At 48.6% G+C, this 72,089-nt stretch overlaps 1 long non-coding RNA gene and 1 pseudogene across 2 annotated transcripts in view; one reads left to right on the forward strand and one right to left on the reverse strand.

The window, feature by feature from the left end:
• Positions 1-13,332, reverse strand: part of LOC149347583 (uncharacterized) — a 13,722-nt gene extending 390 nt beyond the window's left edge. Inside the window, exons 1-5 of one of the 2 annotated variants that reach the window (XR_016292542.1) lie at positions 13,131-13,332; positions 10,059-10,195; positions 9,313-9,371; positions 5,349-5,561; positions 1-175 (exon numbers count right to left, since the gene is read on the reverse strand). The exon at positions 1-175 is cut by the window's left edge and continues 390 nt beyond it. This is a non-coding gene — a long non-coding RNA (uncharacterized LOC149347583). Of the gene's footprint in view, positions 176-5,348; positions 9,372-10,058; positions 10,196-13,130 lie in introns of both variants that reach the window. The other variant, XR_016292541.1, reaches the window with a different exon arrangement.
• A 12,643-nt stretch (positions 13,333-25,975) lies between these two features.
• On the forward strand, positions 25,976-38,002 carry LOC149347584 (uncharacterized; annotated as a pseudogene).
• The last annotated feature ends 34,087 nt before the right edge of the window (positions 38,003-72,089 follow it).

Genomic DNA, 72,089 nt, shown 5'->3' on the forward strand with positions numbered 1-72,089 from the left:
TCATAATAGTTCCTCACCTCCGAAAGGTCTCTCACTTCATCCACGCAGTAAGGAGGGGGAGGGTCTGGCTGTCGGCGGAGCGCTTGTACCCACATGACGAATGCACTCCAGATTAAAATGGAAACCGCAGTAGCTTGTTCAGTGTCGGTAGATGCTTGGCCGCCGGTTCTTGTGGCTTTAAGGGAGCGGAACAATGGGAGTGAATTAACTGCTTATGAAGGCAAAGAAAAACATGTTCAGAGCAAACCTAGCATCAAGAAAAGTCTCAAGGCATGGTAGGAAAGTGTCAGGAATAGAACTGCTGAGAGCTATGCTATGGCTCATGGCATAGCCGAAAACAACAGAGCATGCGTTACCTTTTTAAAGTGTTCATTGAGACGAGCGTAGTAGCTAAGCTGCTTTTGGAGTGAAGGGACCACTGATAATGTATTGAAGTTGGCCTATATAGTAGACTGACCATAGCATTTCAATGAAAAAGCAATCACTCATTGACAACAGACGTCTTGGAAGCTAGCAAAAAACCACAGAGCAAAAAAAAAAAAACAGGTATCAGCGTTACCGGCCGATTTTTTATTAACCGTAGATCTCAGAGCCGATGCCACATCACCCCCATTGTAATGCCTACGAGTTCGGTTTGGTTTGGTTTATGGGGTTTAGCATTCCAAAGCAACTCAGGCTATGAGAGACGCCACAGTGAAGGGCTCCGGAAATTTCGACAACCTGGGGTTCTTTAACCTGCACTGACATCGCACAGTACATGGGCCTCTAGAATTTCGCCTCCATCGAAATTCGACCGGCGCGGCCGGTATCGACCGCATCTTTCAGGTCAGCTGTCGAGCACCAAAACGATTGAGCCACCACAACGGTGAAAAAAAAAACGAACAGGTCTTTTCTAGGGGCCACTCAGCGAGACCACTAGGCTATCGCCGCAATGCCTACCAGGACTGTGATAAAAAGTGAAAACGGTGGCAGTGCATGCTTTTTGATGACGTCGTCAAGAGTTTGAATGGGCTAGCGCAAAATGTTTTGAATTTTCATGCCAATAAATTCGGGTTTTCCTGTCGGACAAACGTCAAAATGCTCCGAAAGACCCATAGAACCAGTTTTTACTGTGAATAGTAACTAGATATGGAGTCGCATCCTGTCCACATATTCTGGTGCGAACGATTTTCGACTCCTCAGTAATTCATGCAAATGTACTCTGATCAGACAAATCGTTGCAATTATGAGTAGCACACTGCCGGACTCTCACCGCCCTGTCACTCCTCCGTTTGGGATATAGCTTTAAGAGCGTTTGCTCTCAATACTTACGTTTGTAGAGGAGGCGTCTGTCGGCACTGAACGTCAATTTGACCAAGACAGTAACCACATCATTACACTATATCACATAGCAAAAGTGGGCTTGTAGCGCCTCAATTAATGCCTATACTTTAGATCCGAAATATATGTGCCAGTATAGCGGCCATAGAAGTGGGAGCTTCCCCTGGAACACCATTTGCATAACATTTGGCGGCCACCCGTTTGACGGAGAATGTTCGAAAGGGTATGAAATAATTGGCGTGCTCCTGAGGATCACATTACTAATTGAGATGAAGCATAAAATCATCATCATCATAATCATCATCAGCAGCAGCAGCCTGACTAAACCTGCTGTAGGGCAAAGGCCTCTCCCATGTCTCTACAATTAATCTTGTCCTTTGCCAGTTGCTGCCACCGTATCCTCGCAAATTTCTTAACCCTTTCGGCCCTGGATTTTTTATTTCGGCCGTAGATTTTTTTCTCCGCGTTTTTACGATTTCTAAGGCCCCATAACCACGCAGTAAAAATTTAAAGCTTGTGGTGCAAGTATTAATCGATTTACAGGTATGGTGCCAAAATCGGACATCAGGGCTCAATGGGTGTAAAATGCTACTGGGACCGTTTTGGTAAACGTAACCGACAAGAAAGAAATTATCGAAAAAATTTCTTATTTTGCAGTGTGGAGACCTATAAAGAAGCTTTTTTCACTTTGTAAGGGTTAGATAATCTCGCAGTTTCCACAAAAAACTTCGCCCGCTCCGGTTTCCTTGCGTTTTGTATCATACATCCGCGTTCTTGTGCCTGCCAGGTTTGTGTTCCAGCTTGTGTAAGTCACGTCAACAGCTCACATGTTCAAAACTTGCGTAGCCTTCCTGGAAGGCACCTGTGTTCAAGATAAAGGCTTTCCTCGAATCTGTAACGCCCTCTTCTATCGAGCTTCACGAAGCACTTCCGTAGCGCCCAGCGCGAAGGCCGGCAAATCTAAGTTCTAAGCTTGCACGCGGCACATTGCATCTCTCTTGCGCTTGTTTTCAAACCAGCTATTTGCTATACCTGTTTGCTACAGAAGAATTCATAAAGTGGAACATAATCTCGTCGTGTCTGTGTCTTGACCGAATGCTGTTCCCTTCAGGTGACAGGAAATTCCCTCTCATCCACAGGCTTATGACTTCAGGATATCTCCCGGCCGGGGAGAAAGCAGAAGCTGATTACCAGCACATCAAATGCGCTTTCTCAAGAAAACACAGCCAAACACGCTGCATTGATCCGAGCGTCGAGGCCGCTCCACACGTGCTGCACGAGCGGCGGAGCGCGAGTTTCAGTGTAAATACCCCGGTCGCTGTGTCGATGCTCACAGCTCACAGGAGGAGGAGAGAGGTAAAAAAAGGAATAAAAGCGCAAGGTCACGCGTGCATTTGTTCTCGCTATTCCTTTGGTCCGGTTGCTGTTCGCTGACATCCGCATGGTCATTTCCAGGCTCAATCCGAATATTCACCATGTATGATAGCGAAAATTTCCACTTTCCAATTCATCAGAAAGCAAATTTTAAGATTTTGTCCATTTTCTGTAATGAGCATTCATGTCAGCAGTCCGAAAAGGCCGTTAGTATAGGTGCATCTGCCAAAATACTAGCAGATTCTATTTTACAAAGATGACCTATCATCACTCAATGGCCACCGCTGGCAACCGTTGAGCCCTGATGGTGTCAAAATCGCACATGTCAAAAATGTGTTCAAACGCAGCGTCTACGCATTCAGTAATATTTACGACTGAGATGTGAGCTTGGATAGCCGTTTCACACAACATATAAAAATCCGAGCGCAGAAGAACAAATGGTTAGTGAGATAAAAATGCACAAATTTGCTACACCTCGACTTCTTCACTTCATGCCTCCAATGATGCTACTTCTTCTTCCTTAGACCGCACAGCTCAATGGAAGTCCGTGAACAGCGATGTCGATAGCAGCAGGGATCCCTAAGAAACTGTTGTATTAAAATTAATAGTATTTTCTTCTGTTACTGAGGCGTGAGCGTAATATTTGTGTTGTGGTGTCAATTGACACCGCCAGGGCCGAAAGGGTTAATCTGATCCACCCACGTAACTTTCTGCCGCCCACTGCTACGCTTGCCTTCTCTTGGAATCCACTCCGTTGCCCTTAAGGACCAGCGGTTATAATTCCTTTTATTACATGCCCTGTCCAAGCCCATTTTTTCCTCCTGATTTCGACTACGATGTCATTAACCAGCGTTTTCTACCTCACCCATTCCACCTGCTTCCGATCTCTTAACGTTACACCTATCATTTTTCTTTCCATAGCTCGTTGCTTTGTCCTTAACTTACGCTGAACCCTCTTTGTTTGCCTCCACGTTTCTGCCCCAAAGGGGAGTACCGGTAAGATATAGCTGTTGTATACTTTAGTCTTGATGTATATTGGTAAATTGCCGTTCATGATCTGAGAGAACCTGCCATTAGCGCTCTACCCCAAACTTATTCTACTAGTTATTTCCTCTCATGATCCGGATCAGCGGTCACTACCTGCCCTAAGTAGACATTCTCTTACTACTTCCAGCACTGCGCTACCAATTGCCAAGTGCTGTTCCTTTGCTAGACTGGTGGGTTTGGTTTTCTGGAGAGGGTATCTATGGATATACTGATTTCAATGTAGATAGCTTGCGATATGCGAAAAGGTTGGTAGGGTTCTGAATCATCTTTTCCGAGATTTCTGGGTATGGAAGAGGGACAAGATTCTTCCTTCCATTACGATCGCTACGAAAAATGCCAACACAGATCAGCCTTGCCTTCGAGTATTGCACAGCGGTTGCCTTTCACAGGTTTGCTGGTTGTTTTCAAAACTTTCTAAGATACTTTTACAGAAATATCAAAAGGTAACAATCCATTCTTCAGATACTTTTACAGAAATATCAAAAGGTAACAATCCATTGTTCTGATATGTAGCAACATTTTTCTTTTAAACTTTTTCCATTGATGCGTTGAACATTTAAGGCTCCCATAGAAAACCAATAGTGAATACGTTTGAGGATAGCAAAAAGATAAATAGAAAAAATTCAAAACTGCCGCCGGGGGATCTCTGGGTGTATTGATTGTTGTAGTTAAATCTTACATTATCTTAAAAAAATCGTATTCATAAAAGGTTTCCTGCTCAAAAATTCTTTTGTCCAGTATTGTTGGGTTTGTAATATATTGCAGTGTTCTAAAGATAAAGACACTGCTTTCACTAAGATAGGAGGTTTTGTCACCAGAATGATGCGGTGTGGCCATGACCACCCGGTTACACAAGCATATTCGTGTTTCGAGGAAGGTTTTGGCAGCTCGGATCTCCGAAGCTAGGCTACTATCAGTATTCACTTGCAAACGATGGTGCCGAAGCCTTCTTCGGCCTTTGAGACCAGTGATGTGACAATTTCGATCAAATTTTCTGACATATAAATGTGCACCTTCATGACAAACAACAAAGCAAAAAGGAGCCGTGATCAGAGTCTCTTCACAACTGCTCACATAATTCAAAACTTCTGTCTACGTCTCATTTTGATGGCTGTTTCACTTCGCGGGAATCTTCCCTCTGGTTACCACTGATAACAATATGCGCCAGGGAGCAGGCCTCACAGAGTAGTCCTCGACATATCTTTACGTAGGTGCAATGGTGCAACCGTCGTTCCATGGTGCTGCGATAACGTCATTTTAAAGTGAAAGCCTTTCTTTGCCCACGAGTGGCGTTCATCCGGCAAGACAGGTCCATAGCCAATCCAACACTAGCCAGACAACAATCCATACATTGGCTAAACTGGCTCATGAGTGGTGTCCGCAAAAACAAAATAAAACGAAACAATTAAAACAAAGAAAATAAAAAAAACGATCAACACAAGCAATCGAAGGAGAAAAAGAAGAGAGGTATAGGCTTTCGCATTTTTGCTCCTAAGCAGACTTAAGTGCAATCGTGTAATTGTTTTGCACCTTGAAGTACGAATTACAGCCAAAGCAAGGAGGAGAGCGCCACTCCGCTACGTTGTTCTAGGGAGGCAAGGGCTTACCGTTCGCTTTCCTTGATGGCGGCTGGTGTGTACTCGTCACTCTGCGTGGACATGTTGTTCGATCTCCGCTGGCCTGAGCGACGCTGCGAAGCTCAGTTGGCGCTGTCGTCTCTGTTGGCCATCACCAGGTGGCGGGGTATGCTTGTGTTTTTTGGTGCCTCCGTTTCCATGACAATGAAGAAGCCGCGCCCATCGCCTTTGCTGCAACAGTGCCTGATATGCAGAGAAACGTATTGCTATTGAAAAGTGCCTCTGTATTGCATTATTTAATTGTCACAAACATGCGATGCCATGCAACCTGATGTGCAATACCAGCGCCTATCAAGAACTATTACCATTACAAGTAGCATAGCGTTATTTAGTTTGCACTTCCACTAACAATACGTGGTGAAACGCCGTCTTAAGTCTCTTTATTACAAAGCCGAGTTTCCACAAAGTGGCAACTGAACCACAAAGCGTGTAGCCTATTTTAAGCATACTGGACAATTTTACGTGCGGCACAATCAAGCACAGCACAGCAGCTAAATCACGTAAAGAACGCGGCACGCCTCATCGAGTCTTACATGTAAACATATACGTTGTGCTGAATCGTGCAGCCTTTAATTCAGCCGTGAACTTGTCGCATGACCGTCTCAGATGCTTAAACTCCACTGATGGCAACACAACACATTGCAGCCAAGATGTGATTCCGGCCGTGTTAAAGAGGACTAAATTATGTGAGAATGTGTCGCCTTCATTACAATCATTCTGAAACGACGTAAACAAGACCGTGGCTTGAAATTGCCTCTTACTAAATGTGGTGTCTCTGTGATATGAGTGACCTGCCAAATATGCTGGCTTGATATGATATGGGCAGCGCACAAAATAGCAGAATTATGATCCATCCTACCGATTGAGGTTTAGCCGCTGGCTTCAGAATTCTGGCCTCCAACCGCTCACTTAGTAGGCAGGTATCGGTTTATGGTTTATGGTTTATGGGGCTTAACGTGCCAAAGTAACTCCGGCTATGAGGGACTTTGTAGTGAACGTCTCCGTAAATTTCGACCACCTGGGGTTCTGTAACGGGCACTTTCATCGCACAGTACACGGGCCCCTAGAATGTCGCCCTCATCGAAATTCTCCGGTACTCTGGTAATGGCAGCGTTAACACTGTACACAGTATGCTAATAGTGTGTAATTACATGGTGATTTTTTCACTGCCTGATATTTTCAGGCAAGCACAAATTTGGCAGTGGGTGAGAGCACAAACGCAGGTAATGACATCCTAGTCGATATCAAGAGGAAGAAATGGGCTTGGGTAGGGCATGTAATGCGAAGGCAACCGGTGGTCCTTATGGGTAGCAGAGGGGATTCCAAGAGAAGGCAAGCGTAGCAGGGTCCGGCAGAAAGTTAGGTGGGCGGACGAGATTAAGACGTTTGCGGGAATACAGTGACGGCAACTGACAAAGGACAGGGTTAATTGGAGAGACATGGGAAAGGCCTTTGCCCTGCAGTGGGGGTAAGGCTGGTGATGACGATGATGACGAATTTGGGATGTGCAAGCCATAAAATACACCTCGCCTCTTTAAAAAAAAAAAGAATTAGCTTCCCGTTCGCGAGTTTACTGGGGCTGTACACGGCCGCATTGTTGTATACGATACCCAATTTTGCAAGCTTGTGAAAAGACACAGGACGACAGAACTTGGCAGGACAAATAGTACACGAGTTAAATATGTGACAGTACTTCAAAAGGTTTTGTGCAAAAAGATGTGGTGATTTTGGGGTGTTTAAAGTGACATAATTCTTATGATTGTACCCTCACAATTATTTGCTTCTTGTTTTCTGCCTTTAGTCAGTGTTGTAGAAATCGATGTTGACTGCCGCTGAGGAGCTACGTTGTTCCGTGAAGAAACCTAGTCGTGAGTAGCGCTTATCTTTTAAAATTGGCTATACCATACAAACTAGCCCGACACAGCTTTGGTAGTTACATACATATTAATACAAAAAATTCCTTTTTTTTTTTCGCCGTGGTGGCTCAGTGGTTATGGCGCTCGGCTGATGACCCGAAAGACGCGGTTTTGATCTCGGCCGCTGCGGTCGAATTTCGATGGAGGTGAAATTCCAGACTCCCGTGTACCGTGGGACGTTAGTGCACGGTAAAGAACCCCAATTGGTCGAAATTTCCGGAACCCTTCACTATGGCGTCCCTCATAGCCTGAGTCGCTTTGGGACGTTGTACCTTCATAAACCAAACAGAACTAATGCACTGATTTTGCAGTGTTACTGATTTGTAGATGCCCAAGTTTTCTACCGCGTCACGCTTGTGGCGAAATTGCAAATAAAATTCGCAAGGTCCTTTCTCTGCTCTTCTCTTCGTTTTTTTCTAATGCCAAGCACGCCTGTGTGTGCAGCGATTGCGGTGCACTGTCATACAGTCACACTAAGGGAATGTCTTCGTCAGCTGCTCAGGTGCGTGGTGACGATGGACGAGCTAAGGTTTTACGCTATGTGTGAACTGCTATCCATGTTTGACATCAGCATTTCCTGAGAAGTAGCCCTACGGCTTCACAGCAGCATAGGTAGCATAATCACCAAAAATTTTCAGGTCAAGGAGTTGAAATGCGAAGATGGCAGCGCTGCTGTATCGCGCATAAAATGTGCGAATCCCCTAATGTCACAAAGTTTTTCACTCGGAATGGAGATTGTTATTCCTAAGATGATGCTAAAAAAGAAATACAGGTGTCACCACGGCCAGCCACTTTCATAAGGGAACGCTATTGCTTCGAGAGAGGTTTTGGCAGCTCGGATCTCTGAGGCTAGGTTACATGAGTTTCTACTAGGGAAAGGGCACAACGCAGCTTCTTTCGCTCTTTGAGTACAGTAATGGAAAAATTTTGATCCAGTTTTCTTGGAAATGCATGTCTTCCTGCTGGACAAACATCAACAAATCAAGAAAGATACGTGATCAGTGTCTCTTCAAAACTGCTCACAGAATATCAAACTACCGTCGGCATCCCACTTGGACGACTGTTCAACTTATCGGGAATCGTCCCCTCTGGCTACCACTGATTGCACTATGCGCCAGGGAGCAGGCTTCACAGAATAGTACTCGACAGCTCCTTACTTAGGTGCAACGGTGCAACCATCGTTACACGGTGGTGCAATAACAAGTTATTTTGCTCCCGGAAGTACTGTTCCGTTCTTGCCAAAGCAACAAGGAGAGCGCGTCGGCTCTCAGCTACGTTTGTCTAGAGAGACACGTGCTCACCATTTGCTTTCTTTTGGTACAGCAAATATTGAGCTACCGGTCGGCGCGGACATGTTATTAGAGCGTCGTCGTTCTGAGCGACACCATTTCGCATCAAACCCTAATAGTGTTCACACCTTTCCTGGCAAAGTACCAGCTATCGGGGTACGCTTGGGATACTTTAGCCTCCGAGGGTTGTTTCCATGACAATAAAAAAGTTGTGCCCATCGCCTGCGCTGCAAGAGTGCCTGATACGCTAGGAAACCTTAAAAGTGCCTCTATTACTTTATGTGGTTGTAAAAAGTATACGATACAATGTAACCTGATGTTTGGTACCTTTTTCTATCGAAAGCAGTTGCCATTCAAGGTATAGTTTATGGGAGGTTTAAGATGCAAAAGTAACTCAGGCTATGTGGTACACCGCGGTGGAGGGCTCCGTATATTTCGATCACTTGGGGCTCCTTAATATGAGTAGCATAACGTTACTTGATATGCGTACTAACATTATGGAGTGGTATCTGAACAACAAAGCGTGCAGACTATTTTGCAAAGAGCAAGGTGGTCGGCAGCTGCAGCGGCGGAGCTGGCACGCACCACGAAATTAGAGCGGCAACGATTTTTGGCACGGACCTGTCCTTTGGCTGCTCTACCCAGCCTTCGCACAAGGTCACCTACAAATAAAGCTGTTGCATCTTGGTGGAGGTTGCAGAATTTCATCCTGCAGCTGCGCACCAGTACCTTCGCTAGCACCACGCCATCCAAGGTCAACCACTCCATCAGCTGGCGTCCGCTGTCTGCTGTAAAGGAGACCGGGCCTTTTTACGTGCGGCACACCACAGGAAGAGGTAACGAAAAGGACACGCCGCATCGCGTTTGACATATAAATTATGCATTGGGCTGAATTAAGCCTCCTTTGACCAAGCCGTGATGTAATTCAGGCCTTGTCAAAGAGGCCTAAATGACACTTGAATGTGGCGACTGAAATAACATCATTCTCAGACGGCGTAAACGAGACCTTGTTTGTCACCGTTGGACACGAACAGGTTCCGCGTGCTGCGCAAAACACAAAGTTCGCATGCTTGCAGAATACCGCTCAAGTGAAGAAAGGTGCGTTGAAATATTTAGGTTTATGGTTTATGGGGGCTTAACACCCCAAGGCGACTCGGACTGAGGTACTCCTTAGTGAAGGGCTCCGGAAATTTCGATCACCTTGGGTTCTTCAACATGCACTAACATCGCACAGTATATTTGCGGAAGGACAATCAGAATGAAAATAACATTCTTTGAGTACAAAAAAAAAGATACCGCTGAGGATTTATTACCTTGCGGAGTATATCAAAACTTCACTGTGTTTTCCGAGGGTTATATTCAAGCCCTAGGACCACTGCCATAATAAGATTTGTTCAGCGCTCGCCTATTTCCACTGATGACGAGGAAACGCGTCGGCCAGTCCCATCCCTAACTTGTGCGTCAGTCGTGCTCACCGATTCCTGCTGTAAGTATGCCTTCAGTCTTGCTGACGCGGCTTTCCTTACACCCACGTGAGGAATTCACTCAATGCTTTCCGCTGCAGGCTGCAGTGGCTGTTCCATCCTTGCCTGCGCCGCTGGCGTTGTTGGTTCTGGACAGAAAGACAAAAGCAAAAGTTTGTTTGTCCCAGTAGCCCAAATATAAAAGCGCTTCGTGCCGCAGTGAGGCCAATCCTGCATGATGTATGATATAATGACCCGCATGGAGCGTTTTGCGAACGTGCATATACACACTGCATGTAGGAGGCACCTCTGAAGCCCGAGCACCATATTTTCAGTTGTCTTCCCCGGAGGGTAGGTAACTCGAAAGCGGTGATATGTCTTCCAGGGGAAGGAAAGAATGCATGTTCTTTGATGGTTTAGACGGACAATGCGTTGTAGGGAACATTATGTGGTTTGAGTCAACTGGCATTGAATATATGGTATGCTACAGTTTATCGCAATGCTAGTCCAGAAGCCGCGTTGGCTCTGCTGAGCTGCTGACCCGAAGGACGTTAGTTCGATCTCGGCCGCGGCGGTCGAATTTCGATGGAGGCGAAATTCTAGAGGCCCGTGCACTGTGCGATGTCAGTGTACATTAAAGAACCCCAGGTGGTCGAAATTTGCAGAGCCGTTCACTACGGCGTCCCTCATAGCCTGAGTCGATTTGGGACGTTACACCCCACAAACGAAACAAAACCAAGCAACGCTAGTCCGACACTTTCTCGTGGGGAAGATATGCAAAGCCATCTATTTTTCTTAAGTGACTTGAACTCCGATGATGGCCACGTGTGTCGTCGTACTCCTAAACAAGCAGACGACAAAAGGCTGTCCAGACGCAGTGGTGACTCTTATGTTTAACATCATTTCACAACCCTGCCTGACAGCAATCTTCTGAACCTGTCGAGGACCAAAACAGTAGCCGGTCGTCACACGGAGTCTCAACGTTTCTCTATGACTACTGTCAACTTGATGTTGGTTTATGGTTTATGGGGTTTAACGTCCCAAAGCGACTAAGGCTATGAGAGACGCCGTAGTGGAGGGCTCCGGAAATTTCGACCACCTGGGGTTCTTTAACGTGCACTGACATCGCACAGTACACGGGCCTCTAGAATTTCTCCTCCAAAGAAATTATAGCCACCGCGGCCGGGATCGAACCCGCGTCTTTTGGGTCAGCAGCCGAGCACCATAACCGCTGAGCCACCGCGGCGGCCTCTTGAGCAGCGTCAAAGGCTATCCTTTAGAGTAGGTACTCGCAAGCAGGCCCACAATAGTCGACTGCCGTCTCGTCTTTCTCTACGCGAAGCCCGTGCGTGTCACTACAAGAAGGCGTGCGTGTCGCAGTATTGTGCAGTATTACAAGGCTGCTTGGGGTCATTACTGTAGCGTGTAGGAATGAATGCGCCCTTGTAGGAATGAAGGTGTGCCCTTGTAGCAAGGTACCATGTATCACTCTTGATATTGGAAGGTCCCTCACGTCATATTACTAGCCAAGGAGTAGCAGCAACCTTGTCTACGAATTGAGTGGTTAAAGCTGAGCGGTCGGGCTAGACCAATTATTTCACAGAAAAAATAGCAGCGAACTCGCATATATATTTCAGACCATGATGCTGAAATCGTGGTAGCCAGTATGTACGCAAGCAATTTTGCAGACCCTCTATCAAATAAGTGCTAAAGTCTGATGCTATTCGTCCACATAATTTCGATTTTAGACAGTTTTCTATGAATACTTAGCATACCGTCAAATTCGATGCTCTAAAGGTTTAATGCAAGTGTTCCAACAAGGGAGTGCAGCCTTGCTGTGCTGAGAACCTTCTCAGAATCTGTCTTGACTGGAAGCATCCTTTTAAAGCTTAACATTTTTGTAGGTTGAGCTGGCATGTAAGCAGATCATCCCTCGCTCTGTCGAACAGAGCGCCGCTCGCTGGAGTTCTAAACTTAAGCTCCGCCTTACGGGGTAGTGCTAGCATAGTGGATTAATTCCCATATATGCAGAAGGTCATCCTCTACTTCAAATTCGTAGACCCCTGGGAGTTCTCGATACGCGCGGCTCTTTGTGCAGTGCGATATATGACAAAAAAAAAACCACTTCACTGTATTTATCACCAAGTAATGGTTTGACTGCTGTTCCGGAGTGTAGTGCTCTCAGTATGCTTTGAGTGCTGCAGTGCCGATAATAATGCTCTTTAAGCTCTCGCTTATTATCAGCGCACCGTGAAGAAAACAGCTCCTTCCCATTTCCCTAGCACTGCCTTTCTTTTAACACACGTGCAGTTTTCAAGAGAACGTACTGACCACATGGGCTCACCCGACTCCCTACCGCCATGTGCTATATTTACTACCCTTTGGAAAACAGTACTGACGACAATCCAGTTTGTGTGGTACTGCGCATATAAATTTCGTCCACTACATATCAACAAGGTTCATCCTTATATCCCCTTTGTTTTCCGACCAATCGTTTTTGCCACTGTCAACTACCCACCTGCACTATCGAAACATTCATCCACATCGTGTGCTTTAGACTGTGGCGTGTTTCACCAGCTTGTACGGTGTCAAACTGCGCCAGCGCTCTGCGCAATATGAAGACAGGCGGATATGAACAGAAGAGGAGCGCTGTACATCGGCGACAGATTCGAACCAGTGCCAATCGTTGACGAAATATTTATTCCTCTATAGGTGCCATTATGGCACGGCCGAACATTTTGTGCCCATCAACCAGCAGTCACACCTCTCCTTGAAACAGCAATAACGTCATCAGAGATCAAATATTTGATTTCATTTGATTTCCGGGGGTTTAATGTCTCAAAGAGACTCAGGCTATGAGGGACACCGCAGTGAAGGGCTGCAGAAATTTCGCCCACCTGGGGTTTTTTAACGTCCACTTTTTCGCCTCCATCAAAATCCGACCGCTGCGGCTGGGATCGAACCCATGTCTTTCGGGTCAGCAGCCGAGTGCCATAACCACCGAGCCACCGCGGTGCCTAGAGAGGTCAAAGACGCGACCTCATGCGCGGTACGCCATATTTGTACGGAGAGCCAGATACTCACCACCGTCGGTTGGCTGAGTAGGCGCGCGGGCTGCCGTGGAACCACGCCTGGACATGTTGTTCGTGCAGTGCAATGTGGAGGCGATGGAGCTGCGCGCCGGGCTCTTTGCGCGAGAATGCCGTAGACGTGGAAGGCGCACCGAGCGCCACGGAGATCCATCGCGCGTCTCTGCTGGCTGTTTCCACGACAACCAAAAAGCGGCATCCACAACCGCACCTGCAAGTGGGAAGGAATGTCAACACCTTTGTTAGACAGTAATATCTCCGCGCTGATGATTAGTGAAGAGCTCAAAAAGAGAAAACATTTCCGAGTGTTTTATGTGCTATACGTGTGAGATATGCGCCTGGGAAGGGGGGAAGGGCATCTTTACTGGCAACAGTCGGCCGCGTAGGCGCTTACAGATTTTAAATGGTGGTGGTGACTTTATACAGATTTTAAGGGTGATAAGGATGGTAGCGGCACATGGGCTATGAGCGACGCCATATAAGAGGGCTAGAGATTAATTCGACACTGTGAAGAGCCCCCTTGCTACTGAGCCAATGCGGTGGGCATAGAAAAAACAGTACAAAGAGCAGGGGGCCCAAATTAACCGGGACCCTTCAATGATGGCGCCTATTTTCCTGTTCCTTCCTTGAAATGCACTTCTACCTTCATCCCTTGCGCAAAAGCCGCGGTTGAGGTGTCAGCCGAGAGGTGCATGGTTGCTTCGCGTTTTATTTTCTTGTACGCAGTTTATAGTTAATACAGAGACAAAAAAGCCAACAAACGAGAAAAAATCTTGACTGACAGACGCGACTATAACCCCACTCATACCTTGTAGCTCTTGCAGCCAAAGTTGTGCGCTTTCGCCCGACACTCTTAGCAAAGTCGCTAATGAGCGTAGCTCTAGTAACAACCAATCTTCGGCCATGAGGAATGCATCGGACCACATGGATTTGCTGGCCCGCTTTTCGGGTTTTAGTATTTGTTTACGGCGGTGGCAGAACTAGTCAACCAGCGTCGTCATCATCAGCAACAACAGCCAAGTAGGTTACGTGCACCGCAGGACAGCTGTCTGTTCCCAACCATAACCATGCAATCCTGCCTTGCAGCCCTGTGACCACCTAGTCTGGAAACATCCTGTGTTTTGTAATGAATTTGGGCATAAGCAAATACAGCCATCCCCTACCTAACGCAAGGTTTCCGAATTGTGTAAAATATCTAAAGGTTTAATAAAACAACTCATATGAAAGGTTTGGTTGGTATAAAACTGTTAAAAAGACAGGAAGAACCTAAGAAAGATGCGATTAGAGGTGTTGATTATGAGATTGCGAGCGAATTTTCCATAAGTGACGGGCTATTTCATGAACTTGAAGGCATATCATGAACTTTAAGGACAATCATGAACTTGAAAGATATATGAACTTGAAAAATATTATGAACTTGAAAGCCTATTATGAACTTCGAGCAATCTTTATGAGCGATGTTTATGCGTTAGATTGCTCGTTGTGGGCTTTTGTTGGTAATTTCAGGCTATTTGCATAAGTTGTGGCTCTCGCTTTATTATGTATTATAATCACCAAGTAATGGTAAAACTGCACTACTCTTGTTCTGCTCTCAGTGGGCTTAATGCTTTAGCGCAGATAATACTTCTCTTGATTTTATTGTTCATAATTTCCTCCAGAGTGACCAGGATAGCATAAAGCTCAGGCGCAAAAATCTATGCGTACTGTGGCAGACAGCTTTCCCCCAGTTCCCTCTCGCTACTGTGCTTTCAACATAAGTGCGGTTTTCAAGCGAGCGTACTCATCCGACTCCCTACCACACTGTGCTACATTTACCCTTTCGAAGGCAGCCCTGATGGCCATCCCTTTTGTGTTTTACTGCCGACATCAAGTGCGTACTCTTAATATAAGCATCGTTACTTCCCGTTTGTTTCATAAACTACTGCCTTTTATGTCCCTGGACGTAATTTCCAGCAGAGCGACTTTCATTCACAGCGTTCTTTAGACTATTCGAGTTTCACCTGTTTGCACGACCAATAAGACAGCAACGTCCTGCACAATGTGAAGAGGAGCGGAAATGCACACTCGACGTCAAAAGTGAATGGAAGGCGGCTTCGTCGCAAAAATTTCATTTCTGTAAATCTAAAGCATAATGGTCCATGTTTGTTGGTGCACAGTGCAACTCGCACAATCGGAATTAGGCTGCACATATGTATTCACGGATGCATGAATTGGCGGGGCAATAATTAATTTTTTCTTTAATATTGTTCTCCATTTACCTCTGATGGCACCTGTACAGACAAAAGAAAGCTTGAAATCAGCGACGGGTTCAAGCAAACGCCGAGAGTCAACATGGCACAACCGCAGATTTCCTACACAAAAGCAAACAGCAACGCCGGCTTTTCAAACAACAATAACATCATTAAAGAATTAAAGCCGCGACGTCTTCCACTGTGAGCCATATTTGTACGTAGAACCAGATACTCACCACAGCCAGGTGGCTGACGTGCTGCGTGGGCTGCCCTGGCAGGCATACCTAGACATGTTCTTCGGGCTGAGCTAATATGGGGCGGTGGAGCGGCGCCTGAGGCTCCATGTGCGAGACGGGAGCAGACCCGGAAACCGCAGCGCCACGGAGATCCACCAGGCGCCTTTGCTGGCTGTTTCTATGGCAACGAAGAAACAGCATCCCGTTCAGGTTCTGCAGGCGAGCAGGAAAGATGTTAGCCCGCTTGGTAGCATAGGTACCTTCCCGTGTCGAAGACTAAGGAAAAGCGACGAAACTGAAAACAGAGCACTTATAATTGCGGATGAGTGTTTTCTAAGAAAATTAGGCGGAAGCCTTTAATGCCTCATCGTTTTAAGCACCAGCTGGTGACAGAAATGTCACGCTTTTCAATTGGTCGAAATGGCCGTGACGTCACAGTGCGCGAATTTCAAACGGGGCCAATCGTACTTTGGCTAGCAACCATGCAACCAATTAAAGGAATTCTATAGTGATGCTCCGAGAAAGTGGGACTGAGTTTAGTTAATTGCTTAATTACCCAATTAGCCTAATTAATCTTTATAGTCAGGTCACATAAATAAATAAAACCGAGTAGGAAATTGCTCGAGCTCGTGAATCGAACCCCGGTCACCGGAGTGCGAGACGAGCACGCTACCACTCCGCCATGCCAGCTCGATGGTTTGGAATGAACAACGGCGCGTCTAGTGAATACGGTGTCTTCGTTCACCCCCGTGTGTTTATCGCGCTAGAAACGTGACCAGTTTTACATCTTGCGTATTCTACACACACACTGCCTTCCCTTACGTTTAATTCAGGTGTCCACCGAGATGTGTGAGACACATTTCCTTTCCTTAAAAACCAATTTAACGTCGAGCAAGGCGTAGAGCCGAACGGGCGATGGCGTTCTGTGGTCTCCCTGGCAGCGTTGCAAGAGGCTGTCGCGTTCCACTCTTAGAGGCCAAGCTTAACATCTTAACCACACATCAGTGACACAAGCAGCAACACCGCGCTTAAGGCTTTCGCCTCACCGCACTTTAGGTCAACAAGGTGCCCCCTTGAATTTTTTTCTGCGATAGACACTTCAGATAACAGCTTCAGACAAACCGTGGCTGTGGCTCAATGGTTATGGCACTCTGCTGCTGATCCGGAATAAACACGCTGGATGCCGGCCGCGGAGGTCGAATTTCGAGAGGAGAAATTCTACAGGGCCATGCAATGTGCGATGTCAGTGCACTTGAAAGAACCCCAGGTGGTCGAAGTTTCAGGACCCCTTCCCTACGGCGTCCCTCGTAGCCTGAGTTGCTTTGGGACGTAACACTCCATAAACCCATTAGGCTTCATATAACAAAGGCCCCTAGTGTAAAGTTTTCAACCTTAGACCTGTCAAAGGCATTTCGAAATGCCTTTGACCTAATGGGCTTTACCGTGGTATCTGCGACACTACTAATATTTAGTAATCATATATAGTTAATTAGCAGCCCACGATTAGAGACTGATGCTTTCACATTCACAGCACGTAGTGGCCTCCGTAATTTTAGCGCCCACTGAGTAATTTTAGCGCCCCTCCCCCCCCCCCCCGTCGCAGCTCCTTCAAAGCCTTTTGTTCATTGCATACCCCCCGGATATAGGTTGTTGCACTATTGCAGCCTAGCGAATGATGATTCACCTCCCTCCCCTTCCTGACACGCATCCCCTCCCACACCACTTTCCTTCCCCACCCCCGGGGCCTTCCTCCTCGGAGCGAAGGCCCTATATAATCCCTGCCGATGATGAACGCTTTGCCCAGACGAAGACAAGTCCCCTTGTCGAAACGTTGGCTCTAGCAAACTGAGGTTTTCCCCTCCCTTGTTCATTTTGTGATCATCTGTAAAACATATGGTTATTATGCTGCAGTTGTGCCTTCACTATGCCGCTTGCCTTCTAGGCAGACGCCGTTCTGCGGACGTCGTTGCATCTGCCCTCTGAACAAGTTGTACCCTCGCGTCGAACACCCATCGCGTCGAACACCCAAACTTTCGCTACATTTGTTCATGCTGCGTCGCGATGCGAACAGAAGTCGAGAACGTCAGTGAGGATCCCTGTAGCAAGTCTTGCAGGGACTAGCTGAGACGCGACTCCCACAACAAAGTCGTCGCGAAGAATCTTCAGACGCGGCACAGTTGCCCGCGTTCACTAAGTCCCGCAGAGCTGTACCACACTCGGAAACTCACCCCTGGCTAGTGTCTTACGCATTAAAAACGTTGCCGCTCGATTACAACGCGTGACGATGTGGAAATGCTTGCTTTACAATGGCGACCGTACCATGATTTTCAAATGGGGCGTGCTCGCCCACTGCGTTCTTCATCGTTAAAAGTGGATGAGTAGCCTCTCATGCATAATAAATGTGACTGCACTAATCATCGAGGGGATGTCCTGACCCTCCTTGTAGCGACAGTCATGTTTGAAACTTCTGGTACCAACCAATGAGACCACGGGACATCAGGTCGTCCAAACCTCGATAGAACGCCGATGGCGGCTGCATGTTGAATCTCCGCATTACCGCCTACTGAGCCATTTCTAGAAAACTGTGTAGTATTCCTCGAAAAAAAGTAGAAGTCGTTGTTTCCGTTTATGAACGCTGACCTTCCGAGCTAGGTTCGCAGCGTGAGAACTGCTGGTTAAGTTAGGCCTCGCGTTTGACCGTGGCCTCCATGCTCTCTCCCCGTCGGGAAGTGGACGCCGTCGTACACACGCGCATCGTTTTACAGAATTTTTTTTTTTCGGTTCGCCACAGAACTACTCTGTGCTTGACCCTTTCCTTCTTATTTTCCCTTCATTCTGCCTTGAATTAAAGTCGCTTGGCTGTAATTTCTGCCGATGCGTATGTAGGATTAGGATATCGCATGCCGGTCCTGATGAGAGGCTATCTTGTGCGCCGTGCAAGTAAACGTGTCCACGGATGCCGGCTATTGAAGTGAGGCACCACACATTAATTTCGGTATTTCACTTGAAAATACTTGCAGCTGGACGGTCGGCTTCGTATATCCTCGTAGTCCTTTATGGTATTTATGCTGCACGCTGGCTCTGCTTATCGATGCTCATCGATTTCGAAGTGGTGCCTTTGCGCCGCGTTTCCGACAGAGTACGAAGGATGCCTGCCAAGGCAGCCTCGAACGCTTGAAAAAAATACTCCGAGCAAACACAACGAAAGGAATGAAGACGAGGGAGCTAACAGAACATCCCTGCAAGGAATCATTTTTATCCCTGCTGGAGGCCGACGCTCAGGCCAGTCGAACAAAGGAAAATGAATCAAAGGACTCACATTAGCTGTAGGAGTTGTGCCGACGAAGCTTGAAGTTGCCGTATGGTTGTAACGTATGCGAGTTACCATTATTTTGCAACGACTTGTGCCGTGCGACCATGTTATCACCGTAACCATATTATGAAACTGGGGACTCATGTCGGTGCGGGTAGGAACGCAGGCCTAACAACCCGTCGTCGTCTACGTGGTGGAGGCGAAGGGAAGGAGACGAGGTCCTAAGGTCGAGCGGTAGACGAAAGACCCGTTGTTGTTGTTGTTGTTGTGACTGAGAGAAGGATGAAGAGGAAGTTGCACGGGCCTGCTACTGGCTCGAGCCAAGCCACCACCGCTGCCACGTGCAGATAGAGGAGAGTTAAAAGATCAGAGGAAAGAGAAAAGGGAAAGAAAAGACGCGCGTCGCAGCAACAACTGCGTCCGCCGGAGCGGACGCTGCTCAAAAAGAAGCGGCCGAAGCCGCACTCGCCGAAGCGAGAACAGATACTCGTTGTTGGATGACGACACCATATTTATACCATTTAATCACGTGACACTTAGATAAGCCAATTCCCAAGCCTACACCTAGAAAGACAAGATAAGGCAAGTCAATCCACTAAACTCAAAACAAGATCGAGATCAATCAGTACAACGAAGTGAAGTAATTATTTGTAGCCAAAATTAGCCTAAATAGGGATCATCTATTCCTGAAGTGCGAATTTGGTCTCAAGATCAACCAACTGAATACTCTGCATTTTACGCGACAGCGTATGCAGCTCGTTCGGTCGAAGAGTCGTCGGCGTCTTAGTAGTGAGCACCGCGCGTCGGAAAAAGAATGGGCGGCACACTTAAGCTCCACTATAAGGGTATGATGCGATAGCATTATGGCCTAAGTCCAATGTAGGCGGATAATTCTATACCATACATTCCTAGAGATCCTTGAGAGTCGTCATTCCCCTCCAGGGTCAGTAGTGCAGCGGTTAAGCCATGTGCCACTTCCCTGCGGCTGTAGGTGCTCCCAGCGGTGGGCCTTGTGCGCCCCAGGTTGCTGTTCCCGGGCGACCAGTCACTAATTTAAATTCCACCTGCCACGGTGGGCAGGTTGCTCATTGTCTAGTTGGTAGGCTGTGTGTTGCACACACGGCGATACCCGGCTTTACGTAGCAGAGTGAAATTACCGCTTCAAACTTGCATCATGCCATTGATTGGATTGGAAAACGTTTATTGTCAGCACTGAGCCCTAGTGGGCATTATACTAGGTGGCTTCGAGCCCATGGCTTTTGGCGGCCTTGTGAGCGCACTCAGTGGCCCGGACTTGCGTCAACGGGTCTGAGCTGGCCAGTATAGCTTCTTAAACTGGGGATCTACAACACCATCATGGAACTATGCGAGGCACATATATTTGCGCAATTAAGGAGGCTTGAGACCTCACCCCCGGGGAGAAAGATCCTGAGCAACCTAGGATTACATGATAGAATTCCGGAAAGAAACGCGCAGGCAAAATTACAGACCAAAGTTAGAAAACTACTCATTATTAAACCACTTCCAAAAAACATGCACCCTGCTTTTCACGAAGGCAGGAGGAGAGCCAGAGCAAAGGCCCTTGAAGCCAAGCTCGAAGGCTCGGAATGCACAACCTATGTAGACGCGGCGAAATACGAAGGAGGCGACTCCTTTGTGGTCGTGGCCGTGAACGACTCGGGTGAAACATTAATGGCCGGTTCGGTCAAAACAAAAAACTCAGGGACAGCGGAGGAGGCGGCTATCGCCATGGCAATGGCCAGCACCAAAGCAGTCACCATAATTAGCGACTCCAAGGTGGCTATCAACAATTTTGCGCGGGGTATGATCTCCCAGGAGGCAGAACGAATATTAAGACATAGAGACTGGGACCAAAGAGAGGTGGAACTAATATGGGTGCCGGCACACTCGGGGAACAGGGGAAACGAGTTGGCTCACAGTATAGCTCGAGGTTATGTAAGCCGAGCAGTGAGCCGGGTTGAGCCCCCAAATTTCACGAGAGATGCATTCATATCATTTCACGAATACACCCATCAGTTTAAACTGGAAAGGAGGATCTATCCGCCACCAGACAAAAAATTACCGACGATTACGTTACTTCCTAATGCGAAATTTGAGCGCAGCAAATAAGCTGTTTCACCTTTTCGATAGATTGAGGCAAAGAAATCGAGCAACACACGTATGCGCTATCACAGAATTTTTTTTTATTTTTCACACGTATTCGCAATTTCGGCTCGGGCGGTGCACATATACAGATCCGCCGCCACCGATCTGGCTCTCTGATTGCCACCGCACAGGGGTTGCATTGGAGGAGGAGCGAAGAAAGGAATTAAGTTCGAGCCGGCGCTTTGACAATCGGAGACTCGCAGGAAGAGGGGGGAGGGGGGCGGCGTGTACACCCAGCGGCAAACGATGGGGGCAGAAGCGCGCGCAGCAAGCGGACAACACGATAAAGGGAGGAGGGAAGAGATAGCAGCGACTGACTGATGCCGCTGACGCCGATAGCACTGGGGGGATGAAAGGGGGGCGGAGCTGGTTACGAGCCCGACGACAACGCCGACGCCGACGACGACGCGAAACCCAGGAACGGACGCCAAAGAGCTGCGCTCTAAAAGCTCGACAAAAGCCAGGAGGTAACGTGGCGTTGGCTCCAGACGCGAGCCTTCTTTAGCCCGTCGAGAATAGCACACATGTATCCAACACAGTACAACGCTACTTGCAAACAATGCGGCGAGATAGCCGGATATGACCACATTTTATGGAGCTGTAGAAAGGCGTCGCCACTGGCGGACCTACTACCAGTCACTTCTCTAGTGCATCATGCCAACCGTTAACCGCAGAATGTTCCGGATGGTGTCATACGATGCGGTGTTTCTCTGACTCTAGACACTATTTAGGTTAGAGCCTATAGCTTGCGACAGCAATTGGAACCGGCGACCTATAATCGCAGCCTGCGGGCGCCCACCAAGATATGTGATACAGTTACTGCGTAATTTCCTTCCACAAATCCAAAACATTTCCTTCATTATGGCACCTCTCTTCGTGCAGACCATCGCCACCGGCCGGGCTGCCAGTGTTATGGACCTTAGGAACATAAACACTTGAGTGCAGTGGGGTCGTGCGGGGACCCTGGGGCGTGCCCCGAATTCCTCTTTAAATAAAGTTTTTCTCTCTCTCTTCTTTCATTAACACCTTCCTCCCTTCCCTTATTGTGCAGTTCGGGTGTCCACCGAGATGTGAAACACAGCGCTATTTACTTTCCTCAAAAATGCGTTGCGTTCAGAGGTGTTTCCAACGGGCAAGGCGTCGAGCCGTAACGGGCGACGGCGTTCCGTGGACTCCCTGGTAGCGCTGCAACACGCTGTCGCGTTCCACTCCTAAAGGCGAAGCTTAATCGTCCTTCAATGTTATTGTTTAGTTTACAACACCTCCGTAAGGAAGAAGATGGGGCTTGAAACGTGCCACTAAAAACGCATTGTGAACGCTTAATCACGTCAGTACAAATTTATTTCCAACTTCAGATGAGAACGGAAATCACTAAGCTGTTGAACCAGGGTGTGTGTTGCACATTACAGTTATTTAAGGTAATACGCGGGTATCTCATGTCGCACAGGGTGTCCCCTATTCAACCTGTCGCCACCGCAGGCGATATTTTCCTTTCCAGGCTGCGAGGTACAGATAGAAAAAATCCTTGAAGACAAGTTTGTCGTGAATAAAGCACACACAGGCAACCACTCACAGGCCTCCTAATTCGTCCAACATTATGCACCGTGTTTGATTTTATTCACAAAATAATCATACTGGATCAAAGGCCTAATTAAACCACATTAGGTTATTACGCAAATAACTGCATATGGGCTTCACACTTACGTGGCCAGAATCCCCACGTTAAAGGTGACGCTCTGTGGCTAATATCGCATATCTTCGAAGAATTTTCAGTGAAATAGATCGCCAGTTATATTACTCGGGGGCCATTCTTTTTGCAGAACAGCAAACAATGCTCGTTTACTCCAGGCACTGCTCCAGGGCAAAGCTGCCGAGCAGGAGGGCGCGGGTTCAAGCACGGCTGATGATTGGTTATAAGGAAGCGCCGAGACAGAGGCGTCCGGGCAGCGTTCGTGCCGAAAACAAAGATGACCGATCTGTCCGAGTCCGAACAGGCGAGCAGTTCTAGGAATGAATGAATGAGCTGTTTGTTTTCAAAAGGGAGGCTCACGGGCGTGTATTGAGGAATTTAGTTTTTGAGGAAAGGAAAGCTAGGGACCTACTGATACATGAGGGGACGACTAGGGTGGTGGTGGTGGTGGAAGATTTTTATTTTGGCTATTTACATGAGAGTGTGGGGACTGGCCTTAAAAGTAAGCCCCTTACAAATTCTAGGACAGGTCCCTAGTCCGCGACTCCTGTGGCTTCCACGGCAGGTCAGGCCATAGCGACGAGAGCTCTTTGGCTCTCTAACACAGCAGCCGAGCAGGGCAGCCTCCCAGCTCTCTCGGGTTGGTAAGGGGAAAGGGGGTAAGAAGGGTTAGAAGAGAAGGAGGATAAAAGCATTTATTTAGTAATGTACAGAGAGGTGCTCGGGGAGAGGCCCCTAGTGGGTCTCACCCCTTACAATACTAGTCGGAGTCCCTCATTCCGGGATCCCGTTGGTCGAGACCGCTACACAAGTCCGCCGAACCAGGGCCTGTTGGGCCGATAGTTCCTGGCAGCTGAGTAGGGCCGCCTCCCAGTCCTCTCGGGTAGGGGAAGGGGTGATTGGGGGGAGAGAAGGATTTTTTCTGCATGCCCAAACCATGTGGAAGATGTCGGCCACCTCCCCACAGAATGAGCAGCGGCCGTCAAAAGAAGGATTAAAGTGCTTGAGAACCGCCGGGCACAGCAGGGTGTTTGTAAAGAGCCTGAGGAGAACTCGTTCGCCAGCTTTACCCAGTCCTTTCATAGGAACTGGGTATCGCCGGTGTTCGGCACGATAGTGCTCAGTAATTTCTTTAAAAGAAAGGAGAGGGCTGTGATCTGGGTTAAGCTCCTCCCAAGGGACGTCTGGTGCCCGGTGAGTGAGTGCGCGGGCTGCCTCATGGGCGGCTTCGTTACCTGGCATGCCTTGGTGGCCGGGGACCCATATGATTGAGCGATGAGTTGGATCGCCGTCGCGAGTACTGCGGTGTAAAATTTAGTGAGCGAGTGGAGTGATCCAACCGAACTCAAAGTTACGACAGGCTCCGCGAGAGTCTGTGAGGATGAATTTAGAGTCGGGATGGGAGGCTGCGAGGGCGATCGCCACCTCCTCCGCATGCGTTGAGTTGGGGGCTCTGAACGAGAGGCCGTCCACCTGTTTTCCCTCGTGTATGACTGCAGCCGTGTACTATTCCCCCCTGGAGCGGTAGGGGCCTGCAATGTCGACGTAGAAGACGTGTTTCTTTGAGCCATAGTGGCGGTGCAGGGCATTCGCCCGCGCCTGGCGCCGGCCATTATGGTCCTCCTTGTTCATCTTAGTCGGAAGGGGTCGAACGTAGAGGGCGCTTCTCCACAGTTCTGGCACTCCAACCCGTTCCATGGTATGGTGATCATGTCTGATATGTAACCGGTCCAAGAGGCGGCGACCGGACACGGTCTGGGCGAGACGCGTGTATTGGTTAACGAGATGCGCCTCGCGGAGTTCTCGATAGGTGTTCACCACCCCCAAAGCGAGAAGTCGAGCGTTGGAAGTGGATATCGGGAGGTCGAGGGCTCTCTTGAAAATTTTGCGGAGTACTATCTCCAAGTGATCGTCGTCATGTTTCCGTAAGCGGAGGTAAGGAGTCGAGTACAGTACTCGACTTGTTACGAAGGCATGCGCGAGCCGCATCGCATCCTTACTTCGCAACCCTCCTCGCTTGTTGGAAACGCGGCGAACCATTCGGCGCACCTGGTCGCCGACTTTGCGGAGTTTGGCAAGAGTTGTGTCTGCCTTACGATGTTGATTAATGAAGAGACCGAGTATTCGTAGCTCCTTCGCTTCACGGATGGGGCCGCTTGCGAGAGAAAGCTGAACGGAGATTTTGCATTTCGGAGAAGATCGAATATGCACAAATTCAGACTTGGACGGGGAGCACTGGAGGCCGCAGTACGTGGCATAGTGGTCAACTATGCTTGCCGCTGCTTGCAGGCATTCCTCCATCTCTCCTATATTTCCCGTAGTGGCCCAGATGGTGATGTCATCGGCGTACAGCGCATGCTGAACACCGCCGACAGCCGCCGGCCACAGTACCGTGATGGTATACAAGCGAAGGAGCCAACGCTCGTCGCTTTTCGTTAGCCCTTTCGCAGGGGGATGAAAGCGGGTATGCGATGTTTGATAAAATTGAATAATTTGCTTGTAGGTGATAGCCGGATTAGGTTCTGATACCTCAGGCGTTGAGTGTCGAGGCGATGCTCGGTGGTTGAGCGCGCAGGTTGAGGCGTCTGCAACCTCGTTTCCCTCTAGTCCAGCATGTGCTGGGGTCCGGATGATGACACGTGTGTTCGGGGTGTCGCGGTACCGCATCTATGTCACATTTTGGCGGCACGTTGAGGTATGCGTCCTTGTTGTGGATTTTTACACGCTGCCCGGGAGTCGGCAATGATTAGCCGGGAGTATGGTTCTGGAGCGGCGAGTGCTATGGCAACCTCCTCCGCGTGTGTAATGTTGGGCGCACGGAAAGTGAGTCCCTGAACGTACGTATTTTGATGGATTATTGCGGCCGTATACCATCCCCCGTGGTGTGGGCCAGCAGCATCCGTGTAGAAGACTCCTTAGCGAGAGCCATAGCGGTCGTTAAGGGCCGTAAAGCGCACGGTTCGACAGCCATTTTGAGTCTCCTTCGTCATGTTCTGTGGCAGAGGCTGGAGCTGCACCGCGTGGCGCCAGTCGTGTGGAACCGTCTTCCTTTCCACTGCATGCGCTTTGTAGGCAATGTGCAGGCGGTTTAAGGGGCTTTTGGCGGCTGAGATTTGTTCAACCGCAGGTAGTGATTGTGGAAGTGCGCCTCGCGTAGCTCCTCAAAGGTTTTGGTCATCGATGAGCCGTTGATTGGACGTCGTGATGGGGACGTCGAGGGTGCGCTCTGCAATTTTGCAGTGGATCGCCTCTAGTGCGTTCTTGTCACATTTCTGCAAGTGGAGATAAAGTGCCGTATTAGTCACAGACGAACTGTGGCCACACGACGTTTAGGTAGATCAGACGATAGGAGAATTTCCTAATTCGGTCCGGCAACACTGGTCGCCGGTGTGTCCGCCATTAGCTTGGCGACGGCTCCCGCTGCTACGCTGCTTTGACAGCCTCCGCGTTCTCCCTTGCTTTACTGAGCCCATTTGGACAGTGTAACTATCCTTCCTTAGCAATGTCGTGGACCAGAAGCCTCTCTATTATTCCGAAGAGCCTGACCACCGACAGAATACAAGCTTACAGCGCTTCAAGGAGCCTCGGCAAGCGGAACGATGACCGCAGCCACAAGTTTGTCGCCGAAAGCTACATTCAGTGCGATTCCATCGAAACGTCATCATTCACTACACGGTAAGCTGCCACATTGTGCGACTGTGCTTTTATTGTTTTCCAGCGCTCTTTGCTATATAAATGATCATTGTGTTCTCTAAACTGTCATACAAACTCTCATTCTTTATGGGGCTGCACTGGAGAGCAGGCATGGCTAGTTAAACCGAGTGCCTGCTATTTTTTCACTTCGTTCGTGCTGTAAGGAATGTTAGTTACTTTGATCGTCTTTTTTTTCTTTTGCAGTGACTGCACGTTCGTGCGTGTGCCCGCTCGATGCTTTAGAAGCCAGAAGAAGACTGCATCGCAATACCAAGTCAGTGCTGTGATAACGCAAGACGGCTTCATCGAAGGCTGCACATGTGAGTGCGCTGCTCGGGAGAACGGTGCGTGATACCACGCTCTGGCATTCCTGAAGTCTATTGTGCTACTAAAGGAGCAAGGATACGAAGAACTGCCGCCTGAGTTGTCTTGCACGGAACTGCCGCAGAAGTGGAGGCGACCGCGTGGAGACAAGATATCGTGGAGCGCAGTAGACGAAGTAGATTGGAGATCCGTACGGCCCGATGGTCTGGAGTGTGCCAAGGCTTCTCGACTTTACGAAGCGCGCAAAAAACCCAGGCTTGCAGGGGATGTCAAAAAGGCTGCTCTGAAATTCGGACGAGACCTCTCAGCACTGGAACCAACCCCATTTTCAGAGCACTTGCAGGCAATGACAGTGAAAACAGCAAATTCTTCCTATGGAGAAACTTGCGAAGGGAGTATGTTATGGTGCCGGAAGCCATTAGTGCCTCACCATTTCTCAAGCCATGTTAGTCCAGACATCAAGTTGGGTTCCACAGTGAGAGGCGCCGACTCTGTTCCACCAGAACCAGCTATAATCCGTTCAACATCAGTGTAAGTGGCTTCAGCTCAACACCTGCCACCACCACAGAAAGCCATAATTGAGGTAAATACACATGTCACATTTGAATAATTTATGGTAAGAAGAATGTGGCTAGTATGTCCAAAAAATGTCCACAGCTGCAGCTTTGAGTTTTATTTTCTTAAGTGCATATAACATACGTGCGTATAACGCAGGATGGTGTATTAATATGTTAAAGTGCTGAATGTAGCTATTTATTCTGCGTAAACATATGTGCACATATATTTCAACCATCATGCACAACAAATTGTTGTTGCTCTCAAATACAAATCTGCTAGTCGAAGCAGAGCTGCTGCTGGAGTCTACCTGGTTTTGCCTAAGCAAGCATATTATTCTGTTTTTTTTTTGCAGTCACTAACTCTCACCATCACCGAGGCTCTTCAACTGGAGAAAAGTACCCGTGGGCAAAATAAGAGTGCTGCATGGAAGGCAGTCCGCCGTCAACCATCATGCACAGCAAATTGTTGTTGCTCTCAAATACAAATCTGCTAGTCGAAGCAGAGCTGCTGCTGGAGTCTACCTGGTTTTACGTAAGCAAGCATATAATTCTGTTTTTTTTTGCAGTCACTAACTCTCACCATCACCGAGGCTCTTCAACTGGAGAAAAGTACCCGTGGGCAAAATAAGAGTGCTGCATGGAAGGCAGTCCGCCGTCAACGGCTGGACCGTGGAGACGCTAGAACGCGAAGGGACGCATGCCATATCGGCTCCGTCAAGTGTCGCTAATTCTTGCGGCGCATCAAATCGGCCTCTCTTAAAATTTGAACGAGTGGATTCCTAACATCACCAGGACTCTGGAGCCACCAAATTTCACCAGGTGGGCCAAATTTTCGCATTGTGAGGGGAGATTTCCATTTTGCCGCGAGGAGTGGACGCTACGCCTAACGGCTGCGTCGCTCCCGCGGCGGTGACACCCTCGCTACTTCTCAAGATGGCTTCTCAAGCCCCTCTCAGGGGCTACGACCCTTCCGAAATGGCCTGGACGACTGTTCCAGCTACCCAACCTGAAGCTCCTGCGGAACCTGCCCGTTTCGAGCACGAGGAGCTCTTCCAACTCGTCAACCGGCGGGGCAGAGCCGGCTCCAACAAGCAGGCTGCCACATCGATGGCCTCCCAAGCTACGCAGCAAGGCCTCACGCACGGGCCTGCCTCATCACTTAGAAAACAAGCCCAGTGGCGTCAGTGGAAGCCGCGTCCTATGCCACAGATGCACCCTGAAGACTACGTTGTCATCCTCAAGCCCAGGGTCACCTCCGACCTACGGAATACCTTCCGACGTGGTGAGTTGGGCAAAGCTCTGAACTCGCACCTCGGCATCTCTGCTGCCGAGAACATTCTCAACATCGTCCCCACCTGGGAGCAGAATCTGCTCTTTGTAGGCGTACGGAATCCGCACCTCGCACATCACCTGATCGGCGATATCAGTTTGACCACGAGCAAAGGCACCCTGCCCGTACACGGGCATTTGAAACAAACCGGAGACGTATGCCGCGGCGTCATCGGAGGCATCGCCGACGAGGAAACCAGCGCAACGCTCACCGCCCAAATTGCCTGGCGAGGCGGGCAGATTGCCAGCATTCGCCGCCTTGGAAAATCGTCCATCGCGGTGATCACCTTTGTGGGAAAGGTGGTCCCGCTGTACGTCCACTACAACGGGGAACTTACCCCCGTCCGAGAATACAAGCGAACCGTGCCCGCCTGTGTAAAGTGTGGTACTGTGGGACACCGCACGGACACTTGCCCCACTCCGAATTCATCTAAGTGTGGCCTTTGCGGCCAAAATGTTACTGTGACGCAGGATGGCCCTGCGCCACATGAGTGCAACCCAACATGTGCAATCTGTGGACTAGCCCACCCCACGGGCTCCAAAGATTGCACGGCAAAATTCCGCCGACTTCATCTCGCCGGTGTCAAGCCCTCTCGACATGGAGGATTCGAAAAGCCAGAGTCTGGAAACAGACAAGATCCCACCACTGGCGGAGCCATTGGCGGCGCGGTACGTGGCAATAACGCCACCGGCTCGCTCGAGGAAAACGTCAACGCGGCTTCCTCATCTCCCGGACTGAAGTCAACGGGAGAGAAGAAGAGAAAGAAGAAAAACAGGAAGAAAAAGCAGGCACCGCCACCGCCCTCTAGCGGAGACTACGCCAAGAACTTTCCCACCCTCAAACCAAGTGGCGCTGCCGGAGCCCGGGCCCCGGCGCAGCAACAACACACTCAGGTGAGCAGCTGGGCAGGGGTCGCTTCCTCCCCTCCCTCCCCGTCGTCCACTTCCCCCTCCTCGGCTTACGGCGTAGATGTCGAAAGCCGCCGGCAAAATGAGCAGCTTAGAGCACAGATCGGGCAACTGCTCGCCAAAATTCAAAATTTAGAAGAAAAGTTAGCTGCCGCGACGGGTATCCCGAGTTCCGACGCCATGGAGTGTGAGCCCGAACTGCCGCCCGCGTTCGCGTCGGCAATGGCCGCGATGGAGGCGCGTCTCACTTCCCAGCTTCAGAAAATGGTGGAAACGGCTATGAACTGCATGCAGTCCAAATGCTCGGCATCGGTCCCTGCAGCCATAAGCCGCTGCATGAAATAAAAAACTACCCGGATCAGTCGGCGGTTCGAGGGGATCCGAGCCTTCAATACGCACAAGAAAATTATTTGCAATCCCAGAGACGCGGTATCGCAGGACTCCAACGCCACACCCCCACCCAGTGCTGGCTTTAGGCCAGAGTCCAATCAGCCCCCGTCTCTCAGCTCTAATCCTAATGATGGCGGCACGGCCTAACAAGCGTTCCCCTCCTCCGAAAACACACACACTGGTAACCGTAACGCAGTGGAATTGTAGAGGCTTCAAGGCTCGGGAGAAACGCGCGAACCTGCGCCTCTACCTAGAAACTTTCGAGGCTTTACCCGCCGTGGTCGCCCTCCAGGAGCCAGGAGCGGCGGCAAAACTGACTAACTACGTGACGTTCCAGCGAGACCCCTCGTCGTGTCTCCTCGTACACAAGTCGTACAGAGCAACCGAAATCGACCTCGATCTCAACATACCGTACTCGTACGCTATGGTAAGGATCCTTCCCCTTCGCCGATCGGATCCTCCCCTGCACGTACTTAATGCATACTGCTCCCCGAAACTGAAGCGAGTGACCTTCGCGGACCTCTTTAGCCGTGCACTTAAAGAGGCGGGTCGCGACCCCCTACTGATTGTGGGCGACTTCAACGCCTCTAGTCAGCTATGGGGCTATCGTAAGGAGGAAGTGCGCGGACGCATGCTGGCGGAGCTGGCGTCCACACTGGGCCTCACCCTCCACACCGACCCGGCATTTCCTACCCGCGTAGGCAACTCGGTGACCCGAGACACTTGCCCGGACCTTACCTTCACTCGTAACATAAGACACGCAGACTGGATCAACAACGAGGATACCCTCGGCAGCGACCACTGCATCATCAACACCACTGTTTATACACGCCCCCTAAAGCGCCCTACCACACTAGCACGCATCCCCAATTGGACCACCTTTCGCAAAAATTTCCCATCCGACACCAATACGAATATCACAGAGCAAGGATACGCAAACTGGTCCCGGTCAGTCATATCGCACCTTCGCTCCCACGAGAAGCAGATACAGCTTACAGAGGTGGTCACGGACGCGGACAACCACCTCCTCCACCTCTGGGAAGCGCGCCGCGGCCTCACGCGCCGCTGGAAGCGCCAGAAACACAACAAGAAGCTCAAAGCGCGCATTGCGGACCTCACCCGGCAGGCAGCAGAGTACGCGGCCCAACTCGCTGACTCCAACTGGGTAGATCGCTGCAACACGGTGGCGAGGCAGATGTCGAGCCGCAACACGTGGCGGCTTTTCCGAGCCCTCATCAACCCGACACATACCCGCACAGAAACGCAGAAGCAACTACACAAAGCCATGCACGCATTCCAAGGAAATACAACGCAGTTGGCACAGGCGCTCCGGGATCGCTACCTGTGCACAACGCAGGACGCCCGCAGATCGGCCTACTCCTACGCCGGCAGGGAAAACTCGGAGTTGGACAAGGCTTTCCAGCTTCACGATCTGCGGGCGGGTCTGTCCAAAATGAAGAGGGGCACCACGCCGGGTCGGGACAAGGTCACCGTCAAACTTTTGGCGAACCTTCCTGATTCAGCGTACCAGTGCCTTCTAGAATACATCAATGCGATCTGGACGGGGGAAACCCCGCTCCCCATTGACTGGAAAACGGCCCTTGTCACCTTCATCCCGAAGGCCGGAAAACCGATCGACACGAACAACCTCCGCCCCATCTCTCTCACCTCGTGTGTGTGAAAATTGATGGAGACGATGGTGCGGGATCGGCTGTCCGAGTACCTCGAACAACACAACACCTTCGCGGACACCATGTTCGGATTTCGCCCACATAGATGCGCACAGGATGTCCTGCTCCAACTCGACCGCGAAATCTTGAACCCCATTACACACCCCCAAAACGATAAAATTGTCCTTGCGCTCGACCTGAAAGGAGCGTTCGATAACGTGACTCACGACGTCATACTCACACATTTGAGTCAAACTCACTGCGGCACCAATACCTTCAATTACGTTAAACAATTTCTCACGGACAGACTGCCCTACATCCGAATAGAGGACGAAACCACGGACCTTTCCTGCTCGGCACGAGGGGGACTCCACAAGGCGCGGTGCTGTCCCCTCTGCTATTCAACTTTGCCATGATGCGCCTACCCGCCCTGCTTGGTGCGGTCGAAGGGGTCCAGCACGCGCTGTACGCCGACGACATCACCATCTGGGCTGCGCAAGGACGCCTGGGGGATATGGAGACCAGCCTGCAAACGGACGCTAGCATAGTGGGCCGCTATGCTCGAGACTGTGGTCTGCAATGCTCCCCGCAGAAATCGGAATTCGTGCATTTACGTCCCTCGCGCACATGCTCGACCCAAATCAATCTCTCGTTGCAAAGCGGTCCCATTCGCGAATCCAAGGAAATCAGAGTCCTTGGACTCTTCATACACAACCAGCGACGCTGCGACACAACACTCGCCAAGCTCCGGCAGGTGGGGGACCAGGTGGGCCGCATGGTCCGTCGGGCTTCCAACAAGCGCGGTGGGTTACGATGCAAAGACGCCTTGCGGCTGGCGAACGCATTCGTGACCAGTCGAATCTTCCATTCGACTCCCTACCTCCACCTGCGGAAACAGGAGGAGGATTCCCTCGAGGTCATCCTCCGCAAAATCATGAAACGAGCGCTGGACCTCCCAGTTTCTACCTCTACCAGCCGCCTTATGGCACTGGGGATAGTGAACACTTTTAGGGAGCTTCGGGACGCCCACCTCAACAACCAATACACTCGTCTCACAAAGACAGGGTCAGGTCGCCGCCTTTTAGCCCGACTACACATCCAGCACACTCAATTCACAGAGGAGAGATGCCGCCTTCCCGTACACTGGAGACGCGCCCTCCACGTGCGGCCTCTCCCCACCAATATGTCCAAAGAGGATCATAATGGCAGGCGCCTGGCGCGGGCGGAAGCCTTGGACCGCCATTTTCGGAGCAAACCAGGAGTCTTCTACGTGGACGCGTCCGGCCCGGAATCCAGGGGATGGTACACGGCCGCGGTCGTCCACGAGGGTAAAACAGTAGACGCCCTTACTTTCAAGGCCCAGTCACGCAGAAGAGGTTGCCATCGCTTTGGCAGCCCCTGACACCTCCTCCAAATACATAATCACCGACTCACGAGGGGCTTGTCGAAACGTCACGCAAGGGTGGGTTACTCCCCTAGCTTATCGTATTTACCAAAATTGTAGCCGAGACTCGGATCCCGCGCACCGATCTATCGTTTGGGCTCCAGGTCACCAAGGCGTCCACGGAAATGAGACAGCCGACGCCGCCGCCCGCGCGCTCTCTCTCCGGGCATTTCCCACGGGACCCGACGCCGACCAGGACTTCCATTTCAATCCGATTTACACTTTTAAGGAAATATGCGATTATTACAAATCCACGCACCAAACTCTTCCCACCCCATGCAAAGGGCTGGGGAAGGTCAACGAGCGGGTACTCCTGCACCTGCTCACCAACACGATGTTGTGCCCGGCAATTCTACAGCATTTCGATCCTAAATTCGACGGGCGGTGCTCACACTGTGGGGAGGTGTCTGACACCTACCACATGGTGTGGGCCTGCCAGCAGAACCCATCCCTACCCCCTATCCCGAACCCCACCCGAGAGGACTGGGAGGCGACCCTGTCCGGTTGCTGCACCCTCGAGGACCAAAGGGCCTTAACAGAGCGCGCCCGGGTTGCGGCAAACGCCAATGGTGTGCCTGACTAGGCATCCCACCTAGTGGTTGTAAGGGCGTGACCCTTCAGGTCACGACCCCCAACACCTCTCTTTATGATTAATAAATGTTTTCACCACCACCACCCCGTCAACGGCTGACCGCATCCAACTTTGGTGCAGTTATGAAGCGGGAGAACTCGACAGTGAAGGGGCTTAAAAACTTGACTGCCGAGAGGGACCTGTCACGAGTTAGTGCAATCCAGTAAGCACCATTTTTACATGTAAAAATAGTCTTGTGCTCAGACTAATCCTTTCATGCATTGCTTTTAAAATGCATCAATCTTTTAGGATGACCTGTTGCAGTGTGATACATTTTATGACGCCTTTTTCTGGTATGGACACAAGCCGGGGCATTGACTCTGTAGTAACGGTTTGGTTTATGGGGTTTAACATCCCAAAGTGACTCAGCCTATGAAGGGGCCTGTAGTAATGCATCACATAATCGCAGGAAGAGGGCAGTAAGGGCTAGTTGATCTGCCATGAAACCTTTAGCAGCGCTGTGAACAAACACTGGTAGCATAAAAGCATGCAAAAGTAACGAAAAGTTCAGTGCATGAAATAAAACTCTTTATGAATATTTAGTGCTCCCTGCTTTTGTACATTCTTATTCAAACTTGGACATGAAAAAAATATTTCTTCCATCCATGCACAGGTTATTTCGCCATAAGTGTTCATGCCGTCTTGTAACAAACTCGGTTCATTTTGACAGACACACATTCGAAAGCACTTCGATACAACAGCTTCACTCTGGTGCAACAAAGTTTAATACAATTATAAGGTAGGTAATATTGTTCGGCATGGGTTACTTAATGATCATATTTCTGCTTTCACTGGCAGCCTTTCTGTGTGAACTGGAGATATTGCTTTTCAGTGCAGTGTGGATGACTATTTTTGGTATCTTCATTTCAGGTACGGCATTTCAAATGAGCAGCAAGCCATACCCCGATATGTGACGACAATGCAGGCACTGCAGCACGATGTGCAGACTTTTTTTTGTGGATTTGCTGTAAGTCCAGCTTGCCCATGGCTGGGAGCCTCACCAGATAGGATAGTCTGGGACCCAGAAGAAGGCAGCCATGGAATTGTTAGGTCAAATGTCCTTACTCAATGAAGGATATAGATTTCCCGAACCTAGAAGGGTCATGCCTTGTGAAGGACGTGACCGGAGTCATCAGGCTTCATCGCCACGATTTTCATTACTATCAAGTTCTTGGCCAAATGGCACTAACTGGCCTTGCATGGGCAGACTTTGTTGTCTATTCACCACATTTCATTGTCATCGAAAGGATAACGTTCGATAAAACTGCTTGGCAGCTATGTAAAAACAAGCTAGACAAATTCTACTTTGACAAACTTCTCCCATTTTTGGCAGAGCAATAAACTACAGGTCATCAAAGGCCGTGGAAAATGATAACACAACTGCTTCACTGTCTATTACATTTCGACATGAAACATATACAAATGATATTAATGTCTTTTATTCATAGCCTTAGTCGTTTTCGGACGTTAAACCCCATAAACTAACCAACCTTTTATTCAGATAGCGAGGTCTTGGATGCAAGGGCAGATGTGCTGTGCCTGATGGAGTCCAGGCATTCTATACATTGAATCGAGCATGCCGCATAATAAAACATCGTACAGTAACATCCCTTATACATTTGCAAAGAAGGGAAGAAAATGCATACATCTACAGCGATGAAAATACCACCAATTATTGCGCATGCATTATTCAGTATCGTTGCACCCTATAAGCGGGCTCTGGAGATTGGTCAGAAATGCACAAACAGCCCACATTTCATTGATGACAGGCGCTATGGTCAGTGGAACCGGCCTGTCGAAGATGTGGAATGCTTTGGTGCGCTGAATACGCCTCTCAACATGAATCCTTAATTTTGCTATTTCTTGTGTTCCGGTTACTTCTTCTGCTGTGAAAAAGTCTCTCCGTAAAAATGGGGGATTATTCAGTGCGACACCAATCTTACTAAGGAGGTCATCTATATTAAATCCCATGTCAGCCATGACTGTGTCTCCAGGCTGAAACTCGAGCTTCAGAAATCCACATTTCAGCACCAAGTCCTTGTCAGAAATCGACCCGGGAAATAGTTTCGACAAGAAAGTGATCGTCCCATCTGGTGCCATAGCTCTGTTGCATCTATGATTACTCTAGTACTTGAGTACCCCTGTGTGGTAAACACAGCTGGCATTGACTCTACTTCTTCTTTAGACATCCAGAGGTTAAGCTGGCCTGTCTGCAAGCACATGAAGCTAATGCAGGTCGCGCACAGCCTAGATACTGTTGCCAGTGAAATCCTAAACCTGTAGGCAGGTCTTTTTCGAGCCGACCAAGACGAAGCCCCACGAGCACTAAGAACAGCTGTTCCTTGGCAGGCAGCAAATGGGGCCTTCCAGCATTGTTAGTGCCCTCCTCATAGCTCCTTGACCAGGCCTTAACATTTTCGCAGTTCTCCCCTGGATCAAGGAAATCATAAAAGCTTATGAAAGCCTCATAGCTTGGAAGGCTCGTGTAGAATGCTATGTATTCAGGGCTGTCTTTAAAACATTCAATAGAAAATTTTCGACTCAGTCGTTTTTCAAGCTGCACATTTTTAGCTTCTACAAGCTCACCTTCGCGTTGCACCCTGTAGAAAGAGGCTTTCGCTAAGCTCAGTTCCTCTGCCTGGCCCTTAAGCTTTGCCTCAAGGGTTTCAATATGTGCCACAAGAGCTTCAACTTTTTGCTTGGGGTCCGCCATTTCCCGCGAGCACACACAATCGCACGCAGGGTCGTCACCGATGCTGCTCGATGAGCTGGCCTCGGCAGGAATGCTCCCGTCGCCCATTTCCGCCGCCTCCGGTGGCTCGGTGACAACATCGGTGGGCGGCACAAGGTCGGATGTAGCGGCACTAGCACTTTTGGTGGCAGAGTTGATGCTGCATGAATGCCTGTTTTGAGGTTTTAAGGCGGCAGCGTTTAATGTCTCATACTGTCGTTAGCAGACGCGTCGGCAGGAGAGTCGACAGGCGCGTCGGCAGCCGTGTCGACAGACGCGTCGGCAGATTCGTGCGCCTTTCGGCGTCGCTGCTTAAAAGGCTCAAGGTTCCAGCATGAATAAAGGCGCATCTAGTGAATCCATGGGCTTCATAAATAAAATAAAACGAGTAAAGCCGAGAAAAGGAAAATAAAAAAATAAAAAAAAAATAAACACCAAATAAAAATAAGATGTGAAAATAAAAACAATAAACTTAAGAAAAGGAGCAAAAATAAATAAAGAACAATATGAAAAATAAAAAGTAAATAAAAACAAACAGTGGCCAGGAAACGCTTTCGCCTTGCAGGACTTCAGAGAGCCAAAGTGCCCCCTGAATTTTCTCTTTCAGTCGTCACAATATAATATCAACTTATGCTTAGATGGTAATATTCTTCTCGGCGGAGGCTTCGGCGCGGAGAAGGCAAACACAGTCGGCACAGCATCTTGTCTGAGAAAACGCCGATTCCCCGCTACGTTTCGAAGATAGCAGTCTTCCACGAAATGCCTAGAACACATTTTGGTGAATTTTGTGACCTTGAAAAACTTCCCCTCGTCACGTTTAATGGCAATCAGCCACCTCTTCTTCCAATAAGCGTCCCGTGGGAAGGAATAGAAGGACACCTACAAAAAAAGAAGTAGACGCAAGGTCACGCACGAACTAAGTGCATGAATGAGAAAAGGTTGATAATGAGTGTACTTGCATTCGAGCCGTTTTCGTCGAGCACTCCTCTTTGCTTGCACAGTGGCACACAGCAGTGAACGGGCATGATGCGGGTAATTCTCAACACAGCGATTGTGAAACGCGGGGAAAGCGGGCGATTCCGCACGGACGGCGTCGCGTCTGCGTGCGTGCACGGATGCTACCGGAGTGGCTCGCCACGCTAATGGCGGCAGCTAAAGCTTCGCGTTTCACTCGATAGATGGCGCTGAATTAGGAAACTCTCCTATTTTGCACTGATCGGCAAACCTATATACGCACCCAAGACCAGGAGCATGATCCGTACCCTCTAGGTACAGAGGAACTCCACAGGGAGCAGTTCTCTCCCCTCCTCTTTAATTTCCCCATGGTTCACCTTCCCGCACTGCTTGATGATGTCCAATGCATCAGGTATGCCCTGCATGCCGAATACATCACGCTCTGGGCAACACATGGTTCGTTGCGACAGATCCAGGACAACCAGCAACAAGCGGCGACTATCGTGGACCTACACGCTCTCCGCTGTGGCCTGGAATGCTCCGAGACCAAATCAGACTTCGTGCACCTTAGGCCAAACCCGCAGTGCCTCCCTTGCTAGCGGCCCTTTCCCTGAACGCGATGAGGTAGGAGTGTAGGGACTCTTTATTCGCCGCAACCTCAAGATCGATACAACCCTGCAGAATCTCCCCAAGATTGGAGATCAGATGGGCCGTATTGTCCGCCGGGTATCTAACAAACGATGGGGGAGGGGGGGGGGGTGGTATGGAGGTTACGATGAAAACACTCCCTGAGGCTGGCGAATGCATTTCTAACCAGTCGGATACGACTAGGGTGGCCGAGCCACGCTTTACACTGCTTTGTAGAGGCCACTAGGAAAGAGTGATTTATTGGTTTTGAATTAGTTTTTTGCACAACCTTGCGTATGTCGTCATTCTTCGTGGCACCGCCCACCTGATCAGACGTCTCCATCCTGGCGGCACTCGATACACAGGACGCTGTCGTAAGTACAAAGTGGGAGGCGGGGCCTTCTAACGAACTTCGCCGAGCTGAACGGCGTGAATAGAGAGCTCGAGCGTGCTCACCGCGGTGGTTCACTTGTCAAGGCGCTCGTCTACTGAGCCCGGGTACCCGGGTTCGAACCCGACTGCGGCAGCGGCGTTTCGATGGAGTCGAAACGCAAGAGGCACCCGTGTGCTGTACGATGTCAGTGCACGTTAAAGATCCCCAGGTGGTCGAAATTATTCCGGAGTAGTAGTAGTAGTAGGAGTAGAACGTTTGTTATGCACAGTAATAAATGTTCAAGGGTCTTGAGAGGTGGTTGGAGTACTTAGTTCAGAACCCCTGCGGCTGTCGCTGCCGCCGGGGCCTGACGATCCAGCTGGCGTCAATCTTGCAGGTCCCAGCTGGACAGAGAGCCTCCCACTGTTCCTTTGTACTAATGTTTTGAGGTGAGGTGACCTCCACCACGGCACATCTTTCTCTCTTCTTGCTCACCCACCCCAGCGTGGTTCAGGTGTCCACCTAGATATCTGAGACTGATACTGCCATTTACTTTCCTTAAAAAACCAATTATAATGCTGTTCAGCTCGAGCACTATTTTGCACGAAATTCCGCGCTAAGCCATGGTAAACTGTCCGCAGAATTTTTAGAGCGCAGCTCTTTGGTGCCCATTTCACCGCTTCGCGGCGTCGTCATCGCCGTTGCCCGCCACCGTCGCCGTTGTCCGTTGTAACCAGTAGTGGACTCCTTAGTCCCGCTTTAAGCTGCGAAACCAATGGAGTGGAAGCTTGGAAAAGAGAGCGCAAAAATGGGTAAATTTGTATTAAAATATCATTATTAAATTATTAAATTAAATTCATAAATAATAAAGTATTAAATTATGGGGTGTTGTCTTTGACTCTCACTTAAGCATTATACCCCATGTTAACCATTTGGAAACGGAAATTCTTGCATGTACCACGAAGCTCCTGAATTGGTTCCATTTCCATTTTCGTGTTTCTCTTCTCTATGCGCCAAATTTATCATCAGGTTATTCTTCCTACAATCATCTATGCCGCCCCAGCTTGGTGGTTTCATTGGCTACTTTTCCACCTAAGAGATCGCGTTTTATCGCTTCAACGAACCCCCTTCTGGCTCTTACTGGTGCCTATAATACTACGCGAACCACTGCTCTTCATGTTCTTCCAAACGCTCTTCTTTTGCGTATTTATCTAGACCAGTTAGGCGCAGAATTTATGCTTTTCACGTTACGACAATCCGTAGAATACGGACATGCCTTTTATGACCTTTCTCAAATTCAACCTTCATGTAATCCCTGGTCTGACCATCCCTCAATGAAATTCAAATTTTCTTTTGTTCAACTTAGCTCTCAGAAAGCGGCATTCTTTTCTTGTCAACGCGCCCTGCATATTTACACTGATGGGTCTTTCACTCCTCGCTCAGCTGGTGCTGCTTTTGTTGTTCTTAGCTCAACACAAAAATATTGTATACGTTCATCGCCTGCCTTTAGAACCACCCTCTAGCGCCTCTGTAGCTGAGCTTGCAGCCTTTCATTCTGCTGTTGCTTATGCTATTCGTAACCCTTCCTGTACGCCTGTTCAATTTTACACAGATTCTCTATCTCTGCTTTGTGCCCTGTCTTCAGTTGCTTCTTACAATCCGACTATTATTGCCATTAAGAAAGATCTCTATCGTTCGTCTCCTCTCGCCCCATTTCTTTTATTTCATATCCGGGGTCATTCCGGAATTTTCGGTAATGAGTTAGCTGACCAAGCAGCAGGTAGTGCCGGGCAGTTTGGCAATTTACATATTTCTACCCTTTCACGTTGTTGAGTGCGTTGCCATTTACAACGTTCTTCACTTCTTTTATGGAACATATTTTGCGCGAGAACAATGGGGGCACTAAATTATTCAGTTGGACCCCTGATACATTTAATATTCCCCTTATTCGTCTACCCAGGAATCCTCTTATTAATATAGTTGCTGGGCATGGTAGATTGCCGTTCTGTTTTCAAAAAGTTGGCCTGTCTCCGTCTTCAACTTGCTCTTCCGGGATGTTATGTGAAGACCTCCGTCACTACTTCCGGGATTGTTCTGTTACTGCTTCTTTAGTTTCTAGCTTAAAATCTCTTTGCTCCTCGGACATCACACCATCTGTTCACCACTACCTTCTCCGAGACCATGCTGCTTGTGCTCTTCTCCTTCAAATGTTCTAATCATTGTGTCACACCACACTACCATCTCGTTCCCCCTCCCCCGCAACATGCACCCAGAACATCACAGGGAAAGACGGGAGAAGAGGGCGGAGGCGCGGGTTAAAAGGGCCGGGAACTTCAGGTCAAATGAGGTTGCCTACGTGGACGCAGCGAGTGGCAGGTCGGGGGCGGCGGTCGCCTCAGTAGTCGACGGCCGAGGTGCACCAGTCACCGCCGCCTCCATTAGGAGTAGAAACATAGATACGACCGAGGAGGTCGCAATAGCGCTTGCTTGCGCCGGTACCAAGGCTAGTTTGTTTCTTAGTGACAGCAAAACAGCAATCTGTAACATCGGAAAGGGCAGGGTCTCGCCAGAAACGGCTCGAATTCTGTCCGCAGCCAAAATTGATCGCAAGATCACCTTAATTTGGGTCCCAGCACACACATCCGTCCCCGGTAACGAGGCGGCCCGCATGTTAGCCCGAGATCTCTACTTCCGGGTAACTGTAGAGCCACCCGACCCCCAGGGGATGGACGAACGTTTGCAAACATACGCGGAAATCGCCGTGCACTACAGGTTAGGCAGGCGTCTAATGCCACCACTAGATCCAAACTTAACCAATACAGAGGCCATCGCCAGGCGACGATTACAGGCCGGAAATTTCGTTAACCCCGTCTGGTTATTTCAAACCACGTTAGACGATAAAGCGAGGGGGACCCTCGATCATATAATTTCGCAAAGCCCTTGATCCCCGGGTGCTGAGGACAATATTAAGAGTAGAGAAGCCTGGGAGGCCCTTCTGCGAAGCGAGGTCCCCGCCGACCAGAAACGAGCTGTCCGCCTGGCGGCTAAAGCCGCGAAGAGACAATGTATCTTCGCCAGTCTTTAGTCGCGGAGGTCCCGTCCCCCGTCCCCTAGGCCTGCGTGCCAGGGACGGGGAGTAGGGGACCTCCTACATCGGTGGAAATAAAAGTTGTTATCAATCAATCATCTCCTTCAAATGGGTCATAAGTAGCTCAATTCCTAATTATTCACGCTGATTTCTCTCTTTCCTTTAATTTGCCTTCTGCGCATTGTTTTGACTTGTTCTGTTATTATGACTATGCTCTGGCTTTGGTTTTCTCTACTTTTATTATTATTATTTATTCCGTGGACTGCATGCTGTGTGGAGTACCTTTTTTGCATTGTCGTACGGGACAGTAACAATCCGACCCACTCTTATACATTAATCCACCCACTAATATTCACTAATACACCGTTAATCCACCGTAATTTATATGAATACTCCGAAATTTATTGCGGTCGGTCAACTTCTGATATCCAGCGGTGAGCCAGCTTCGAAATGGTATCGAATTTTATTGACGAATTGGGGAAATTAAAAGTGCACTAACATATTGTCGCAGCGCAGTTAGTCGGCCCAATATTGGAAACGTATTGGTAAAGGGAGTTCCTACGAAGGACCAATGTAAAAGCATCTATTTCCAATATTGGGTCAATTACCTGAGCTGGTTGGGATATGCATGCTGGTCCTGACTCCATTACGTACAGCATTCTTCAAAACCACATGGCTATGAACACCCTGTTCTTTGGCTCTGCTGAAGGGCGGAAAAGCAGAAGCAACTCCAGCTTACTTGGACATCACTTTCTTTTGTGAGCCAAGTGTGGAATATTGTAACATTTTCGGATAAGAGTTAATGGAGAATACCTTAGTAATCTACTATTCGCTGATGACATTGCCTTGCTAAGTCACTCAGGAGATGAACTGCAAAACATGATCAGTGGATCCCGCATTTGCTGCGGTACAGATGACGCGACGTGTGTCCGGGCGATCCCCGGCTCTCTGAGTATGTTCTGCCCTGAGCGTCGATGGTTCGCCATTACTTCGCGTTCTCTTGAGCTCCTCCAGGTGCGCTGCTATTGCATGCATCTCGATTTGATTCGCAGAGCGGACGTTTAGCACCTCATCTCCCATCAAACTGCCTGCTTCGTACCGTCGGCAGTGCAGTATGTCACGGCACGTCTGATGGAAGAGGTCCCACGGCGGTATTAGCGGCCCTGTGTTCGGTCAAAAGCAGCACAGATAATCGGCACAATATTATAAATGGATGGATTTGCTCTGGTCCTTTGAAGGACTGGCCTTCGCCAGTACATTACCAATACTGGTCTGATAAGCTGTGCTGCTGGGGGTGGAAATCACTGAGTCTTTTATTTTTCTTAGCTCTGGATTGGACGCGACCGGTGTTGACAGGCTATGAGAAGCACGGTCATATCCATGCATTGCGTCCCAACACGACGTGATACACCGCGGCAGAAGGCCATTTAGGCCGGAATACTGAACGGCATAGTTAGCATGAGGCAGTCTGACAATTGTGTGTGATTATAAGTCTTGGCATTGAAAAAAATGCCACCAGAGAATTTATCCTTCATACTTCTTTCACGAAGCCTGGAACGTTTGAAGGTATAGTATGTACCCCTTTGCCAAAAGTAACCGAGCAGCAGGTTTCTGCTTCTCAACCGTATAATGAAGCCGTTACACCTGCCATTAAGACCGAAAGGTTTCGAAACGTGCGGAGAAGGCTTCACCTTACTTTAGAAAGATTCAGACCTTAAGGGCTGCCATAAGTGCTTCACCACGCTGCTAAAGAACAAACCAGCTGTTCCCGGTTACTTTTGGCTGAGACGGCACTTAGCAACACTTAAAGGTTAGCGTTGCCGACGCGCAAGAAAGGCCGAGGCAGCAGTGCGTAGCAGTCGTGTGGCACTGCGCTCGTCGATAGTAAGGCTCGCACGCCATCTACAAAAGGAATTGGGACGTACAGGTAGTGGCGATATGAAAGGGAACATAGGAGCCCGTTGCTTCCGCGCTCTGCGAGGCGCTGCCGCCGACAGCCAGAGAGCATGGGCGAGGCCGGGCGCATGCGCGGTAAGAACAGCCGCCTTTGTCTCTTGCGCATGCACCTATGCCACCGATTCTCGCCGGATCTCAGCGGCACCGCTTCGCGAAGTACGGAGGCCTCGTGCTCCCGTGTTCCCTTTCATACTGGCGTTACCTGTATTTTGGCCTCGCATAATGGGGGACGTGGCACCGTTTTCATCCCTGTTGTAGCGCGTCGTCCTTCGCACGTCCAGCTTCGAGAAAACAGACGCAGCAGAGAACTCGGCTGAAAAGTCCACGGGACGCTTCAACAATGCGGCTTTTAAACTCATTGCGCTAGTGATCGTGAATTTAGGAAGTACCCCAAGTATACACTTTAACAATCTTACCACGCAGCTCTCATTGCATCCTGTACTACGCGTTTTGCATGACAGCCTTACTGAGAGAACACAGAAGGGATACAAATTTTAGGATTCAGGTATGAGGTTCGGGTACTGAGCATGCGTACACGAAAACGTATCCCGGCCCGTGCGAAAACGTTTCGATGGAGGCGCAGTGCAAAAGACACCCGTTTGCCATGCGATTTGAGTGCACGCTAAAGAACTTTTCCTCTTTCTGTTACTGTCTCCTTCATACCTTCTCCCCAGCGCGATTGAGGTGCCCACCGAGGAGTTACGGCGCCTTTGTCTGTAAACATAACTGGTGATGCCAAAACTATGCATTTTCCTGCTTTGTGCGTATTTGTATATCTCATAGAATAATGGCCTTTGTAGTTAAGGTTACATTGTAGTGAAGGAACAATGATTAGGATCAGCCCTACGCATGAAAATGACCTCACAGAGTGCTGCATCACATCCGCCATTTTTTGAATATGCACCGCGTTGTCAGCCGGATAGACAAAAACTGGCAGTGGTTTAGCTCAGTCATACCAGGATATACATAGCGAGAGGTAAGGTATCATAGAGTTAATACAACCAACTCTAGAGGGAAAGCTGCCCATTGAGCCCATGCATTCCAGTGGGCAACGCATGAACGCAGCCATCACACAACGGTTTGCGTGTGTTGCCAGCTGTTTTGTCACTTTCTAAATCTGGGCAAAGAACGGAGTTGGAACCTGGCAACGTAGTCCGTGGGAAGATGGCGGTATGCAGAGTAGCTCTCGACTGCTCTAAACTGCTGTAAACAACGGCAAAATCGTCGCGTTTGGATCGTTTTCTGTGGTATGCAGTGTCGCATACCGACTGTAATTTCATATAGGTGGCTTGTGACTTCTGATTTGTTATTTGAAGGCTAGTACCGCGATTGTGACGCGCTGAAGTGTATTCGTTTGTAGAGCGCACGGGATTTTGCATGTCCTTTGTTGTCGAGTGCAAATATACGTCGGAAATTTGCTTTGGCCCCAAAAGGGCGAACACAATTCGCAAAGGAAACGAATGCCCAAGGTAAATGGAGCAACTGCTCTGCCTGGTTTGTTTTGAATGTTCAGCGTTTTGTTATATTAAATGTCGAAGGTTTGTTAGAGTACCGCGGGCCTCACGCGTTTTTTTTTAAATCTTTCTCCTTTGCCGAGGAAGAAGGTGCCGTGTTTTTCTGGCGCGAGACGAGCTCATAATGGGATTTTTCGTACGCAGCAACGCTCAGAGCTTCATCACAAACGAGTGAAACAAGGTGGAGGCAGAAATGCATGAAACGCCATGTACCGCTCGAGAAACCTTCGTTTCGTGTCCAGCATTGTGCGCATTAAATTGTGGGTGCTTGGTTGGTTGTTGTGGTGGGTTTTTGTTATCTATGTGTCGGTTTTTTTAGGTTTACGGCCGCTTTTGCTTCTTAATGTGTGACACTGCTTTTTTGCTGAGATAATTTTTATTCCTCTGTTTGGTTTCAAAACCCATTTATGAGAAGCTATAGTGCCGCAAGTACTTTATACGCACGGGATAAGAAGGGTCCTGCGATTACATGTATGCTGTCTTGTTTACAAGCCGATTTCCTGCCACTGGCTGTGTTCGGAGCAATAATGCGCTGTCAGATACGCTTGAGCTGAGGATCATAAGTGTGCCTCTTTTCCGTAAAATAAACAGTTGGTAGACTGCGCATGTCCTTCTTGTGCCGTTGTCGTTGCGCGGCCGTTCATATCAACAGTGTTACCTTAATTACCGCATGCATTAGTGATGAAAATCGTACTAAAACGGATTTAAGCAAGAACACCTGCATCCTTTATAAGTATCGCCAACGTGTTCTCTGTCAAGCAGATTCAGGCAATGGCGTTAAGAAAGTCGAATGCCGTGAAAAAATAAACGGCTGCAAGGTTCATTCGCTTGGTGTCATCCGCCTTAAAAGAGAGTTCCAAGAGCGGGAGATTTTCATTTACACGCTTTACAGTACACAGTTGTCGTGAAATGTGCATATGTATCTCTTCCCATGTTTACTCACAAATGATGCAAAGTGCCCGATCCTTTTGGAGCTTTTGCCATGCATCAACGCACGAAGGTGGCATAGCGGTGAACGAGAGCTCGAGTGACTCCTTGTCGTATGCAGCTCCTTGAATTAAGTGCCTTGAAATCAGGTTCGAAAGCAGAAGTTTAAAACCGAAACTCCGAGAGCGTTTATTCAGTTCACTCGTGAACATGTTCGCAATCGTCCGATATTAAAAGAAGTGACCACAATCAGTATGCTAAAGATTACAAAATCTGTTTAAAACATTGAAAATACGCGTAAGAGAGACATAAAGTTATTATCTCTGCCGCAGTTTTCCGAATTCAAACTCAAACTTCACCCATCCTTCACTTTGCGAGAAAAAACTCTGCTCGCCACAATAGTGTGTTGTAAGATGGCGTTCAAGATGGCGACTTACATGCGTGGACCGCTTTGCGGCTCAGCTTTACCCCCCTCTACGGTATATCCCTGGCCGCACAGCGTCGGCTTCGCTCTCCTTGACCGCCATGACAGTGTTTTTTTTCACCGCGACCATCCTCCTCCCCTTGCCGCGCATGCGCAGTAGAGCACGGAGGGCCAGCTGCGTGTCGCGCATGCGCAGTCTCTCTCTCGGTCGGAGGCGACCGGCAGCTGTGACGTCATTCGGTGGCTCCACTCGGTCGGAGGCGTGCGGCTCACCGGCTGCGCGGCTGTGACGTCACTCAGAAAATCGCTTACAGAAAATGGTACAGAAAATCTCGGTGATGGCAAGCAAAACAAGGGTGACGTCATCAAGCGGCCGTAGTACGCACCAAGCAAGCCGAGCATCGCCACGTCGGACAATCTTATACATGATACCCGCCACTGGCCGAACTCCACTTGAAGCCATTCATGTCGTGACATTCATGTCATGTCGTGACAACAAAACTGTGACACAACTGTGTGTCGTACAGCTTTCCAGGCGGTGTCATACGATTTCTCATTGCATAGCGCTTACCTGTGTTTGTGTGTGGGTGGTGTCATACTTCGAAAAAAAAAAGATTGATTGATCGCCGGAGATAAACTGACTTCGCAAACCGCAACCAAACGTCCACGTCTTGCGTCCATGAAAAGCTTTCGCATTCCCACATGTAAGTAGTCGTAAGTGTCTGTACCATTTTTTTTTAATTAGGTGTCCCCGAATACCACTGGCATTGGAGTAAGAGAGCGAAAGCAACTGTTTGCCGTTTTTGAAAAGATTGATGCTGGGTCCCAAGAAAATTAACCTGTGTTGAAGTTCACCGTGTCGATGGCAGCACCGTCGAAAGCGCCAAGGCAAAAAATATTATCAGCCAAACGAGCGCCTTCGATCGTCCAGAATGTGTTCTCATGTTTGTGGCGGGTCAAACGACTGGCGGTACCAGTTTTTAGGCATGCATCGGATCAATTGAAGGGCCACCTCGGTACTGCAGGTGACCTATGCATGTGCCAGGCCCGGGGTTCGCAGCTCTGAAGACGAGGCACTGCAAACTTCGACGACACTTGATGGCCGGTCGTCCTCGAAATATAGCCACGAGAGAAACACCGAATTAATTCCAGTACGTGTTCGCTGCCACGCATGTCTTTTGGCAGCCGTCGCCTTCTAACTAGCAGTTCGTTGATAGTAGTTAGCCTTGAATGTCGACAGCAAATATTAGTTCCACTCTCGGCACCCTCGATTTACTTCCCCGCAATATGCGACGTGTTCCTCAAAGTGTGGATGCATAGTATATTGACCGTTAGCGCGCTTTTTACGAGCCAGCTACACGAATTGCATGCTTTACTATCACTAGCCATGCATCGTTTTGAAGCGAGTAGCATTAAAGGCCGGTGTCGCATGAAACCACATTCGCTTCTTTACCAGCGACGAAACGATTACATCTAAAGTGCCCTGCGGTCCACGGGCTTCATCTTCGGAGCTTGAAGCGCACCAGCTGTGACCGTAGTGTCGAGTAATGATGATGATTAAAAACTTTATTGGCACTAAGTCTGGTCACTTCCATCAGTAAAAAGCACAGTTGGATTCCCCGATTTCTTTCGCCCGTTGGATCATACAAAGCTATTCCTTCGGGTCCCAGCTGGTCAGGGCGGCATCCCAGTTGGCGTGGGTTACGTTGGGGATGTGTGATTGAGTAACCACTCGCTTCCAGCAAAGATGCCAAGTACAGGGCTTGCGAATGTAACAATATCCTTTTTGGTGCAAAATACATTGCATAATAATCATAGTTGACTAAACCACCGGCTCCTCTCCGCTAGGCAACGTGTTTAGTGCAACAGTGCACGCTTATGTCGGCTGAGCGTTTCATTGGAACACAGGGTCGGAATTAACCACGCAGAGAACGGTGCAAGGGAAGGCCGATGTTCGCCTAGTGTAACTATAGAAACTGCTGATATGCCCAGGCCACGCCGTCCAGAACGTTAGCGTGCATGTCTCGAACGAGCGGTGGTCTCAAGAAACTTGCAGGTAGGCGTCCAAGGGTGAGCCTCGAGAATTACGCATGTATCAGACGGAGCGTCACTGATACCAGTATGTTCTTCACAGTGTCAAGAAATAGCGAACGGGTTTCTACCTAAATCTTATCTCCAACCTTCACATGTCACAAATGCCACCACGCTGCGGCGGCTTATGCCCGTCAAGGAGTTGGATACTAGGCCAAGCAAAACAACCGAATAGTCACATCGAGAAAAAGAAAAGGGTCATACAGAATATCGGGATTTCAGCCGTTCACACGCTGAAGGACTTGCTCTAGGTCATCGTAAAGCTTTAGAGCTTCCTTCCAATCGAACCATTCGGGTTCGGTAGCAACGGCAATCTTGCGATGGGCTTTCCTGAACAGTTCATCGCAATCAACGCCTGCAGGCATGTCACAAAGCAGCACTGCGTCCCAGTAGTACAACACCAGAATAGGCACGTCCGCCATGGTGGCTACGAGGATGGCAGGCGAGTCGATAGCAGTGTTTCTGGGATGGGCAATGAGCGCCACAGACTGCTGAGCGCGGATCTCGTCCTTCAGGGCGCGCTGGAAAGCTATTGTCGACACTAAGGCAACCGACCGGCCTTGCACACATTCTAGGACAGCCTTAGCCTTGGCCTCAACGAGCAACCTCTTGCATTGCGATAAGAAATCTCGCAGTTCTGCCGGCGGCCTGCCTGCGACTATATCCGTGGCTTGGCGGCGCGCGGCCACCATGCCACACTCTCGTAACGTTGAATTGACTGCCTCGAGTTTGCTCTGGTCGAGCCAGGGAAACTTGCCTGCGTCCAGAGAGGAGTGACGCAGAGGAACGAGGCGGACTTCGATGGCGACATCCTTTGCGTAAGGCCTCGCAGACGTCCCGAGGCAGCAAACGAGGTTCAGCGGCGTCCGCAGGCTTTTGAGTTCCGATTCAAGAGCGTCGATGCCGCTGACGTCCAGGTTCTCCACTATCGCTAGAAGCCTTGTTGTAGAGGACGCTTTTCGCTGCCGACTCTCTTGAAACGAGGCAATGATCTTGCTATATGGATGACTCGGGTCCAGATAGTGATAGAAGTCCCGGAGAATTACGAGGGGAATGTCGCTCGTCCACGGGATTCCCTCATCCAGGCAAGTTGCGAAGAGGTCAGGTTTCATTAGGTACACGCCGTCTAAGCTCTCTACGGAGCACGACGTGGAGTGCAAGACGTGAACATTGACTGGTAGCAAAGCGTCGAGGGAGGTGACAAAATCTTCGTCCTCGAATATACGTTCGCCGAGGATGACGGCACGCTGCGATCTTTCTGCATTGATGACTGTGAGGAAGAGCTGACGCTGCAGTTGAACCGTTACCAGTGCCACCACGCAGTCTTCGACGCATACACAGTCGAGGATCTTCTCTTCCCGCCCGCTTAGCTTGTACCTATTGTCGTCATTTAACGTAGGCTCGCACTGCACTCGTCTCAGAGAGTTTAAGCGCCTTGAAAACTCATTGTGATTCCGCTGCTCACGCGTCTCGTCCATGCTTACAGGTAGTGATCCCGTTCCCTTACTTCGCCTTGAAGCACGTGAAAAGTACGCAGTTTGAGACTTGTTGGCTGGGGATGTGGCCGAAACGATCCTGGCATCGAACGCGCATTCGACGGCTTTACGAGGCAGCGCAGACGATAATAAGAATGCGTCGAGATCTTTCTGTCGGTTTTTGTTGGTAAAAGTAAACGAAGATCATGTTACTATCGATTTGATAATGAGAGGACCTATGGGGAAGCATTTATGAAAACGCGTTGTTGGTGTCGTGGGTGTGCTTGCAATGGAAATCTTTTTACGTTTAACGTCTCTCACAACTCATGACTAGCCTTGATAGAGTGAACTGTCATGATGAACTGCAGGGTTTGACCATAATGGTTTCATGGCGAGCCCTTTAGGCGGGAGTATGCTGTCTGTGAACAAAGAAATAATAGTTTTAAAGGAACATGCACAGGTATCCTGTACATCTTCTGTAATCTCTACAGGAAGTCTCTACTGCATAACTAATCTGCGCGTATGTTCTGCATCTCATCTATAGCAACGCCTGGATTACACTCAACGGTAGTCATTCCTGTGTGACCATTCTGCAGAGCGAAATCTATTGGTGGCGCGACGTAACGGTACTATGTGGCGCGGTGATACTATGCGGTGGTTCTTGACCGCCATGAAATCGGCGACTGGCACGTGCATTTCGGTGCGGTCAACCATCGTGCCGATATTCATCGCATATGGGTCGTTCTATGTAAATGAAATGGCACAGCGAGAAGTAGTAAAGAGACAAAGCTACCTTATCGTTGTTTTCTTTTTCACCTTTCCTCCTTTTCTAGCATGTGTCAGCACGGGGCGATTACACCAGCAGCAGTTCTGCAGGGCCGAACTCAGAAAACTTTCGCCAGAATTAAAAACAAAAAAAGCGATACCAGTGTTTTTCACGACACGTGGCATAGCACCGAAGAAGGCTGTGAGGACGGACACGACGAATTCGAGAACCCTTCACCTTTATTCGAGAACCCGTTTAGCAGGAAGCTAGTTGGAGGCCTCGTACAGTTCCTTCTGCCGTGAGTATGTACATGCTTTACGAGACTACTTTTGCGCGGTGTCCGCTAGAGCCTTAATTAGGGGGTTATGAATGTGCGGGCCCTGTTGCGTTACTTCACAAGCCGCACAAGTGTTACGCCCTTACAAGGAAATAGTAAAAAGATGTTAATGGCTGCCGCACTAGTCGCTCTAGGTATGGCTAAAAACTGCCAGCTGCCATTGCTTTGAGGCAAAGGGTCACCCGGTTCATAGACCGTGTTTGAACCAGCGCGTCTCGTGCTGAGTGTCATTGCTGCCGGTCTTCTTCAGACTGCCTGGCCCGTCGTGTACTCCAGAAGAGGGCTGATGTGGGCTGGTTGGTACGTGCTGACGAGGAACAAAGGGAACGAGACATACGCTTGAGCGCTGTTCAGCGGCTGAGCAGCGGCTGAGCAGCGGCTGAACTCACACGTTTGCCATAGACCTCGCGTGCTTCTTGTTCAGACTGTACCTGTTTTCCTTCGTTTGTTCGGTTCGCCTTGAAAACTCAGCAACCTGTTCGGCCTCTGGCTGTTCCTCGGTGCGTGCAGTATGCCGCGCACCCCGCACCTTATTTCTTCGGTCTTTCCGCAGCAGTTTGTAGGCTCCCCTAGTCACTACGCTTTTCGAATGCGTTCTGCGCGTCATCTTAACTGCCCTCTGCGCTCAATTTTCGGGTCTTGTCCGCAGGTGAGCACACTTGTCTGGAGCGCTCGGATGGTGCTTCGAGCAGGAAATTAGCCGAAATGTTAGTGCAGGTGCTGATAGTCAGTGATGATACCAGCGCTCGTGCGCAGCCGAATAGAAATGCCGACCCTGCAGGGATAAGCGGATTGCCCCTAGCAAAGAAGTTGCGCATTTATTTGCTCCGCAGCACAACGCTCAAGTACTCTAGGCAAGCTTGCTCACCTCTGCACTACATACAGCGCGCACGCAAACTTTCATGATTAACAACTGAGCAACGCCAAGGTGCGGCCTCGAAGCAGGGTTGGCAGCTCAGCACAAGGAGTTCCTAACGTCTCTGGTCCCCTGTGTTTCCGTGCTGGCTGTCCTCCGTTGCCGTCGTTCCTTCGGCTACTTTTAAGTGATGGTTGTGTGTTATGCCTTTCCTAAACTATGCGCACAGTTGGAAGAGCGCAGGACGCGAAATTCGGAGGTCGTGAGTTCGGATCCCACCGGTGGGATGAGGTTGTTTTTTTTCTGCTTTTATTATGTCCCATTGTTAAATAACTACAAAAAGACATTCCATATGCTCCTTGGTTCCGGTGGCTCCTTGATGTCGTAACGAGCACCGCTTAACATTTCCTTGTCTTCTAAACTACGTGCGCCATTTTGCGTTGCAAATCACGAGGAGCCTTGTTTACGTGCACAGCTAGCAGCACTGTTAAAGGGAACACGGGAGCCTGTGTATGTGAGGGCCGATCAGTCTTTTGGCTTTTTTAAACATTGGAGGCTGCCATGTCGTGCTTTCGTACCACTTGCTTTAGAAAACCAGTTGGCTGCTATGCTTGCAAAAATGGTACTTGGATGAGCTTTCCGCTTTTGAAATTGCAGCACGCCCCGCCGCAAGCTGGGCAGGGCGTGCATTCAATACTTACAGGAGCCGGAGGCGCGCTTTTGGACAGGATCGCTACGGACTCGCTGTTTTCCTTTTGTAATACTTTACATGTATATCGCGCTCAATATGACTTGCGACGCCGGGAAGCGTGGCCGGAGCGCTTACCGGAAGCATGGTGGGGCCAGCAAGCGGTGCTGTTGCAAATAGAAGGGAAAGGGTTTTGCTGTTGCCACAGTGAACCTTTTCCCCTCTGTCGTCTAGCCTTGAAAGGAGCATAGCGTTATCGCATCGCCAACGCAAGGCGCATGTCGCAACTGATCTCACATTGTGGAGGACAGACGACGCGGGGGATGCGGCTGACTGGTGGAACAGCAGAATACTTTCTACTTTGTTTTCAGGCATGCCGCGTGTTGGCACCACCGTGCGTCCGGAAAGCGCTGCGGCCACACGCTCGTGCGCTGCAAGTCATAATAGGCAGTTTTAGCTGAGCGTTTTTACGGCCAGCGGGCCGGAACGGGCGAGCGGATACGCCAGCGGAGACGTGCGCGAGAAAAGAGTTTTAGCCGTGCGGATCGCCCGTCTTCTCGAGCGGGGTAGAGTCGAATTGCTCGGCTGCTCCACCTATAGGTCAAAAATCGAGTTACAGTGAAAATAATGTCAATTAAGCCAGCTAATAATACGCTGAAACTATTTAGTAAAGGTAGATTCTGTATATTTAGTTATTTATTGGGTAAATGTTGCGTTTTATATGTACAAAAGAGGCTGCCATCTTGAATACCCATACACGCCCGCACTCTCGCGCGCTGCCTATCGCTCCGCTGGAGAGGGCTTCCCAGCGGGCGTAAGCTTCGCTCCGAAAAAACGCTGAGCGGCCCAGCGACGTGCGCATGCGCAGTGGCATCTACGCTCGCCTGCTCCTCTCCGCTGGACGCAAAAACGCTCAGCTAAAACTGCCTAATGAGCGCGAAAGTACAGTGCAAACGAAAGGAAGATTGCCACAAGTGATAGACGGCGAGGCACGAGAAAATCGTGATACATTGAGGGCGAGGCTAGCTGGGCCGTTTCCACTTTTATTTCTTTGGATTTGGGGGCGAGGGGGGGGGGGGGGTTGATCAGAGGTTGGGGTCACGATAGGTATCGTTTGAAGGGCATTTTTTTCTGCTGCACTCGTTTAACTTCCTGTCAAGTCACTCGTGAGGTAGCGTTTTATTGATGTTGAAATGCGCAGATGTACGCGGTGATAGAAATGCCAGGAAATCTTTAGGCTGGCGTCGACCAGTGCTTTTGGGTCTTCTCACCATTCCACGATGGCGAATCGCTCATTAAGAAAACAGACAGCGCTTTTTGCGACAAGTGGGCAGTATGTGAACTTGTGGGCACATTCAAGCGTGGTCGACGAGGAATATGCAAAGCAGAGTGATACAATGCGCGCTAGTGATCGGCTGTTGTCTGCATCCCCGTGCTACGGTAATATGAATGCCTGGAAGTCCCGTTGAATATTTGCTTGCGCGACAGAAGCGCGTCGGGCCACCCTTTCTCCTTGCTACCGGTGGCTCGCTTGTCGCAACGTCTTTTCTTATTCTGCATTGGGTTTCAGCGGCGCCAAACCGTGGAAGGTATCTTGAAGCAGTCTCGGAAATGAACGGTAGGAAACTCATCGCGAAGATGGGCATCGTATTCTGGTTTATTAGGGTTTAACGTCCCGAAGCAACTCAGGCTATGAGGGACGCCGTAGTGAAGGGCTCCGGAAATTTCAACCACCTGGGGTTCTGGGAAGTCCGTAGGAACGGTACTCTCACTTGGCTTAATTCGAGCCGAGGATGATGGTGCATAGCATGGTGAACGTGCATAGCATGGTGAACGTGCATAGCATGGTGAACGTGCATAGCATGGTGAACGTGCATAGCATGGTGAACGTGCATAGCATGGTGAACGTGCATAGCATGGTGAACGTGCATAGCACGCGTGCTAAAGGGCGTGCGATCCATAGTTACCCTTTATGGAAATGGTCTGTAGACAGTCTATAGACTTCTTATAGACTCTATTGCCTTCATGCAGATATTTTTTGTCTATTCATAGTCTATAGACAGCAATCTATTAGAGTGTATGGCCATAAATCTACAGATTGTCTATAGCATTGCCTATAGACTGTTCTCAAGACTTTATAGACAGAAGTCTATAGACAGTCTACAAAAATTTGTGTAAGGGACACCAACATGAGAAGCCGCGCCGTGTTCAATGATCAGACCAAAACGCGAAAAAAACCCTTCTATGCTTCTGGACAAGGTGAGAGAAGTATCGCTGATGCAACATATGACCTAAGCACAAAGAGTTCACCCATGTTCACTTGATACTTGACAACGCATCTGTGTGAAGTCGTTATCTAACATGGCGGAGATCTACACGAGCAACAGTAGCGAAGCGCATATGTGATTCCTCTTTTTTTTTGGACTGCAGGTCATTCGAACACACACCGTCATTAGTGAACAATCTGGTGTGGAAGTATTCAAACATGTTCCAAATGAAACGTGTGTTTTTTGAGAAACATTCCACCTGCATCCACGGCATGACTTGAAAACACTTGAGCTGCTGTTTCGCTACGCCATGACGAACGCTTACTTATCGCAGGTCAGATTACTAGCAAGAGAGACCCAAGTAAGGACCCGCTGTCTTCCAACCCAACGGCTACACTGCATGCATGCCGAATTTGTTTGGCATGCGCTGGCGGCTTCATGGCTCCCTTCACAGGTGGAGTGGTTGACTGCACACTACCCTGCACCGGCACCAAATACCGAGCTTGCCAGATCATTCATCACCTGTCTGCGTGGAACCAAGCACTACTCCAGGGCCTCTATGAACTCCGCGAACGACCACGAACTCGTCCCGAATTAATGTTAGCGAGCATAGATCCGTGCGCCACAGTTTACGATCTTGAAAAGTTGCTGAGAGTGGCCACGCTCCTTTCCTTCCTTATCAAGAAACATCACTGCCTGACAGCGGTTGACGTCGTCATTGGCAGACTCGGGGTGTACGACGCCCTCCTCTGCGACGCCCTCCGCGACAACGAGCACATCCGTAGTGTCACCCTTGTGGATTTCACGCACAACCGCGATGCATTCGAGTCTTTTTTCCCGGTGATCTCGTCGTTGAAGAATTTGACGCACTTTCAATACACAACCGATGCAGAGTTCCGCAGGGCACATCTGAGAGCTCTGGAGTCAACTCTGGAGAAAACGAATACGTTGGAGTCGTTGCATATTCCCGGACTCTGGAATTACGACATGGACCCAACGGACCTCCTGACTGCGATTACTGGGTATGCCTCTTTGAGAGAGCTTACACTAAACTACACGTTTCTGGAGACGCCTTCCGAAGACTTTGAGGCATTTTCAGAGTACCTCAAGACTAGCGGCTCCTTGACGACTCTGAGCCTCGACGGTGATTGCGACTTTCGTTGCTCCTGCGGCAAGGCGGTGTTACGGGCGCTATGCGGTAACGAAAGCATCCTCAAACTGAAACTGGACGGAGTTTTCTTCGATAATGAGGCGCTCGACCTCATCGCCAGTTTGCTCGCAAATAACACCGTGCTTCGCAGCTTCTACATTCATCCTGCTTACAAGTGCGTCATCGAAGGGGGTGGTCATTGTGATAGCTGGCTCCCCAGTCTGACAAGAAATGACACTATCGAAGAAATGACGGTGCCGTTTCAGATCTGGAGGCTACCGCAGTGGCTGCAGTTCTTCGAATTGTTATCGACGAAGCAGAACCTCAAAAGGATCAGCATAGCTTGGGTCGATATGTCGGTGAGGGACTTGAACGAATTCTGCGTGGCAATCTGTCAAAGTGGAGCAGAAGGGAGAGTTACCTTCACTCCTGCATTCGATCTTTCCCTCTACGGTAACAACTTCAGCCTGATTCATTGCAAGAGCTTCGTCGACATCCAGGCTGATTGTGGAGACAGTGCCCCACAACTTAAGAAACTTACAGCCGAGGTCTCTGCTGTAAGTCACGTGACGTCATTAACCCTGAGCATCTCCCTACATCCGACTGAGAGGGATCCGTTGTCTCCCATCGCCAGCCTAATCGGAGCAACAACCACGCTTAAGACGCTGCGTCTTTTTGTGACTGCAACCGTTAAGCCTGCGGACTACAAAAACGTACGCTGGAAAGCCACCATCGAGTCGCTCTCAAGAAACCAGAGCATCTCAAAGCTGCGCATAAACTCGCATATCGTGGAGGCGAAAGACATCGAATATCTGGCCGATGTTGTCAGATGCAGTGATAGCATCAGGAGGCTCGGTGTGATTGTTGAAGAGCGGATGTCGGACCTCTTCACGAAGCACTTGTCCACAGGCATTGCCAGCAACTACGCCCTGGTCAGCGTGAAGTTTCTCAATTATTCGGACCCAAACGCGTACGCCGTCCGGGACACGACGCGACGCAACTCCAGTCTGGTGGCACGGGCTTCTCAATTCCAGATGGGAGCTCATCTCGAAAGGTGAGTATGGCTGCTTCAAAGAACGCACACCCGGCGGCCATATCTTTAATTGGCGTGAATTTTGCGTCCCTAATTGCCCCTAGTAAAAATCTTCCCTCGGCTAAACTCCTCGCATATCCACGCTGTAATTTGACGTGTGTGGTTGCACTTGGTGGTCCATTTTGTTGCGAAAGCAACTCTACTGGAGCCCAGCTATCCCAGCAAAATTTCCAAAATTTGTTGGGCCACAGCGCCGAGGCTAACGACGTTTTCGAAATTCTAAGAACAAATAGGAGTAATATTTTGCGGTGGGCTACTCGCCTCTCAATAATTAAGGAGCCAAACGGTAATAGTTACGAATAACTATTCAGTAGTAGTTAAACAGCCTGACAGTTAGCACGTGTTACTGAATGCTGATGTACTACACAGCTGACATTGCTATGTCGAAAAAAAAGCGTTCTTCTAAATGAAAAAACCTAATTTTAAGAACTGTAAATTCTTAGGTGAAACACGTTGTATGCCGACAGGGAATTTTTTTTCTGGCAGAGAAGGAACGAACCACGTCCAGTGTCCGCTCAAATTTTCTACTGATAAGTGGTAATGTTACAGCAACTTTTTTTTCTCGTGGCAATGAGACGTTTTTTTTTCTTTCTAGTTGGATAAAGAATATGTTTAGTGCGGCAAATGTGACAACGCTGGAAGGTTGAAATGCCGGCATGTCTTTCAACTGAACTTCTTAACGTGCACGAGTGTAAGGGACCTACGAAATACAGGGCGCATCGTGTTCCCCTTTTGTTGTTTGTTTCGCTGCAGTGGACTGTTATTGATCTCCCAATGTTACAAGAACTTTGAAATAGTGGTGCGCAGTCAAGTACAGTCATCTCCCTTTTCGTGCGTTGTGTTTTGTTTTTAACATTTTCCCCTGATAAGTTTGGATGCTTGCTGGACACGGTCTCCGCGTCGCTCATTCATGTCGACAGAGGTAATACGTAGATGAAGTTAAAAGCAACGCAAACCAATGTATACGTACTACCCTTTGTGGCTCACAATAATTCGTGCTCGCATGCATCACGACTGTACGTTCCAAGATTGAAGGAGAGGGCTGAGTCGGGCTGGTTGGTTCATGTTAAATAGTACGACGAAACAGCGCTGACGAACGGGACGGAAGAAGAGGCAGACTCATGCGCGGAGAGACTCATGCGCGGAGAGTCTCATGCGCAGACATTCATGCGCAGGCAGACTCATGCGCATGTGTCTCTCTACTTCCGTCCCGTCGGTCAGCGCTGTTTCGTCGTACCAAGATTACTGATTAAGTGTAGATTAACATGCATGGGGCACACAAGTATCCCCTCTTTAGGAGACGAGGAAAATGTTTAATCAGTGATGCGCCATTATTATTTTATATCGCTTAGTACGATACCTTCGATTCGTATACATCTACGGCTACCGCAGCGGTGGCTTAGTGATTTGAGCATCCGCCTCGCATGCTGAAAGTGTTGGGTTCGATCTTCATGCGCTGTCAGCTACCCAGAGGTGATACAATCGGTACAAGCATTGCCTTGGCCTGGTGCTCTGCTTCTTTAGGGTGAAGTGGTTGGTAAATGGGTCGCTGACCCCATCTCGAGTAGACGGAAACACCTTGTGTCATGACGCTCGTTGGACACGGATGCTGTGCGGCTCAAAATTTCAGCTTCATTATTTGTACTTATGCATAAGCAACGGCTGGTAGTGCTTTCGTTCGTCGAATGATTACCTTTGACGCGATAGCGTTAGAGGCCGCATTACCCCGGAAATCCGGCGTAGGCGTTGTCGTCGTGGCGTTGTCGGCATGTCGGTGTTGTGAGCGAAAAATCACGAGCCTGGCTCTGGCAGGTGGTGCCCTGAGAGCAACCCAGGAGATGGGTGGGCCACCTAAGTCACGTGACCTTGAGGCGTCATCAAAACCAGCCCACCTGATAGTGAGCCAACTGCTCACCCTGAAATGTACCAGTCAAAATATTGATTGGTCGCTCGGGAGGAGCAAGCTGGGCCTCATAAGGCCCCCCGGAGGGAGCACTTGCCATCGCTCTACAGTGGCGCATCCCTTAACCGCTGCACCATGGCGCAAGGAGGGGTACGAGTACTACTAGGAATCTATAGATGTAAAGTTAAAAATGAGTTCATGTCAATATGGGAATTAACCCATTACACTATCACGTGATACCCTTAGGTATAGCTTGAGTGTCCGCTTCAATTTTTGTTTGCGCTATAATCTCATTGAAAAAGTACAACGTAAGTGGCTGGGCGAGTTGGTTCCGATATTCCTTGACTACAGCGCAACGCACGGGACACGAGGAAGGACACAGTCAGCTGTGTTGTGTCTCTGCCTGTGTCCTTCCTCGTGTCCCGTTCGTTGCGCTGTAGTCATGGGCTCATCGAAAAACAAATAGGAAACCAGTAATTGGCCCCTCTGAAAAGCTAAATCGCGTCACTTTAGAGACGGGATTTGATAGCCACGACCTGAATTTTTTACGACGCGTAGGTGTTTGCTAAATAAAGTTTCCTCCTGTAGTCTCCTCCCTTTAATCTATCCCCTTTCGTTGTTTCCTGCAGCTATAAATTATGGGGCACTCTGCGCCGCGGCGCACTTGCTTTCTCCTGTTTCTCTTCTTTTTCCTTCTCTTCCGCCTTCGTTTCCATTCGATCAGGTTCTCGGTGCGCCCACTGCAAGGGGGAATGCCAATATGAAGCAGATGCAGTGCGAGCGTAGCAAAAGTTTTGTTTTTTAAATCTTTTTTTTTTATCCGCCTCAAGAAAAAAGGCACTGTCTTATTTCGTCTGCATCGACTCTGGCAGGAAAAAACGTGATACGAAATCGTCACATGGTGTTACGTGACAAGCCTTCAGGAAAGGTCATTTAGAGAATCTCATTTCCTCGCAAGCGCACACCACAACTCAGTCTCTTGTCTCGTCACAAACCATCTGCTGTGTCCGCAGGATAACTGCCGGTGCCATGGAACGCGTCTTCAGACATCGTGCCCTGCTGGAAGAGTTCGCCGAAGTGGAATGCATCTCCGCGGAGAAGGCCGCAGCTGGGCTAAGAGCTGCACTCTGCGCATTCGACGACATGCACTCCTTCATGGTTATGGCGGGCGTCGTTCGCGAGAGCGTCGTGTGCCACGCCCGCCAAGACACGCGTGCGCAGCTCGATGACCTGAACGAGCCTTGCTGGTGGGCGCTCCGGCGCTACCTGTTTTTGGACTACGTGGTCACGAGTGAGTGAGTGAAATACTTCATTGTCCGACAGAAGAAGACGACCTCATCCTGCCCTCCGGCTCTCCCTCTCAGTCGAGAGATGAGGGCCAGGAGGGATTGGGGTGGACAGGGTCGCCGTTTCAGATGGTGCTGGTGGTGGTGGTGGTAAAACTTTATTGCCCACAGTAGGACTCGTGAAGGACACTCGGCTAGGCGCCAGGTGCACAGGGCAGCTGCCACGTCGGCACAGAGAGCCCGAAGATCTCCGCCGCTGCGCGGGCCTCCTGGACAGCCGAAGCTGGTCGTGTAGTGAAGCACTTTTTAGCACTTTTTCCCAATGTTACTTGTTCTTGGAGTAGGAGTCACTCGATGCACAACCGCACAGCATATGGTTCAAGTCTACACGTTCACTGCACTGTTCACACACATTTTGTCCGTCGTAGTCTGGGTCGATGTGCTTCATGTGCCAGGGGTTGGGGTATGAGTTCGTTTGGAGGAAGCGTAACGTGACCGACTGGCCGCGGGTTAATTTCTTGTCGGGGAGGGTGCTGGCCTGGATTTTTTGAATCCCGGCGGCCTCTTCAGCCAGTCGGACGGCGGGGAGCTGGTGCTCAGGGTCAGGGCTACGCAGCAAAGTCTCCCGGGTGTCTCTACTGCCTATTTTATTCGCCCTGTGTGGGGATTGTGTGGACTCCCAAATAATATGGTCAAGGGTCCCTCTCGCTCTACATTTCTTCCGCCTGCGTGTTTACTGCAATAACTGTTTTTATATTATTTTATATTATGACTCTCTTGCATTAGCGAAAAGTGTCCGCAATTTTGACCGCTGTACGTTCTGTAGAGATAAATGTGTGAAAATGTGATTGTGGCAGATAGTGTTGTCATGGGCAAAATGTGGTTGATGAGCTTTAATTAGTGAATAAAAAGCTAGAAACGCGAAAAAATAAGACGTCAAAATAGCTATAGACTTCAATATGGTACATGGACGACGTCAGAACAGCACAGACGTTGATATCGTATGTGGGCATTTTGCTTTTGCATTGCTCCAGTGCGGGTCGCCGTAGTGATCTCAAAGTTTTTAGTTTTACTCGCGGTTTTTTTGTCGTCTCAGTATTTTATTGGGGTACTTATGCGATTCTTATGTGTAATGCGAGAACGTTACTTGTCGACGAGTTATCGAGGACTTGAGACTCGAACGTCTTCGCTGCAGTAGCTCGTTTCGCGCGTTTCATTGCGTTGTCGGGTTCCCGTACTTCATCGGCATTGAGCTGCCGCCTCCGGCCCCACTCTGCAGTCTCGCCTAATGATGTACACGCGACGCGAGGGATTCAACTTCGAACATGAAGACCCCATACCTCCTCAACCTCACTCTCCGAAAGCTGAAGGACAACTGACGTTGACGGTGAGGTTTCTCGCCTTGTGTAATCTCTAACCGCGTTTATGTGAATACGACACTGGAGCATGCTATTTCCAGCGTATCTCGAGAAGGTGACACTACATGTACGCCATGAAATCAAGCAGGACAGCGGCCTCTCGCCCAGTGTATGCGGCGGAGGTGACCAGCGGCTCCCATCTAGAGAATGGCCTGCATTGTTATCTGACAGAGGGCGTATCGTACAGCCACCCCAGTGAGGAGGGGCGGCCCTAAACCCGGTTGCATTCACTGCGGAAGTCGGCTTGACCTTCGTGGATGGGCAGAATGGCATTCCATTGTGTAAAGATAGTTAGTTATATGGGGTTTTATGGCGCATAAGCAACTATGGCTATCATGCGCCAAACACAAGGTTAGAGGATGTTATGTCAAGTGTATAGAGGTTACATTATAATAGATTTAAAACATTGGCTTTCTTTAGAAACTTACAAACAAGTGAAAACTCGACAAGTGTTTGCTCGCCTAAAAGCAATGCGGGATGAAATGGAATGTGTTCATTGTAAAATACCGTAAAAGGGCCGCCGCGGTGGCCCAGTGGTTATGGTGCTCGGCACCTGACCCAAAAGACGCGGGTTCGATCCCGGCCGCGGCGGCTGGAATTTCTTTGGAGGAGAAATTCTAGAGGCTCGTGTACTGTGCGATGTCAGTGCACGTTAAAGAACCCCAGGTGGTCGAAATTTCCGGAGCCCTCCACTACGGCGTCTCTCATAGCCTTAGTTGCTTTGGGACGTTAAACCCCATAAACCAAACCAAACCAAAATACCGTAAAAATTTTTTCTAAGTTCTTCGAGATGCGAACAAGAAATTAAAATGTGATTTACTGTGAGCTCCTCACCACACATTTCACACATAGGTTTGTCTTTTTTTGTTAATAAGTTATGGGTGACGTGTGTGTGACCTATGCGTAACCGACATAAAATTACTTCGATGAAACGCTCTTTATGGCGGCATGATTTCCATTCTTTTAAAATGGGCTTTATGGTATGCAGCTTGTTGTTTCCTTCATTTTCCCAAGAAGCTTGCCACTTGGCTCTTAGTTTGCTATGTACTGACTTCATGTAATCCCTAGGAGGCAAATTCACATGTTTTATTTCCATGGTTCTAGTTTGTGCAGCACACATGTCGGCTCTCTCATTGTCCCTAATGCCAACGTGACTGGGAACCCAGCAGAATTTTATAACATGTTTTTGTGTTGTGACCTTTACTATATTGTGTATGACGCTTCAAATCAGTGGCTCCGTGGCATTTTTGGAGTTTAATGCTGTTAGGACGCTCAGTGAATCTGTATAGATGATGCTGTTTTTGATGTTTTCATTGTGTAAGGAGTAGTGTTTCTCTACGTCAGTGGCGCGTCGTAGTTCCTAGCGTACCCTGCGTAGGCGACACGCCACAGTTTAACATGTACCACATTGTCATGGAGGCGGAGGAATAAACTTTATTAGACCTCTTTTGTCGGCGTTAGCCCACTTTCGCCTCAGGTGGCCTCCATGTAGGGACGACCACGAGGGCCCAGTCTGCGATGTTGCCTTGTTTGGTTTATTGGTTTAACGTCCCGTGGCGTTTGAGGGACGCCGTAGTGAAGGACTCCGGAAATTTTGACCACCTGGGGTTCTTTAACGTGCACTGACATCGCACAGCACACGGGCCTCTAGAATTTCGCCTTCATCGAAATTCGACCGCCGCAGCCGGGACCGAACCCGCGTCTTTCGGGTCAGCAGCCGAGCGCCGTAACCACTGAGCGATATTGGCTTGTATACTTGTTTGTCTTCACTGGGTACGATATTTTCCCAGCTATCAGCTGAGGGATATGGCTGGAGCTTTCTGGGGGGTGGATTTCTCTCTCATCTCCAGAGAATATGGTCATCGTCTGCGGTAAGGTTTTTGTCACAGATATGGCAAGTAGGATTAACTTCACCTTTTGTAATTAAGGCCTGAGCATGGTTTGCTTTGTTGTCCAATTCAGGCGGTAATGTATAGCCACGCCAGGGAGAGGGAGGGGCGCCCCTAAATCTGTTTTCGTTCATCCCAGAAGTCGGTTTGCTCATCTCGGAGAGGGAGAGTCGCATTCCGCAGTGCGAGGAGGGTTTCCTTCTCTTGCCTGGGTGGCTACGGTGTCCCTTCCAGGAGTGGTGACGTTATTCACGTGCCGCGATTCTGTTTCTGACGACAGTTTCTGACGACAGGGTTTTCGCTAAACAAGCCACGTAATGCGAGCTGCTCTCGCACTGAAAACAAATGGACAATCTGTAATTGTTCTTGCCCGCAGTGTAGTTTAAGCAACCACTTGGCATTCATCAATGAAGCAGACATATTTTCCGAATGCGTACTTGTATAAATAAGTACCTGCAGCGCCCAGGGGCATTATAGCAGGGGGGACAACAACAGTAAACATATACCTAAAATGAGCATGTCACAAATATTGAAAATAAACAATAAGGCACATTTTGTCTAAAATAAAACAGTAACGCATCACTGTAATGGCGGTCCGAGAAAAGTTCTGAAAGTGTGGGAAGCTTCTACGACAGATTGGCCGCCAGGAAAGAGTGAAAATGTTTAACCGCTTTACATTGTTCTATGCTCTTGGGAAGCCTATTCCAAAGCGAAGAAGTAAGCGGTAAGTGAAGAAGTAAGCGTATAAGCGGTTTTAGTTCTACCAATTAAATATATGGTCCTATTGGTTTCCGCCTTTTGCTTCCTTCTGATAAGTTGTTAAATTCGTGGTCTCGTTGAGTTTTCTTTTGCCGACGCTCTAAAATTATTGCAAAACGGCTGTTAAGCATAGCCTGGGGAGAGATGTGACACTGTGATGTGTCCACTTTCTGAATGGCAGGTGCCACCAGCGAACTAGCCAGCGCGCCATTAATCATGTGGCTGAGGTTGAATGAACTCGGGACAAGGAAGGATTTATCTGTTGCGCGCGAACTCCCAGCTGAATCGAGATGTAGACAGGTGGGTTCGAAACGTTTTCGTAACAAACACGTACCGCAAATGTGAAATTATTTTTGCTGCGATAGTCACTCGGTAGCTGTGCTGTGAATAAGACATTACCTGTCTGTAAAGTTTCTGTGCCCATCGATTACAATGCCATTTTTTTTGTACAGAATTAAGGCTGGGAGATGTCGAATCTTCTTGCACCAATGCTGACCATTCATGGCGTCACAAATCTGCCACCATTGTTTGTGTAGAAGCTCTAGAGTACAGATTTAAATACGCTTCTACAATTGCGTTCATCTCTTTTAAGAGTTCTGTTGCGTTTATTCCTTTTTCAGTTGTTTGCAAGCTGAAGGAAGGAAAAACTTTATTTTCGCTAATGCTTATTTCTGCGGTTTGGGGGCATCTTCAGAGACGTCTTGGTTCTGCCCCCAGGAGCCTTCTCTGTCGAAGTCCTGCGCCTCTAATCAGTGGTCGGTTGCCCTCAGTCCAGGGCTCCGCTGGCCACTGCCACCCGTTGAGCTCGCTGTACCAGACCTCGTTGGTCTTCACAGCAGTCGCTGGACAGCAGAGTCTCCCACTGCTCCGCAATCGGACCACTGGATTAACGCTACTGCGCCTAAAATTTTTTTTTATGCACACTCGTATTCTGTAAACTTCTGATCGCGATAGTACATGAAGTTGTGTCCATCATTGAATGTGCACCATGCATTTTTATGTAAATCTTATGAGGGCCCTTTGCTTCAAGCCCTGCGTATGCTGACTGCCCTCCGCTAAGTTTCCTCGAAGCGCCAGCCTAAGAGGGAAGACGAAAGAAGGGGACACAGTTTTCGCTCTCAGTCCAGCAGTCTGCGGAAGGATAGGCTAAAGGGGCCATAAAATGGTTGCTGGACATGTCGCAGTTCCATATTCCAGCAAAAATGAGGATTGTACTGAAAATGTTGCAAGAGTTGTAATTTTTTATTAACCCCCATACATTGTTCAAATTCTATTTGTTTGTAGCGCAACTGTTTCTGAATACGAAAGTAATACTCAATGTTGTCTATCACAGCTGGTACATTTTCCTAGCACCATTTTGTCTACTCGCTGATAATCCGTGTCACGCACAGATGATGTCTCACTCCGTGGTTTGTCTTCAATGCTGATATTCCGTGTTGATACTTCTTAATCCATCTAAGCACGTTGTTCTTGTGCACGGTGTTATCCCCGTAAACATTGAGTAACCCTTCAATGGATGTTGGACAGCCTGCACCCTTTGTAACTCCATTAGGAACCGTTGCTTCTCCTTGCGATCCGTTAGCTGCATGCAACGGAAATGATCTCTTAGTTACCTGCAAAAAATCAATGGTTATTATACAAACAGTTATGCTATCAACATGTAGAAGTTGTACCAACTTTTGCATTTATTTAGGTACAACCATCGTAATACAGCACCTTGCAAGTATGGGTACCCTGTATACGCTGTATAACAAAAAACTGCGACGTTAAGCTTGTGGGCTGACATCAAAGATTCAGTGCGAAGGTGGTTCCGGTGGCCAGTCTGGTCACGAAGTGGGTACCGTTTCTGCTAGCTTACGATGTCCCTGATAAACGATTAGATATACTGCCATTAGCTCGTTCTGATAAAAACTAATAACCGGTTTACACAAAAAAGGCGGCGTTTAACACAAGTGTAACGACATGGGGAACAGAATGACCCCATTGGTGGGATGCCAGATCTGTATGAGGCGTGAAAATGTGTGCACTCTATAAACAGGATTTCACAGTGCAGTGAAGTCATGATGGTGCGGTGAACGTCCATAAAAAAAAAAGACTGTCCCTTCCTTGCAGTTGGAAATTATGGCACGACAGGCAGTGGTTATATGAGTCTTAACCACTCGTAGCATAAACTACGAAACAAAAGACAGGAATCATTAACTCCGCATTATGCTAGCAATCGCATTCAAACGCCACTATGAAAACATTGTTGGCACCGCTAAAATTTATCTTGCCGATTCGCAACAATTAGTATTTGGTTCATTTCGTGCATAGTCAAAATTCTGTGAAAGAACAAATCTAAGGCTTGTGACCAACTTGATGGCCCAAAGACACTGAACAAGTATACATCCAACTAATGCTTTTTATTTTACTTGCACCATTTCTAAGAATATCAAAAGGTGTGAGCTCACTCTGATTAACGCAAAACATTTGGAACAGAATGTGCTGCCTGCTGTGAACATGCTGACGTCAAACTATGCATTGAAACTCCCTATGGTAATAAGTAAACGGCATGAAAACCGTATAATAAGTTTTCGGTATAAGTGGTTCGGTAGAAACGTTATAATAACCGGAAAACAACCGTTACTGGCATAACGTAGTGTACATATATTCATGTCAGTGAAGCCTCTTTTGTCTCCAAGGGAATACTTATTGCCAGCAGTTTTCATTGCACTGGAGTAGCGGCCGCCTTCTGGACAGTGCCATTACTTTTGCGTGACACATGACGCTATCATCCCGCACTGGACGGTACACAATTGTCACAGAGTTGCATTGTATAGTCAGGAATCCTATCTGCTCTTTTCCAGCGAGAATTCGGCTGCGAAGACATGTGACTATTGCAGTCCCCTATTTATGGTTTATGGTTTACAGGGGTGTAACGTCCCAAAGCGACTCAGGCTATGAGGGACGCCATAGTGAAGGGCTCTGGAAATATCGATTACCTGGAGTTCTTTCACGTGCACTGACATCGCACAGTACATGGACCTCTAGAATTCCGCCTCCATAGTCTCCTGCTACCGACATGTTATGCACCACGTGCCGGTGGCAGTAAAGCAAAATAAAATCACAGGTCACATAGCAGATCATAGCACAGTTAGCTGTTCTAATCGGAACGGAGCATGATTTCATAGTGGATGCTCATTGTCATCTTGATGTGCCCAAGGGACCGAAGGAATTACTCAGAATTCGCTCTGAAAGCGAAGGTCATGTGTCCCTCATGTGAAAGAGTTATTGCAAAATGCTCTTCTTGTTTCAGCTTCTACTTCGCTGGAAGTAGTTATGCGGCCTATAGGAGGTACGCAATCAAGCCACAGTGGTCGCCATTTCGGCATAGATGAAACACAGCGAATGGCTACGCTGCATGTCTAATAGGCTTATCTCCGACTCCTCCGGCCTGCATCGCTGAACCAGCGCATTCGACGACAAAATGGCGCCCGTGACCTTATGTGAATACCTCTTACACGCCGCTCCCAAGCGGTTGCTGTTTGCTGGTTTTAGCTACAGGCACTTGTTTTGCGTTACATCTTAACGTCGCCCTCAGTTTTGGGGTATTGGAAGTGCAATGAGCATACCAACAGACTCTTAAACCAAAATGCATTAATTCTACATAAAATACACTGGGTGTCTGAGTTTTAGGGATAAGCGAGTAAGATTACTAGAAATATAAAACAGTTTCACAGTTTCACTCCCTTTGTCGTAGCATTTACTATTTCTGCATTTCTAAGATTCTATTACATTTTTACCAGTAATTTACATGAGCTAGCTTTTAAGAATGAAGAAATTGGGCAAACTGGACCACTGCGCTGTAATAAAATACCATGGTAAGAAGGACATGTCGCCATCTTAAACTCATGACATTGCATGACAGTTCCCTTGCGCACATTTAAAAACAATGGGTGCAAGATCTAAAGTGCGGCAGGGAGAGCTTAGAAGATGAGCCGAAGCCAGGGAGACCATTGACAGGCACCACCAACGAAGGTGCTCGACCCTCTTGGATGCGGCAACGCACGCTCGGCAATTGTCTACGCGCCCTGTAGCAGAATGGCTGGGAATTATACAGAAGAGAGCATACTATGCTATATCCAGGAATATTACCTTCTTAAAAATTTCTGCTTGATAGGTTCCACGTCCCGTCACTCGTGAGCACCAATCTGCTTACTCGATTATTTATCATGGGCGAATATCGGTTCATCTCTGTACCATTGGCTAGAGAAAGAGCATCAAGTTTTGTGGGATGGCAAGGATATGTTGCTCACTGAGTGTCATGCGAAAGGTTAAAACATTGCCGGATTTTATTACTGCGAACTTCTGAAGCGTCTAAAATAATGCGAGAAAGGAAACCAGGAACGCTGACCAGGGTAGTCTTGTACCATCAGGACATTGTACCATCAGGACAAGTGCCTGGTAGTTCCAGCTTGTTCCTCACTCGTGTGATCTGCCAGATGTTTCCCCCTCCTAATCTTTTTCCAAACATGAAATATTTCTTGCTGGGCACAGTTTTGCCACTAAAAATAAGGATAGCAGCTGGAGAGTTTCGGTGAAAAGGTTTTTCAGCACCGCTGTATTTCGGAAAAGCTGGAAGTGGTTTTATTGTCTCGAGACAATAAAACCTTTATCACTACACTTTATTACTTTATCTTCTATCACTAAAATATGCATTCACTGATTACTTCAGGAAAGTGTCACGCCAGAAATACATGCATCCATGGCATGAGGCCGCTAATGAGTGTTGTACTCATTCGAAACGGACTGCGTCTGCAACATAATCAACAATAAAAATAACCAAGGAGAGCCGGTACCTTATACACCACAGGGAGGCTAGCTGGAACGAAGCTTAGCAGGAAACGATGCGTGTTCGATATGTTTAGCCCTATACAGCGTTAACACTTCGCTGAGACCAAATAGAATAGTTGTTACATTCACATCAATGCCTGAATATATCTTGTTTCCCTGTCGCACGTTACTGCCCACAAAGAGAGACGGACACTGGAAAGGTGGGCCTTGATGTCTAAAACGTTTCAACAGTACACTGCTTCAACGCAGTCTTCTGCCGCGCTTATTCTTGGAAAGAGAATTTTAGTTGTTGCGACTCTGCGGTTGTGGAGAAAGCACAATGAAGAACGACAAGCTCACTGAAAAGAAATTTAATGTTGAATCCTCTCACTCTAATGTTTTTCTGAAAATGTTGCAGTCCAGAAATCATTCGATGGCGACCATCACACATAACGTACTCTTTATCACAGACGGTGTCTGCAGGTGCTTGTTTGGATTTCAGGCCTGTGAGTATGTGGCCAGTTTATGTGAAGTTACAAAACATTAACAAAGGTCATAAGCTTTTCGAATCACACATCACTCCTGCGCTTAGCGCGAATACTGGTGAAGTACATGTATTGCATGTGCAGCCAATCATTCTGCTCCAGCAGTTCGCCCTTCAGCTTATGCCCAGGGTGGATAGAGAACAGCAGATCTGAGTTTCCGAATAATAACGGGAAAGCCAGCCTAGAAAAACTTTGATAGCTTGCAACTCCTTCACACACTCTTTCATTATCACACCTTGTTACAAAGAAAGCGCTACGAGAGCAGAAGGTGCTTCGTGGAGCCACGTGTTCTTCCTTCCATATAAATGGAATCACAACGGAACTGTACCGCGTGAACGGAAGCGGGTCTTACTTGAATATTTGGTGGAACAAGCATGCAGCAAATTCTGGAAGGGGTGGCATGTCGGGGTTCATCATGTTCCCACAACGCATCGCTGGAAGTAAAAAAAAAGGAAGGAAAACACCATATTTGAGTTGGTTACAAGTGTGCTAAGAGGGAACTCGTGTTGCTGATTTTGCGGAATACAGCATCAGTGCAGGGTCTCAAGTGGCTGGTTTGAAAACAGGTGATATGCTTTTTTTGTGGCTTATGGGATTGCTTCTCGCTTGATATTTTGTACACTTTCTCGCCCCTGATATGTCTGATGACTGCCTAAATCAATTGTATCAAACTAACCCTTAAAAAACATTACAACCTCACCAGAGTAGTCTTACCCCGAATCTGACTTATTACAAATGGCTGCTGACAGGAGCCAGAGGCTTTGTATCCCATCAAAGCAACTGAAGCCATGCGATGTCTGGATATAGGACAAGCTGACTTGTCGAAAGGGAACAAATGTGTTGCGTTCAGCTCCATAGCATGTAAGCAGCTAAAGCTGTCATGCGTCAAGAGGTAAATATGCCTGGCAGAAAAGAAGAACATGTTTTAGTTTAAAAAAAGATGGGCTTCTTTTAGGAATTATGTTTTTTCTTCCGGATCGACAACTTTTTTTTGCGAGAAAAAAGGAGAGGGTCTTCCTAACGAAGGTCTGTTTTTTTGAAAATGGTGCCCCGAATAGGATAACGCAGTTGAGCCCTGCGCAAGGAGGAAGACTTAAATCGCATTCGCAACCCATTCAGAAGATTTGAATGATGCCCGAAATAGCTTTGCTTTGAATGCGCCAAGAGCTGCACGTTCAGTGGTGACATCACACTGTTTAACTCATAGATGTAGAGTGCGCGAAGAGCTCTGTGGCAAAATAAGTGCCCACAAAACCCAAGAACTGTGTCTGTTACTGTAATAATGATGTTTTCTTTATGAGCACTGTAAATGCAATGCAGTATATTACAGCAATAAACGCCGTGACAATAGCATTTGTTATCCTTTATTTTTGGTCCTAAGCCAAAACACATCCAATGACTTGTTCAACAGCCCCGGTTTTTGTTTGAGGTTGAAAGTCAAGACTTCTGAAAGAACATGTGCTTTTCAGTCGACGGTTGCGAAGACTAAAAAGCACATACGCCACCAAATGATTAAGAATGACTCCCTAGTGACATTTATTCAGTGCAATAAAGAGAATGCGTAAGCAGACAGTCGTAATGAACCGATAAACAGTACAAGCATGAAGTTTGCAACGTAGCACATCTTCCCATGCAGTAATCAAAGCAGCACCAGGTAATCGTCCCAATATTGGAAACATATTGGCGAATACCGGTCTCACAAAGGACCACAGTAACACCATCACTTTGGAATATTGGGCCCATTACCTGTGCTGCGTGGGAGTACCATCCCATATTCTATAAGGCAACAGCAGTGAACTCACCCACGGACTTCAGACGAATGCGCTGAAGGACAGGTTCGTCGAAATAGGCATCCTACCAAAGAAAGAGAAGGTTCTAGGTTAAGCTACAGACTAGCGCCTGAAATATCCTTACAGGACGCGAGAAACATTTTTCAGTTGAAGTCCTCAAAAATAAGCCTACAAATGTTAGGAACAACAGACGAACCGCTCGGCGCCCTTTGCCAATATTTGCAGTGTATTACCGCTTTTGTAAATAATTAATGCGTGTTCTGTTTGCTACGCTGTACAAAAATGTTCTGTCTGAGATTCACATCCCCAAGCTGGTTCGCATTTGCCAAGCATGAAAGTGCCCACAGTAACAACATAGTATCATCGAGCGGCTTAGCCAGTTGGGTAGTTGCCATCTCTACTCGACTCGGTGTGATGCAGGGCGAGTCCGATGCACTTATATATTTGATTATTTCCAGCTAGTATTTCTTGCATTATGGGTGTTTTGCAATTCGTTAACAGTTCTCTCTTCCTTCACACCAGCATGGCGCTGTTGCATAATTCTAAAATGTTTTGACATTTTTTTTTCTGGGCACTAGCAATCGCCGACACAATAGAAATAGAAATGAACTCACCGATGAATTTCAGGCCAAGGTCCTGTTTTTAGGTCCTG

Source organism: Amblyomma mixtum, chromosome 4, assembly GCF_055824585.1.
Source record: "Amblyomma mixtum isolate Tamu chromosome 4, ASM5582458v1, whole genome shotgun sequence".
Lineage (NCBI taxonomy): Eukaryota > Metazoa > Arthropoda > Arachnida > Ixodida > Ixodidae > Amblyomma > Amblyomma mixtum.